The sequence below is a fragment of the Nelusetta ayraudi genome, unplaced genomic scaffold, assembly GCF_046127955.1.
Source record: "Nelusetta ayraudi isolate G7.1 ecotype Tasmania unplaced genomic scaffold, CSIRO-AGI_Nayr_v1 ptg000048l, whole genome shotgun sequence".
Classification (NCBI taxonomy): domain Eukaryota; kingdom Metazoa; phylum Chordata; class Actinopteri; order Tetraodontiformes; family Monacanthidae; genus Nelusetta; species Nelusetta ayraudi.
Window position 1 is genome coordinate 8,025,257 of NW_027466098.1, and position 51,052 is coordinate 8,076,308.

General features: G+C 43.4%; 1 protein-coding gene across 1 annotated transcript; it reads left to right on the forward strand.

Annotated features, from left to right (window-relative positions):
* Positions 1-2,139: 2,139 nt before the first annotated feature.
* Positions 2,140-47,480, forward strand: drd2a (dopamine receptor D2a). The gene is made up of 8 exons (XM_076036051.1): positions 2,140-2,668; positions 25,436-25,751; positions 33,143-33,252; positions 39,725-39,861; positions 41,744-41,952; positions 43,969-44,049; positions 44,326-44,692; positions 45,612-47,480. Exons 2-8 carry the CDS (start codon positions 25,473-25,475, stop codon positions 45,806-45,808), a joined length of 1,380 nt encoding a protein of 459 aa, XP_075892166.1. The 5' UTR covers positions 2,140-2,668; positions 25,436-25,472; the 3' UTR covers positions 45,809-47,480.
* The last annotated feature ends 3,572 nt before the right edge of the window (positions 47,481-51,052 follow it).

Sequence of the window (51,052 nt, forward strand, 5' to 3'; positions counted from 1 at the left end):
AAGTCAGAAGTCAGTCAGGCACCTAGAAAGCCTGGGGATGTCTCTGGGCCAGATGTGAGCAACTCCGATGATGCTTTGTTCACATCACCTTTTATACCTCCCCGCAACCAGGGAGGAAGATGCTAGAAGTGGGGGAGAATGTATACAGTCCATAGTTGCACCCCCAATGACCATCTGGTTTCAATTTGGTGGACGTTGGCAACAACAAGACCATATATGGACCCCGACGTCCTTAGGGAAGGAGTGCAGCAGCGGGTTCACTGCTGAGTTCACATCAGGCCATACACATAAGATCACATGATGTCATATACATAGATTCAGATACTACAAAACAAAGAAAAAAATTTGTGCCGGCTTTAACTGCACTGTGTAACTTTCACGCACGACCCGACACGGCTTCCTGTATCGTCATTACAGGACGAACCACTTTACTGACAACGTCACGCGTTTATTTATAGGCAGTCTTACACACTAGTATTACAAATTCATAAGATTGTAAAATGACGGAATGGAACCCAATAAGTAACCTCGATGAAAGACAAAGTAATAAAAGTGTTGAACGTCTGCTACGTTATTGCCAATGTCTGTTTTTCATATTGGTGTTTTTCCCGAACACATACGAGCGCTCCAGCTCGGCGACTATTTGTATTTTCCCACATCAATAAACTAGCGCTGCAGCGTGTGTTTACTTTGCCACTTCGCCATTTCCACCCAATCAATGCGACGTTGCGTCGTCTGAACAGTTGCTGTAGGCATTACAGCGACACGAGTTTATAACCTGTTGTGATATTATAACCATTATTCACCACATCATTTCCAAGCAATTTTCACGACGAGAATGATGAACCAACTGCAAAACACTGCCGTCTGTCAAAGCAATACACAATCCTTGTTTGTGTAATTGTAGTTGTCTGTCACGTTCAAAAGAACAATATAACAATATGTAAAACAAACAAACAAACATGTAACGCATGTCACTTTACCTTGTCGGTGGGCATATTTCCGAGCGATTCTTCACTATGCCGGCTGTGTCAACAAACCTACGTGAAGGACTCGTATTTTTCCTCTTTACGACACCGGCAAAGAGCATTTGCGGTTCTCAACCAGGAGGGAGTAGTAATGAGTCCAAGTTACCTAGAGCTGCTTTAAAATAGCCTTCAAAATGCCCCCCCCCCCCCGATTATTGTCTTGATGGGACACTTGGAACATCTGTGTGCTTTCTGACGATAGCCCAAGGTTATCCAGTGAAGCAATGTCAGATGATAAGGTCTTTCCCGTAAAAGCCCTTCGAACAGGGGAACCCTCCCCCTTTTGCCTTTTACCTTCATGTCTTTAGTTTACATCTTTATAGAAGAAGCGAGATCCTCCAGATGGGATCTGGTCACACATCCCAGACAACATTGACCAGCTTGCACAGATGAAAAACAAAAAAAAAAAAATTGGCTTCATTTCCCTTTTAACCGATTAAGACAGCTTGAAATGGAAAGGTGATGCATTCATTTTCATCTTTTATTTTCATTCCAAGCAGTACATTGGCACATCCACGCATGGTTAACTGCGAAAAACACAAGAAACTGTCACAGGATGGAATGTTTATCCCTACGTTCAGATCCTCCAGCCATGAGGAAGATGCATTTATAACATTTGTGCTGTTTGAAACAGGAGAAAAACAAGGACACAAGTTGATCTGAGACGGTGGAACAAACAGCTGGCTGAGGGTTCTGTCACCAACGTCAACAGCCCTCTCTGTGACGTCACAAGTGTTGATCTCCAGCATGTGTTGTGAGATTCAGAACACGCAGGGTTGTTTTTTTTTGTTGTTTTTTTTCATTTGTGGAGGTGTTTTAATATTGTTGGATTGTAGGAACAGCAACTGTTATTGTTGTCAGAAACCTGTAAATCAGTCAGACTCAACGATGGAAGGCTGCTTTTCCATTTCCTATACAGTCTATTATCATTTTCAAGTCATTGTATTCATTAACAAAGTGCGCTTCCGTTCTGCGTGAATCAGAACGCATAGAAAGGCCGAAAACGACCCCCGAAAAAGAAAAAAGGAAAAAAAAAAAGAAGCGTGTATCCTAACCCGCTAGGTGTCAGTGGCAAAGGGAAAAAGGCGCGTCTCTGCCTGCAAACCCCGCCTTGATCCTGGTGACTTCTTTGCAGTCGCCGCATCCCCTGCCTGCCTCTGTCAGTAACGAAGGTAACTCCGCGCGTAAAGCTCCGAGACACCGGAGCGACTCCGCGCGGTCTCAAACCTCCTCTCGCACTGCCTCGCGCTCACAGAACTGGACAGACGAGGGGGAGAAAAAGAAAAGAAAAGAAAAGAAAAGAAAAGAAAAAAAAAAAAACAAAACCAACACACCCCAATTTTCTGCGTTTTCGTCGAGATTTCCCTTTTCCTCAAAGAGTTTCTACAACCATTTCATTCGTTCGTCGGCTATTTATTATTTACTTTTAGTCCTTATTGGCTCTCGCCGGTGTCGCTTATTCGCCCATCCTTGACTGATGTCTCGCACCCCAGCCGCGTCACGGACTCGCTTTATTTATAAAGAGTGAAAAATGTCCAAGGAGCGGGACGGATACAGAGCAAACTGTGGATGTTCTTGGAATTAACAACCGGTGCCCGGATGCGAAAAAACGAGGATTCGGTCAAACTTATGGCGTGAAGGTAAGACATTGTTTGTGTTTTCTTTCGTTTTTCTTTTATTTATTTATTTATTTTTTTTATACAATGCGCGAAACTAAGGAACTGAAGAGCTCCAGGCACTCTCAGTCGGCGCCTTCCACCCCTCCAATAAACCCTAAGAACGTGTGTCTGGGATTAAAGGTGGGCTCTTATCGGCGACTCCAGGTGATTTGCTGGATGAGAGTCTGGAAATAATAACTTTGCGAGGTGAATTTGTCTCTTGCCCCCCCCCAACCTCTCCCAGACTATTTCACTGCGCCCTTCACACCGCCTTGGAACACTTGGACCGAGTCCCTGGGAGATAATTGCGCTACTATTTACGTGTGTAAGGGAGGGACATTATGTGGATTGTTTACATTATTGATCAGATGTGGCATCCAGTGCGGAGCGACTGCGGGCAAACAATCAGAGCTGTCTGCTAAATCCACTCCGGGGAGATGGGGAATAATGAGAGAGAGAGAGAGAAAAAAAAGAAGCAAAACACATAATAAACGCTACTTTGGCGATTTGTGGTTCGCCCTGGGCGCGCGCGCGCCCTGATCGGGATGTCAGGCGTCTGCACGGTGCGCTGCGCTGCGCCCCACGAGACTGCTCCTTCCTGTTGTGTTTGTGTTTGTGTTGCTTTTATTTTGCCAATACGAATTCGAGAGACCGGTTTTCCTCGACTCAGCACAGCGGGAGTGGGGCGGGGGCGCAGGTGACCGCTGCTCATCCTGTAACAGCTCTGCTGCTGCTGCTGCTGCTGCTGCGGCTGCTTCAGCAGCTTTACCAAGTTAACAACAGTTGACAGAATGAACGAGGCAACTGACACGAGGCGCTGGTGCGCAGCTCTCATAACCTTGCGCGTGCGTCTGACACAGAGGATTTCATAGCGACCTTGTCAGCACTTGGAATGCTCGCGTAGCCCAATGTGGTCGCTTCATTTTTCTTAAAGCCACTGATGCTTTATTTATTTATTTATTTGTCTATCTAGCTATGGGGATGGATGCACAAACAAACCTTTTTCCATCTGCCCTTCTAAATTTCACAGGAAATGTTTTTTTCCCCACTGATATAGATGTTATTGATCTGCGCACTGCCCTCTGGCCACTTAAATTTGAGTCTGCAAAAAAATAAATAAATAAATAAAAATAAAAAAACAGGATGGAAAGGAAATGTTTTTTTTGTTTGTTTTTTTTGACACTCACTTGGCAGCCTTTCCCAGTCAGCTCTTATCGATCTGCGGAGCTGATGCCACGGTCGCAGCAGCCGACAGATTTGTGGCGTCACATGAACCCAAACCGTGAGAAACAGCCAGATTTCAGCAGAAATAAGTCCAGTTATGTCACCTCCGCAGAATGAATTATTAGCCGTTCGAATGCCTGTGGCACCATTTTCTCCCCCGTGGAGGGAAATGAGTTGCCCATTTCCTGGTGCAGGCGCCATAAGTTAAACATGAAATGATTGGCTGGGGCCATCTATATATAGGCACCTCTACCTTCAGACACATATAGATTCCCTACCTTTGAGTCACTGAAGTGACCTAATTGTAAATATGACTGCCGGAGCTGCGTGCCGCAATTCCGCGGGCAGCTTCCCCCGAATGGGCTCTGCCTAATGTTTGCTCTGGCATTTTGTCTGGGTGCTTGGAAAAAAAAAAGGGGAAACAAGTCCCTCGAATTGATTCAGATTAAGTCTGCTCTGTATGCAGATCATTCGCAATTCATGAACGGCTTAAAATGAATGTATATATTACCGCAACACTCCAGAGGTTAATGCTTAAAATCACTTGAGGAAGCCTTCCAGCCAACACTGACATTCAAATTCAATTTACTGCTCCCAGGGGGGGAAGACGTGCATTCCAACAAAACAAGCCCTGTTTATTAAAACCAACAGCAAACCCAAACAAGCGCTGTTCGGTGGGGGTGGGTCTAACTTAAATATTTTGCCTGTGAAAGCATAAATCATTTTCGAGCTGCCGGTGGAAACTTGCATGTAACACTCTGAACCATGAGATTGAAATCCCAAACCTCTTAAATTTAAAAAGAAAACCTTTGGGAGTCATTAAAGCACATTTATAGAAGAAGCACTTCACCCTTGAGTAAATTTCCTGCCTTCATGTCACGGTTGTGTTAGTATAAAGAGTGGTAGAGATTTTCTAAAAATGAAGAAAAATCTCGGCAGATCTTCTGTGATTTTGGCAAGTTGTAAAAACATCTTCACTTTGAATGCAGCTGAAATTGTTTTTCAATGGAACTGAAGGGATCTAAAAGTGGAATTTTGATGCGCTCCCCATTCCACAAACACTGTAAACATGGATTCCTACAGTCAGGCCATAAATCAGCGATGCTCTATGGAGCACATCTGAAGGTCCGGCTACCGAAGGCCATTACGCCGTCTCTCGTACGTCTCCCAGCAGAAGTGCAATGGTCATGTGGCTCCGCAGCCCGATTGTGCTTTGACAAGTAAATCTTTTAATTGTATTGGCTCGCCGCGTATGTATTGGAGTGGCCTACATTCTCGCTCTCCTGAAGCCCCTTCTCCAACATTTCAAATACGTCAACACACCGGGGACCAGAATCATCTCTGTAAGGATGGAGGAGCCAATTAGGTCCCAAAGCCGATAGGAGATCCATCATGATCTGGTTATCTTCCAGGTTACAGTTATATGCTGTGGAAGATATGTCAGCAGCTGGTCGCTCTGCCTGTGTATTAACAGTGCGTCCACATTACATATCGATTCATACCTTTATACATATGTGTGTGTGTAACACATGCGCATGAATGGATCTATGTGCTAAACGACTGTGGGGAAAGTGTTTTCTTGCCATATTCATTTTGTTTGCATAAATAGACACGTGCGTCACATTTTCTTGAGTAAGCAACACCCAAACCCCATAAATTGCAATTTATGGGGTTTGGGTGTTTGTTCTGAGAGTATGGCATGCAAATTTTCGCTTTTTAATTACAAAATGATTAAGTTACTTATTATGCACAGGTGGCCAACTCATATTTAGAATCGCACCTGCAAAAATGCGTGAGAGTGTTGTCAAGAGACTTGCACAAGTTCTGGTGCGTAAAACCTACTGGAATATATAAATGTTACAAGGCAATGTTGAAATACACGGTGCATCAATAAATAGTTGCATGGCATAAATAAGCAATTCTCTTCCACGTCAAAAGCAGAGAAACAAACCAGTTTAATTGCATGGAGGCATATGCGAGGACCTTTGTGAGAAGCTTGAAGGTCTGAAGAATCTTCACAGCGAGTGGCCAAGGATGTATTTGCCTTGATGCGCAAATGTTTAATTGGATCTCTAATCTCTGAACTTCCTTAGCCTTAGCAAAAGCATTGTAAATTATAAGTATTTTTTGTTCGTGCGCTGATGTTTTTGTAATGCGGCTGTGTGGGACTCCAGTTCTCACGACGTTGCGAGAGAGAGAGAGAGAAGCTTAATAAACAACCATTCAACGAAAGTCAACCTGTGCCTGTGAGCTACGACGTGGACGCGCCCCCTTCTCCCAGTGGTTTTGCGCCATTCAAATGTCGTATTTGGGCTGTCTTTGAAAGGAGGGGGTGGGGGGTTGGGGGGGTTACCAGGTAATCAAATGGAAGTGTGAATTTTTCCATGAGCACAAGCGCTCATCAGCAGTGGACACAGGCACACGCACACCCACTCACACACTACATTTCTATCCGAGGTGTGAAATTGCTGTGGCCGGAGCGTCAGAGGATATCAGACACCTTCTTTTTACGGCCACGCCAACGCGTGCACGCAGACAGACGTGAGGGCTCGGCGCAATCTCGTATTCAACAGGCGAATAAAGCCCTAATTGGCTCTCGCCCTCTCTTCGATTAATCCCGGGAATTTCAGAGGTGCGCCGCGTTTAGATCTACCTCCGAGCTCCACCGGGGAATTCCTGCGAACGTTCCACTGAACAGTGGTAGATCAGCGCGATCGCATGTTGCGGGGATTGCAGGGATGAGTGTTAGAAGAGACGCGGGAGGAAGGAGGATGAATAACAAAAGCAAAAAGAAGGAACAGTTTTTTGTTTCGTTTTGTTCCCAGGAGCGCTCTTGGCAGAACACAAAGAAAACACAAAGACAAATCAGCCAGTTTGGAGGCGTCTCCCTGTTGGCGAAGGTCGTTACTCAGTGCGACTGGGGGCTCGGTTCGATCAGGGTGGCAACATTCTGGTCCCTGCTTGCTTTCACACTGCACTTTGTCAAATGGACCAGAAGTTTTAAATAACGTATTCCCCTCTTTGCCTTCAACAGCACTGTGTTGAGAATTAGTGAACAAGAGGACGAGGTAAACAATGAATAAAAAAACCTGCTCATCAGTTGGTTAATACGGGGCAACCCTACTTGGCGTAATTCGGGACACGTGCTTTGTAGTCTGCATTTTTAGGTGGGCCTCAAGTTTGTTGGCACGCTCACACCTCTCCGAACAAACCGAACCAAACTTTTCGAATAGAGTTCGAGGATTCAGTGCAGATGTTATACGATGCATCGTAAATTAGAGAAACGGTTTAAAAATCCTTCCGACCGCAGAAGATGAAGCAAAGAAGCGAGGACTGAAGACTCTCAGAAAAAACACAGTTTGAACCACCCACTTGATTTATTTATTTATTTATTTTAAAAAAAAGAAGAGAAAACAAATCTGAAAGGTCACAGTGGGATAAAGTAGGCTGATGAGTCCTGCTTGCTTTTTTTCCCCCCTCCTTCCTAACTCTCATGTCAAGTGCCAAATAAAAGCTGAGGGCGCAACCCAGAGCTTTCAGTGGTGGCTTCCTTGACATTTTCCTTGAGTCTGGGAGTCTTTTGTTTGGCGAACAAAGCAAGCACAAGTCCCTCTGCCTCAGTGACCTTTTGCTTTTTATCTCTCTTAAATTATTGCCTCCTCTCATGTTTTCTTCTCCCACTCTTATCTCTCAAAAAAAGCATGCCTCCAAATTGTTGGCCGCAGATCACTGGTAATTAGACGAGTGGCGATATCGCCAGTCTTGACACTGTTAAAAAGGCAGCGGACACAATCGGATTGATAAATGATGCGCTGCACACGCATGGACAACACCACGGCTACATTTTCCATGGGTGAGGGGAATGTAATTATACCTCCTGGAACACAGTTGAAATTCTAAATGAGAGAAATTATGGGGGGGTCATTTGATTAGCTTTCATTTGATAAGGTGATTAGCTAGTTGTAATTGATTATTTCAAGTTCCATATTCACATAATTAACATCATAACATATTCATCACAGACACATACACTCACATACTCTCACACACACGTGTGTGTGTGTGTGTGTGTGTGTGTGTGTGTGTGTGTGTGTGTGTGTGTGATAAAGCGCCTATACTATAATTCATTGCAAAATTACACTAACACAACCCATGACTAAAACCTGGAAGAAACAAAACAATGCAACTGTTACCCAGTTACCCCCAGAGATGTATCTGTACAGTATATTGTATAGATTTGGTCACAATGCACTACACAATGTGGTTCGACCACGTCAGCTTCTACACTATGTCTGTACCTGTACTTTTAATGAGGCTAAGAGCTTCCCTATTGAAAATTCTGGTCTTACCAAACAGAGGACTAGCTAAGCGGATGGGATATCGGCAGAGATGGGGCTGATATGATACTGGTATACGGTCCGATACTGATACCGTAATTTATGCATCAGATATCAGACAGACGCCACCGATCCACATTGCCAATCAATTATTTATTTTCTAGTTTGCACCGGGCTGTGGGTGTAAAACGTCACTTGAGACGGCATGACCGCATCGGTGAACTCACAGTAGAGCCGGTAGACTCGTAGTACGTTCAGCCTGCTCAACGCTTTCTTCCTCTTGAAACAATGAAATGCAAGACAGCAATGTGAAATGTGTGTGAGGTTGTAATGGTGCTGGTCAGCCAACTTGACAAAAGCAGATCGATAATGTTCATTATGTCTTTGTTTTTGTTAGATTCTTTTATTTGAATTCAGCAGCAGCCATTCGCTGAAGTACACCAAGGAATGCAGTTGAGATTAGGAATGTGTTGGACGTGTATCCCTCCATCTGCAAAACTTTTTCTCTGAACTATTTGATTTATTCCTTATCACATGTTAACACATTAGGTTAGCGGGGCGATGCAGTGGTTAGCGTTGTCGCCTCGCAGCAAGTAGGATTAGTTCCCTTCCGTGTACATGTTGAGTGTTGCGTGTTCTCTCTGACTGTGTGGGGTCTCTCCAAGTACTCTGGATTTCTCCCCACATGTGGGGAGGATGCACATCTGGCTGATTGGCTAAACTAAATTGGCTGCAGGTGAGTGTGGACGCTGGTTTGTCTCTCTGCGTGGTCCAGTGATAAACTGGCAACTTGTCTAACCCCACCCCACTCCAACCCCTAGACAGCTTGGATAGGCTGTGGTCGCAAGGAGGAGCGGTGATAGAAAAAGGATGGAATGATTATTGGATTAGGACATGATCAGAGAAAACACGTACAATTGGAGGACAGGAAAGTAGAGATTAATGATTTAAAGTGAGGGAATGGAGCAGAGAAGGCAGACCTACCAAGCTCAGTCCGGATTATAGGACTTTTCGATAGCAACCAGTTGCTAGAGCGGGTGTTGCATGTAATAGTGGACTGAGCAAGTAAAGAAGAGATGGAAATGGGAAGTCCTCCAATAAGGGCCTTATAGATAAACATATGGAAGTCACGTCTTTGAGTTAAGGAGGTCCACCCTACCAGGCTATACAGAGTACAGTGATGAGTGGAATAGGCAGCTCCAGTAATAAATCTAAGGGCAAAACAGTAGATGACATCTACAAATTTGAGAGGAGAGGCAGAGGCATGCATATAAATTATGTCACCATAGTCTAAGACAGCCATAAAAACAGTTCTGACTTTTCTGCAAGTAGAGGGAATTTAGGTTTGTTTTGATATGGAAAATCAGTTTTCTGACTGACTGAGTTGTTTTTTTGTTTTGTTTTGTTTTTTTCTTACAAGTTGATCGATATGGGAGCTGAATGTAAGTTTATCGTCGATCCAAATGCCAGCATATTTATATTCAGAGACGATTTGGGAACCATGTTGAGTGAGGATGAAAAAAATTGAGCATGTATTACCATAATTTGAGAGGAGCATCCATTTAGTTTTTTGTGTGTTCAGGGTGAATTTACGATGAATAAATGCTATCTGGCCCTGCGATGAACTGGCGACTTGTCCAGGGTGTCACCCTGCCTTCGCTCTAAGACAGCTGGGATAGGCTCCAGCAGACCCCCGTGACCCTGAATAGGAATAAGCGGGTATAGAAGATGAATGAATGAATAAATGCTATCTGAGGAGTATTGAAAGAGGCTTGCAGGTTTGTTATGGCTAATTCAGGAGAGCTTGCGATGCAGTATAAGATTGTATCATCTGCGTATAAATGTGCGTGACGATGAATAGACTGTGTTCCAGTGAGTCACACAGATGTGACAAATCTTGAACTTTAGTTTCAAAATATAACAAATTTGACACTGATACCTGTATGTGAAGCCAACACAGGTTTCGAAGAAATCTCTTTTCAATATGTTGAATTTGCACCTGTTTACGTTGCAAATTTGCTCTTTGAACAAGAAACACTGCACCGATATAGCTTTGTGTACAGCAGCAATAACCAGAGTCAGTTTTGAACATTGCCAGAGATCTAGATGCTATATCTATACCTACTTAAAAGAAAAAAGAAAAAATCAGTTCTCCGTGTTCAAATTGAGATGGAGCATCTCTTAATCACAGGTCTGTTGTGTGTTACAGGCGGTGGGTAAAACCCGTGTGCTGTCTGATCAGTTCAAAACTGAATGAAGCTGATTAATCCTGGTTACAGCATATCATTGTTCACACACTCGCCAGTGAAGAGCTTGCCGCATTAATTAGCTGCGGCTTCCATTCATTCTGATGAAAGGTGGATCCATTGGGTTGCCACATCCTGTGCGACCACTTGTAGTCCGACATCGACGGAGGGGAAATTTGGCGGGGACTTAATTAATCAAGATATCTGAAAACGTGAATAAATTTGAATTACCTGCAAACATCTGAATTCTCAATAAAGATCTTGGTTGAGCCCTGCGATGAACTGGCGACTTGTCCAGGGTGTCACCCTGCCTTTGCCCTAAAACAGCTGGGATAGGCTCCAGCAGACCCCCGGGTATAGAAGATGAATGAATGAATGAATGATGTTGGTTAATAGGTTTTCAAGAGAAATCAACAGGCAGCTGTTTTAGGCCAGATCAGATATTATTAAACGGATTGACGCCTGACAAACCCAAGCCTGCTAGTAGACATAAGTCCTACCAAATACTAAAACACTGCTATCTTTTCAAGAGGAAAGTTAAAATCAAGTGGCGGCAGTTTGATAAAAAAGCATGAAGTGTAGAACATCTACGTGGTTCTATTAGCTGCTGTATTCAGATCAGTTAAATGAGTGCTGATCAATCAGTCCAATGCAATCAATCAGTCTTTTACTTTTACAGAACGTTTATAACAAAAGAATTATAACCAATGCATTCGGCAGAATACAATACTTTAGAACAGATTAAATGCCTGCATGGTTGTGCATGTTTTACATTGCTTAGCAATTTGCTTCGTTGAAGGATTTCGTTTTGTCATGTGAAGAAATGATGAGTATTGATCTGGTGAGGTTCAACTGAAGCACGTACAGGTCTTGAATGTCAAATTACTGCATAATTACAGAATTACTCTCCTGGCCATAAATGGAAAGACACCATTTCAACCTGAGCTTGACTTGCTTGATTAAACTGGTCTTGGAGATGGTGGCGAGGCCCTGAAAGTTAAACTATTTGGGGGGGGGGGGGTAACTGTTAGTTGATTTGTTTTGGCAGTTTCGACTGTCCTCCTGCTGAAGAGGAAAAAAAAGCTGTTGGTCGAATCTGTCACATTAGTATGCAGCTCTGATCAATTTAATTTGTTACCGTTCGGCCTCATTGAAATACAGAACGGATCGATAAATCAGTCATCATCATCAAGAAACACAAAATCTCGCCCAGAGGCGTCCCAAGAGGCGCTTTGCACAATCAAACGAGAAAACCAACAGATCTTGAACCACACATTTGTTTATCTTTTCTTCCAAAGTATTTAAGGGCTTTTGAATTTCGCTAAAACGTCTGTACTTTGAAGGGACGGGGGAGTCTTTAAAGACGTTCAGTTTTCCATTCAACTGATGAGAGTGAGAGTTTCTAATTAGTCTCCAAATCTGTTTGGGTCATTGTCTGCTTCCTGTGAATGCCAGCCTGTCTGCCCACGTTTCGCTAAAGCTGATAGCGCCACTGCAGTTGGCCATTGTCTCATTAAAGGACAAAGACGGCAACTGAATTATGCAGAATTTTCATACAGTGACGGAGTGATTGAGGGAAGGATGCTTTTGGGAATGTGACAAGGTCGGGCTCAACGGCGGGTGACGATGTCGGCCGGGCGCAATTTTTGTGGCGCTAACAATGGGATGTGGGTGTTTTTTTTGGATGGAGCTAATCCTGCTGTGAATCCTGACTAGGGCGAGGGATCGGCCGGCCTTCCAGCTTCTCTGGTTTCTCGGGCCAGACTCAACAAATGCGATGGCGATGATGATGAGTTTGCAAAGGCAGTCGATAAGTAAAAAAGCAATTTCTGCGCATCTGTGTCCACGTCTGCATGTTTGTGATTAGCAGATGATGATGATGGAAAAGCAGCCTGTGCTGCGAGCACACGGCAGCACCTCGCGAGAGACTGCGCCGGTTGTTACGGACACCTTAATGAGGGCAACGGAGGCCTGTTGCCTCCCAACATATTTTCTTCCCCCCAAGCGTTTCTTTTTTCTCTACCTGTACAGCTGAGTTTCAGAGCAAAGAGCCTAAATATCCAGTTAAAAACTTTCAAATCTTCGTTTTCATCCCACAGTCCAGTGGAGAAGTTGATCTTGATCCATTTGATTTGAATGATTCATCAAAGACGGCGAGGTAGCCCTCGCTCATTACAGGTCTCAAAATACGTTCATTTTCAGATGAAGGTGCCGTGCAGCAGCCTTGCATGACTGACTTTCTAAAAGCCAATAAAACTCCAATGGAAAGAACATTTAGCCCACCGTTCGCAGCCTGTCCCAAAAACGCATTTACACAGATGGGTACAAACGCAAGGCATTTCAGAGGGTCGAACTAGCAGCTGGCTGGGGATCAGTGGTGTTTTGGAGACCTCTGTGATGTCAGTGGCAAAGTGTTTCTAGAAATGTCTGTGCATGTATGGAGCAACTAGAAAGAAGTGGCAAATTGATTCTTCTCGCTTCTGGGGAATTCACTAGGTAGGGGACAATGAGGGTGGAACGATTACAAATTCCCAATTTGGCTCGTGGAGTTTGTAAATACCTTGTATCACCTACATTTCAGAAATTCAACCCTTGCATAAAAATATCATGTCTTGTAGTCGTGTAAAAACTTAAAAAAAAAAATAAAAATTGGGCCGTCTGATACTTTCTTCAAGTTCAGCCCCCAATGGTGACTTGATCCTACGCCTGTCAAGTCTTAACATGTGATTCATTCACACCATGTCAACATGGATTTATCAGCAATTTTCGATGGACTACAACTAGGCGGAGAGGACTGTAATATGCGCCAAGCAGCGGAATCATGTCCTCAAGGGCATTAATAAAGTATTTATTATCATCATCATGTGAATGAAGAGAACATTCTCGTCAAGAAAAAGGCTCGCTGCCGTGTTGAGAAGCAGACGCATAAAAGAATATATCACATATAGCTGAATGTTTTCGGACTGGCAGTGCCTACACTGGCGTTTACGCCAGCGCGATACATCCCTAACAGACACACGCTGCAAGGAAACATCAAGTCAAGGTCAAGAGTACATAAAGTAGTAGGAGTGGTGAACACCGGGCCACAGTGTCAGAATGTTTGACAAGATGATGTTTTTGCAGTCTGTCACTTTGGTTCCCCTCCCTGACAGCTGTCCCTCTGTGAAGAGTAAGCGCAGGCTTTCAAATTTGTTCCCTAAATGCTATTTCCAGTGGCTCAGCTTATAGGGCGTGTCACTCAAGTCAATGACGGATGTGTCCCTGTTGTTCTGAAAGCACCAGTCGAGGCAAAACGGCTCAGTATCCTGAGTGTAGATGGTATCAAAAGCCTGCTGTCTTGAAAAAGGAAAAGAAAAACTTGCAGAAAAGAAAATATGTCAATGTTTTTGTAAATTTGCAAAGATCTTGAGGTAAAACATTGGGTCCACACCCAAAACAAAAGTAATTGGCAAACCCTTGAGCTTGAGAAATGTCAAGGGTTCAAAGCATTTGCCACACCATGTTATAACCTATGTTGTATGAAAAACTTGAAAGTGAGTTAGAAAGGGTTGCCAGGTCTTGTAAAATTCATCCTGGAAACCTTTAAGAAGTGAAAATCTTATCTCCTGGAGGGTAAGACGGTGCATAATGTCTCTGAGCCATCGAGTGTGCGTGGGCAAGGCTGTCCCCCATTCCATCTGAGCAAAATGGCCCGTCTGGCCAAAAGCGAGGGGAGAGAGAGACCGAATGACGCTCAGTGAATTTACCGTTTTCCTGTTCCATTTCCCAATCGCAGGTGACTTGCAGATTCTGTATAACTGCAGGAGAAATAGTCTGTGATGAAAAGGTCAGGGGTAAACGGTGGAGGGAGACGCGGGCGAGGACGACGATATGGTGATTGTCCGTCTGGACATTGCGGGATTATTATTCCGACCAGGAGAAAGTGGTGGCGGTGACAGAGCGGCTGCATAGTTTTGTGATGAGTCGCTGCTTCACCGTGCGTGTACGCGAGCGTGCACGCCCCGCGCGCGCACGCACATTTTCGTTAAGAGGGAATTCACAAGATAGTCATTGACTTTGCCGCCGTCAATGGTTTTGACCTGGCAACTAAGAGGACTGCAGCAGATAGAAAACTAATTAGGATGAAGACTATCAGAGGGGAGCATCAAACACTTTGACAGTATTGATGGGTGGTAGTGGTGGTGGTGGTGGTTGGGGGGGGGTCGCACTTTAGACAGGCTGGTTCTGGGAATTAAAGCGGGGGGGGGACAACAGCTGCAGAGCCCAGGAAAGCTGGCACAAGGGAACGTCCCTTGATTCCTTTCAGAGCTGCAACTAAATTATCGCAAACAAGCAGGGAAATAATAAGCGGAATCATTAAAGACGAGGCGATTATCTCAAACACCGCACACACGTCTGTAATTGCTTGTGTTCTTTTCCCATCATTTGTGTTGGAAGGTTGTTTTTTTTTTTTAAATCAATTCATATATAATGCTGGGAACCAGTATGGAGCTCCACCGCGCGGCTAATGCGACGCATCGGTGACAGCAAAGCGATAACGGAGGCGCCTTTGCCGCCAATGAACGCCCGCGTGTGCAAATCGCTGGGCGTGGATGCGATGTAATAATAACTTATTAAGTCAGGACGGCGGGACAGCAGTGGCTCAACACCAGCAAACTGTTGATTAGATGGGGCTTATTGTTAGATTAGCGGCACAGTGGCGAGGTTTAGCGCGGCGGCGACGAATCGCCCTGTCACGTGTTCGGACAGGATTAGCGCTCAACAGCGCCAAAGCCCTGGAAATCGTCTTTCTCCTCTTTGCCCCGTGCTAATTAAAAGTAACAAGCGAAATTTGACCTTGCTTTTCAAGTCTGACCGTCATTGTGCGATGTTGTTTGGACGGAAGCTTATGGTACCTCCCCACCTCCCCCTCCACCGACTGTGGACATGTATTAAAAGCATAGCTGTAAACGGTTTAGGATTCCATGCAACACCGTCGTAACCATGCACAAAGCACACCTGCTCCCGTGCTGTGTCCAGGAGCTGTCCAGCCCAGGAGAGGCCAAACACAATCTGAGATGATTTTGCATCTTTAAGGGGAAAAAAAAGGAATCTAGAACTAACAAGAAAAGACACTATGTAGCTATAAAAGGAATAAATCCAACATAATTGACAAATAAAGGGCTAATATGTTATTAATGCAGTCGTTTTAGAACTATTATCAATATATTTATGTTTGTATCACCAGGAGGCTAGTGTGTATTATAATATTTAATTTCTAGTGATTTATAAACAATGATACAAACAATAATATATAACAACTTATAGTAATGAATATATATTTTGTGATAAATAATAATATGCAATAAATTGCAATATAAATGACACGCTATCGAATATGGATATTGCTCTTCAGCCGACACCTTTTTGGTCCATCTTTTACTGACCAAATCAATATATTGTACCATAAGACAAGTATAATAAACTACTGTTACCACTACCCTCACCATGACTACCGCTAACTTGCGCACCTCAGTGCAATTTACAACCAACGATCAAAGGCAAGTCGTTAAGTTTGCTCTTCTAATGTCCTCAACAAAGTGAAACACATCAGCGGGGGAAAACAATAACAAGCGACACCCACGCACAAGCCATAATAGCCGTGGCAACACGCCACCGTCTCTGGGAGTGCGTTGACCTTTTGGAAGCCTTTAATCGGAGCGCGCGTGTCGCTCCCGCCAGCTCCCCGCAAACACCGGTTGTTCCCCCCTCTCGGAATGAAACCATTTACTTTTTTTCCCCCTCCCAGTAAAAGAGAGAATATCAGCAGGAGCCCCGGCGCGGCGGACGCGGGAGCCGCGGAACACCATCACTTGCGCTCCTTATCTCCGCCGCGACTCCAGGGAGCTCGCCGCTCTGTGGAGAAAAGCCTCGTCCCCCCCGTGGAAATGCAGGAGGGCCAGATAATGCCTCGCGCTTTTACAGATCACTCCTGGAAGAAGCTCGGAGGAGGGTGACGGGGGTGGGTTTGGGGGCTGGGCGGGGAGGGGGACACCTGGGAATAAGAGCGTGTGGTTGGATGCAAGGCTGAGGCATTGTGGGTAGAGAGTGGGGTCAGGCTATTTAAAGGATTACACCCAGGACAGGTCAGCTGCCTCCAATCCGTTCCGGTCACCTGCTTGGCTGCGACGATGTTCAGGCTGTTTAATAATGAGAGCAGTGTGCGTCGCTGCGGCTGCGTCCCACCCCCGCCCTCCCCCGCCCCCATCTGCTCTCCGGATCAGCACGGCCGGGGACTGGAAACGTAACGGTCTCTTGGCGGGGCCGAAAATGTCTTCTTTGATTCCGCTGGTGCTGCGTGTGACGGAAGGGAAGAAGAAAGGGAATTTAAAAAAGTAGCCGCCCTCTGAATGAGTAATGGCCACCAGCGCTCGCTATCCCTCCACCCCCCCCACTTCCGCCCACTTAAGGCCTTTAAAGGGAAGCACCTCCACCTTGATGTGCGCCCACTACTGTAAATGTCAAGCATGAAAGTTAGACGGCTGCGGCCCAAGATATTGAAGGCGAAGCGTGGAGGCAGGAAGCGGGGAGAGCATATTGGAAACATCACAGAACACCTGTACCTATTTGTACTGTGTGAAATGAGCGAAGATGTGACATTAGTCACAGCTAGCGAGTGATGAATTGCAATCTGAATGACAGGCGGAATCTGAATGGAAAATGCCACGTCACTCTGCAAAAGAATGTTATAATGTTATAATCCTTACTTTATATATATATATGATTTGCACTCTAGGTAGACATGACACTAACCACACTTAGCACACAAAGTTATTATGTGCTATTATGCAAGTAAGTTAAAGTAGTGCAGCTTTGGAACAGAATTTCAGAATGCATCCTAAATGCACTGCAACCTTTTCAGGTGAACTTAATTTGACCTTCATTAAATATTTGAATACACCTGATCAACTGTTCAGTATTTCAATAACATAACATGTTGTCGCTGCACAAATCCCAAACGCAGGTGTCAAACGGAAAGGTCACATGACAAGTGTCTGAGAAAATGATCTTTGATGTTGTGGCTTGTTTTGTTTGAACCTTTGGTTTTAATTAATAGCTTGAGTTGAGGGAATGATGATTGGCTGCTTCGACTTTACAGCCCTGTGGTCACTGTAGAATCTCTCTGTACAATTGAACATTTTTAATACATGAGTAGTAAGTGAGTAGTGTTTTCTGGAAGGTGTTTTTCTCCCCTGCTCACATTTCCTTGAATGATGGATGGCTGAGGTTACAATTTGGGGACGAGGACGACTCGGGAATCGTCTGGGTTACAATTCTGAGGTGAACTTTCAGCTGACTCCGCCTGGTTGCGGGTAAAAGGACTTGCAGCACAGGTCTGTTGCAGACACTCTGTTTGATTCATCACCGCGTCTTTAGTGTCTCCCCGGTGAAAAGGTTTGCTTCTCCGCTAGCTTTTACGTGAGTGCAGTCGATGCAGGAGACCTCAGGGATGTGACCAGTGTCTGTGTCTCTCCCCACTTCTGAAAGACGGAATCTAAACTCAAGGCCTTTCGACTCCCGTCCACCGCTGCGAGTGTCCAAGGCCGGGGCAGCCTGGCCCTGTACAGTCTGCTCGGACAACCCTCTATTAATTAAAGATTATTCACTTTTTTACCCCATACGAGCCATTTGATTCCTGACAGACGCGGGCATCCAGTTGCGCGGCAGCCCATGAACTGCTGAGACCTCTCTTTCACGTCAGTTCAGGTGTGCGTAACCGCCGCTAAAAGCATCGCCGACTTGTGGTTCAGCAGCTTCAAGCTACTGCGTTTGTGCACTCTCGCTTTTTTTGGCTGCCTTCTTTATGACCTCCAGATTTAAGTTTGTCATTTTTAATAATGTCAACAGAGCACTTTGAGTCGTAAACACTGTGCAGACAATAAAACCTGCTCCTCAGTCATGCCGCAGCCTTAATAAAATATGTGTTGAAGTGAATTTTTGAACTGAAAATGTTTATAGCTGCGAACCGCACAGCGCTGCACTGTTTATGAGACCACCCTCTTGCAGTATAATCACACACATTCCCAGTTTTTCTCCAGCCAGCAAACAAACCTCAAAGCAAAAGTAACATGGTCACATATGCATTTGTGCGGATGCAACTCCCTCAGCTGCTTGAGCTAATTAAGCCACAGTAGTCCAAAGAAGACATTTTTAGCATCGCATTCACACTTTGGGTTTTTCTGGCTTCCTGCACTGTCAAGAAGAACATAATGAGCACATACTGGGCTTTCTCCTCTAAACTCTAAATTTGGAGTTTAGGCTCTTAGCAACACCCCCGCCATTTGGCTGTTTTTGTCTGTCTGCTTGCTTTTTGTTTGTCCCAGCAAAGCCAGCATCTGAGGCTTGAGAGTAATGGACCCAACAAAAGACGTCTTGCACTCAGGTTGTCAAAAAAATAAATTAGTTGCTTGTAGTTGTTTTCGCAAAAGCGTTGACTAGCAGCTACTTACTGGCTCGCTTAAACAAAGGGTACAGACAAATGGACCCCGACCCCCCCACCACCCTCGCAATAGAAAGTACTCCTTTCTTAGCCACGTTTTACTTGAGGCGTTTGAAAATGAAGAGCACGGGGTGAAAAAGTGTGTATTTCAAAAGCAGGAAACCACAGCACTTAGGTGATTGAGGAAACAACGTAACATTGATTAGCAAAGCAGTTAAACCTTTGGAGAGACACAAAGCCCACTATATATGTGTCTCTCCAAGGGCCATTCTCCTGATGTTTTTTTGAACCTCTCATGTCAATGGTGTTGCAAAGATTTCCGTTCTTAGCTTTGCTCTTCGCTGCTCCTTCTGGGCTGACGTCCGGGAGGTACAATAGACTCTCTCAATGTCCGGCCTTGTCTACAGAAACTGTGTTATACAAATGGAATTAATACATTTCGAAGATATTGTTTCGTGCGTCACAGCTTTTCGAGTCTTTTCGGGAAGTATTCTCTCCACCTTCCCCCTTCCCTTCCCCTCCACTGCGAAACTGACCACACATTTTATAAACCTGGCGGGCACGCTGGACCATTTCCCAGTCATTAGGACGTACCTGAAGTATCCATGTGATTAATGGCCCATAGTTCCGAGTTCTGGAAAGGGGAGGCAAAACATAGAAGATGATTTAGAGACCCATCTCACATCCATCACGTTCAAATAAGTCGAACAGATGTTTTAATGTGCGACATTAGCCGCAGTGGCTAACCACGGTGCGCTGCAGTGTCCAAGCAAGGCTAGTCAGAAGTCAGAGGAACGCTGCCCAGCACAATGAAGCCCTCTATGTTGCTTTATGACATCCTAGTCATGTTAAAAGGCAATCCAGCTTTGACGAAACTGAAGCTACTAGCGGCGTCCACACTAATGCGTTCAGCAAGAAGCAGCCATTGTTTACAACGAGCAGCTCCGTCTTCGAAGATCACCAGGACACTTCGTTTCTTCAAGACCCTCTATTCATCTTAAATGGAAGCTGATTCGTTACGCAAATTGATTCGCTTTGCATTAACCTTTGGGTGCACTGCAATCCGCTTAATTACTTTCTTCCACATCCTGTTTTGTCGAATATGTGCTCTGAAGCTGGAAAACTGGCTGTTGGTTATTTTTATCCCCGCTAATGGTAGGAGTTTGCATTGTCTCACATGGTTCTGTAGAGCTTCATCCCATTGTATTTTTTTTTTTGTACCCAACCCATTTTATCCGGGTAGACATGTACAAGCATTCTGGACTGTAGCTTAACAAAAGCTGACAGTCTGTTTTGGTCTTGGCCCTGTTAAGACAGAAAAAAAGAAGAAGGAAAAAACAGAAAAGCTGGAGCTGACTGAGCGCACACACAAAACTGTCAGGAGATCTTCACCAAACTTGTGTGCTCAGACTTTATTAAAATAAGCTATTAAATGAGTGTTTGACTTCGTACATCAGGTGTTGCTTGTCTTTATTGGATTCTAGATTAAAAAGCAGCGGGTTCGTGAGGATTCATAAAAGATGGCGGTGGCCAATTGGTGTCAACGCTTTTCTTTTGGAACATTTTACTTCCCAGAGTTGAAGAAAGGGTAGCAGCATGTCTTACGTTTCTTTCAGACAGGCACGTTATGAGCCCTGCCTGTAGTTCGCCGCACGTCTTTCGAAAACATCTCTTAATGGAGAAACAGCTTGCTCTTTCGCTTATCACACAGAACGTTCCCTCCTTATAAAGTTAATGAACTGTCAGGCAGAATTGGAAGTGATCCTCCGTCGGCGTGGGAGTTTAATATCGAGGGAAGGAAGACAGAGTTTAACACACGTGGCCTTGTCAGAAACGCTGTCATTGCGTGATTACTGTGTCCGATCCAGAAGCAGACTATCAGACCAGCAAGTGTATTTTTCTTATAATACACTCGTCATTACCTTGGGTCTAGTTGGTTGACCCAGCCTGCTCTACCTGAGGCAGTGCGGCTCCCATCCTTCTCTCCTGCCCTTCCCCAAGGTCTTAATAGCAGAGGCTGCCGCTTGGAAACACTGGCCAGGACCAGTTGTTTTTACATGCGTGTTGAACCTCTTTTATGACAATTTCAGCTCATGCATGAGATTTACCACTCTTTATAGGGCACTCAGTGAAACAATTCCATATTTGAATAGAAGAAGATAATATTTCTAATGAGTAACTTATAAATTGTTTAGTCAAAATGATTAGAGTCAAAGAAGTTTCCATACATAGAGTGAAAAAACAACCTTCAAGAAGCAGCAGCAAGAAAACAGTCAATGTTACAGGTATCATTATGTGTATTAATATGCCTCTCGAAATGAACAGACATGGTTCTTCGTCCATTAAAAGTTAAAAATTCACCTACAAAGCAGGCTTACACTGATTCACCTTGACAGAGAGTTCAGAAAAACTTTGCCAGTTTAGTTGCCAAGTTTATCGTCTTGCATGTGGACATTTTTCTGACGCATGTGTTTGAATCCCCCACATCGAGAAAGTCTCTGTCAAAAGATGCTTTCTTTATTCCACACTGTCAAGGTTAACTACTGTGGACCGCAGACCTTGCCTTTTGCCTGGCTTGCAGCGTGACAAACTCACTGCCTGCCACTGAACCCAGGTTTAAGCCTTAAATCCAACAAGCACATTTAGCAAACGCAGGACACATCGGACGTGAATGACAAACATGTTAAACGTCAACAGGAAAGACGTTGGGTGAAAACAAACTCCTGATGCATTTGACTGAGGTCTTCCCTAAACCAGTGCAAACCTTTCACATTCGTACAAGGATTTTTTTTCCCCCCACCATAACAAAGCTGTTGAAGCTTGTTGGCATCCACCACAAGCTGAAACTCACAATAGACCTACCAGTCTCAGACTGAGGTGTATAATCTGACTGTGAATGTACGGCTGTTGAGGGGCAACCAAAATGTCATATTTAGGTTCCTCATAGATGTGAAACGCTTCTCCTTGTCCAAGTCTCTCAGTGGCCATTATCTGGTAACACAGTGGTGTAGTGGTAAACATTATTAACCCAGCAGAAGAAGGACTGTGAGTTTTAATGTGTCAAGTGTGTGTGCGCTTCCTCCCGCTGATTCCCCCAAGAGTCACTAAAAATATGTACCAAGTCGATATTCACTCAAGGACTATGGAGGCTGCTGGCCAAATGCAGCAGTATATATGTAGATATGCGTTATATGTCTGTACACGTGACACCCACTTCATGTCTACCTGTCCTAGATAGAAGAGTCCCAGCCGTGCAGCTCTCTCTGAAGTTTACTCTGCTCAGTTTTGTTTTTCTTATTTTCCAGGTTAAGGTTCGGGGGTGCAGCATCTGGAGCCCTTCAGGGCAACTGCATTCGCACACTTGGGCTACACAAAACAAAATTTGATTTCTTGACTTGGTTGAGTCCAGAGGACATATTTCCTTGTATATCACATAGGTGGAGCCATCTTTTACCCGAATTCAGTTGATTTTGCGGGAACGGAGACAGTGATAATAATGTTCCAACACCTCCGCATAGTCAGTGTCAGTAATAAGTGTCGTGTTTTTTTTCCTTTGAACAAAAAAAAAAAATGGAAAGACGGGTGACAGGAGCGTAAAGGTTCCTGTTTTACAAATTTCCAAGCACCCGCCGAACAAAATGGCTTGCGGTTTTGCGTGCGCTCACCCTGACCTTTCACTTACCGGTGGGGAGAGACACGGTTATTATCCTAATCAGGTAAATGTCACAGGGGTCATCACTTAAAGAACAGCAGATATCGCGGGCAGCAGAGGACGGGAAGAGCAAAAGGTTTAGTTTATATGCAGGCAGCGGCTATCAGGCCAGAGGTGACAACAGTTTCAAGTACTGTAAGTAAGGAAGTGGAGCGGGCGAATAAATCGGATTAGACAGCGTAGGGCATCTGCAGGGCGGCCGCACACTGGCGGGTGCCTCGCAGCGACGCTCGCACATCCTAACAGAAGCTCTTCCTCCTCACCGGCTCCTCCGCTCCTCTTACTCCGCGGCTGCTTCCTCCGGTCCCCTGCGACTCGGAGGCTTCCTTCTGTCGTCCTCGGCGAGCTGCTTTATTAATTTAGCTGTCTAGCAGACACAAAAGTGCGCCGTCAGACGAACCGTGCCGGCGTCTGCATTACCCCGACGCGCACAGATGTACTTAACGTCCACGGAAATACACACAAGCCGCGAGCAGTCTGTCGAGTATTCCTCTCTCCTTTAACATGGCATGTTTTGCATGAGCCGCGCGCACCTCGGGGCCATTTGCGCATCGTTCCGTTGGAATCTGAAACGCGAATCCAAAGGGAAGGGCATTCAGGTTTTTGTTTTAGTTGTTCTTGTCGGATTTAAAAACGAGTTAATAAAACTCGCCGAGCGGCCTGTGCATCGTCCATAATCTAATCGGTGCAGTGACATTCAGATGTGCCAAAAGGTTGAGATCACTCTCTTGAGAAATTCACAATTTGCTGATGGAGTGTATCCTTGACACCTTCCTTTGCACTTGAGTCCTTGAAAATTAACTAACAATGCCACGGTGTCACATCAAACATCATCCTGGAGGATGTGACAATCAGTGGGACTTAAACGTTAACGGACTCAATGATAAATGTTAGGGCGTAGAGACTTTTGAGCAGCAAATCTAATAAGAAAAAAAAAAAATGTCACGGTCAGGTCAACGGTTTCTTGAATTCATTGTTAAACGTTAATTAGATGAAGATCTCCAGGAGGTCGAAAGGCATTTCTTCCGATTGGTGACACAATGAAACAGAAGAACATCCTTGAACACATACACAAGGACAGTACTTTCCTGTCGTGACGCGTCCGCATACCGCAACAAGATATTATGCAACTCCGGGAGGAGAAAGTGATGTCAGCCGCGGACATCTGAGGCAGAAACTACACAGTTGGACAGTATTTTCACAACAGGAACACCAAGACGTCCTTGGGGTAAAGCGAGCCAGGGGTCAGGCAGAGGTTATCGGCCCGAGAACTGTTAAACAAGTCTTTGTAGGGGCAATAAATCAAAAGTTTAGAGAAGAAGAAAGACAGAGAGTTCAGAAAGCCTAAAGAGTGACATCACGGAAATGGTTGCAGGATTTGAAATTACAGAAATGGACACGAGGATGTAAATGTAGAAAAAAAAAAGGATTGAGGCAGAGTCGAGGGCTGTGAAGTCTTTGTCATTTGCACGTCGAAGTGACAACTGTACATGCAATAAATGGGGGCTGGGGGATAATTTATTGTTCATTTGTATTGATAACGTACATAAGCGGACCTGCTGGAATGCAGCTCGTTCTCGGACCTTACGAGGACAATAAGAAAAGACAGCGCACAAAGCAAATGCATAATTTCGGCTAGTCACAAAATACCCGTGGACTCGAGGCAATATGATGTGAAAAAATGTGTGGGTTTGTTACTCCTCCCTTCATCCTGCACTGCACACACTCTCCACTAACCACCAAGGCAGGTCTTAACCTCTTCATTTGATGGGACTTTGCAAACACAACACATTTATTGCATCGAACTCATTAGTATTCTCTTCAAAGCGCCCGCTGCTCTCAGTCACCTTACCATCAGTGTGATGTCCTTCTTCCTCTGCGTTGTCAGTCCACGGCAGTTTGCCTGTGAATATTAGCCGGCGGAACCTTTCGATAATCATATCGTTGTGGCTGACGATAGAGCATCATTTAAAAACAAAAAAGATAATGGACTAATTTCTGTGTGCTGGAGGGAATAAAAGAATGCTGAGGCTACGCTAACACTGCTAGCACAAGCTGATCAACTGATCTTCGTGCTTGTCTGATACACCAGGTGGTGTTGCATGGATCGTAGGTAATCGCACCTTGTAACAAATTCATTATAACTAAACTGGTCTGAATCGATTAAATGTCAAAAAAACTTTTGTTTTCGGCCCGATCCGAGTCCATGTCAACAACACATTGGTTCGCTTCCTGCAGTCGCAGCGTTGTGCATGACATAACGATCGTTACACATGGTGTGTAAAAGTAATCACTGCTCTACCGTCACTTCCGGGTCTTTTTTTTTATTTTCAGTACAACGTACCTTTGGTGTTGCAGTTTCTCGAGAAATACATAAAGAAGCATAACATAGTCTAGCATAGTGGAGTCTAGCTAGCTCCTCCTCCGACTTAGTGGCGTTACGGAAACCCACAAAAATCCGATCTCTTTTTTTCTGTGTTCATGTCAACGGGACAATCTGATTGCTCAGTTTAAAACAATTCAATCAGATTGACAAAATAAAGCAACCATGTCAACACAACTAATGACCTGTTTTTCGACGGCAACACAAACTCGTGATCAGAAACAATTATCTTTACCAACTCTGGTTTATATGGGTCACTCGGCAAAGATGATTGGGTCACAAGCAACATTCCTAATTAATTTCTCTCTCTCTCTCTCTCTCTCTCTCTCTCTCTTTCTTTCCCTCTCGCTCTCTGTCTCATTTTGCAGGGGGCCCTGTCTTGGCCTTTTTTGTCACTCACAGCTAATGGATGTCTTTACACAGTATGCCTACAATGACACGGTGTTTGATAATGGAACGGGGAGCTACAATGAGACGGAGCAAGACCGCAGCCACCCTTACAACTACTACGCCATGCTGCTCACCCTCCTCATCTTCGTCATCGTCTTCGGCAACGTGCTGGTGTGCATTGCCGTATCCAGGGAGAAGGCGCTGCAGACCACCACCAACTACCTGATAGTCAGCCTGGCCGTCGCCGACCTGCTGGTGGCCACGCTGGTCATGCCCTGGGTCGTCTACCTGGAGGTGAGGCAGCACTGGCATCACCCAGAAAAACACACAAGCACACACGCACACACACACACACACACACACACACACACACACGAGGAGAAGCACAGTTTTTGACATCCCCGGTGGGATGTGCACTTTGAGTTCTCTGCCTTTTTGGTTTCTGTTTGTTTCACCTCAGTGGAACAGGTTGGAAAAAGACAACACAAGTTCCACATGTACATTCTGGGACAAAAACAAAACAAATCTAAAAGGAAATTGAAAACTGCATTCCGGGAAGTTGCTGCCAATTTACGCAAAAAACAAAAAAACATCCATATACAAATTATCAGTGCAAAGAGCACGGCGCTTGAGAGGAAGGCAAAGAAAAATGTGCTGTGAATATAAAACAGGGTGAACACTGAGTGACGTTCACCTTGTTGATATTGTGACAGTTCTCTGTGTCTTTGAAGACGATATGGGAGCTCTGCGCACATGTGCAGTGCTTTGCTCCGGGGCCACAAAGCCAAACATTAGAAGACCACACAGGGACCCGTGTCATTAACTCTATGCAATTGTGCCTTGAGCTCTTTTTCTGGCTCCCATGTATAGTGTGACACTTACAGAAAAATGGGACACCAGTAAAGTATATGATATACTTGGCCATCATATTTAGCATTTTGGTACTTTTAGACGGTGAAGTTAGAAAGAGATGTTCATACCTTCATACCTTCATACCTCACAGCGTGTTGGGTTGGGTCTTTATTGTCTGGGCACTTTGTGGGTGGTCATGGTCATACCATGGCTCACGCTTCCAGACTGGCCATGCCCCTCTGTCGCCGCCGCTCGGCCGATGGATACAATCCCAGGTATGCGAGATGGTGTACGCCCCCTCGTCCCAGTTGATTGTGTCGCCGCCCCATGAGCAACGGTTTGACAGGGTCCTTAAAGACTTGAAAAGAGACTGGAGTTTACTGTTGAAACCAAGGGTGAATTCCATTTCCTCCCTTAACCCTCAATCTCAACCCTCAATCTCAAAAATGCGCGCTCCCGCGAAGTGCAAGTGCTGTCCCAATTCTCAGAACGTCAAGTTGAGGGACGAGTTTAAGGGCTCTATCGCCCTCAATATTGAGATTCTCCGGCACCACCAACTGGACCGGCGGTCCCGGCTTCACGTTACTTGTATACCTCGTTGTGTAGCGAAGGAGGACTTCTTCCTTTTTCGTCGTCTTCTTCTTTTTCTCCTTCTTCTTCGTCGTCGTCGTCGTCTTCTTGACAGACTGGACGTAGCTTTGGCGTAAGGCCGCCCCCCACAGTCTGAAGACGTAACTGCACTTAAGGGGTGTCCCATTTCTAAGCCCTTACACTTATTTTTGAGGGCCAAGATTGAGGGCTAAGATTGAGGGTTAAGGTCGAGGGTTGAGATTGAGGAGTTAATTGAGGAATTGGAATTGGCCCCAAATCTATCTGTCCTTAGTATAACTTCACAGAAGCGACCGCTTGTTATCTCTTACGTGGGTCATCGCTGCTCAAAGACCTCCAAAGAACCGAGTTGACTTCATTAAGAGGGACTCTGTGTGAGGTAATCACAAGGTGAAAAGGTATTAAATGTAACAATACACTTTAGATCCATGTCCGACCCGCCCCTTCCTCATATTAGAGGGCAATATTTTTCTTTCAGTTGCTTTCCATCACCTCCAGCACCACTGAAAAGCAATGACATTTTTTTCAGACTCCATCAAAACGTTAGCAGTGTTGTATATCTGGCAATTTACTGAAGTAGAAGATGTAGAAATTGAGCCCATCTGCTAGAAAAGAAGCTGAAAACTAGATTTGGACATTGGTCATTGGTCATTGATTTTTTTTTTTTTTTTTTTTTTTTCAATTTGCAGCCTGTGTAGAAAATGACGATAGATCGTTATTTGCTTGTATGGCACTTTTAGTATATAAGGCATCACTGCCTGCTAAAAAAACACTGTGGCAGAAGAATAAACATTCCAGTACAAAACCTCTTTCAATCCCCTAACCCTAATCAGTAATGTTCAATAGGCAAGCTTTCAGAGACGCGTCACCTTAATGTTGCTCATTTCTCCTCTTAATGCTGTCTGTGCTGTGTTTATTTCTGACCGTGGGGCTGGAGGTCTCACTGTTTGATGGAGAGAAAGACTATCCAAGATGACAGGCTCACTGATCCTCCTGTGTCTCTCAGAGAGTGATGATTATCACTCCGCTCAGATTACAGTGTAAAAAATCCATAGCTTGTGATGGCCTCGACCTGTCACCGTGAATGTGCATTAGGTTCTCACAGCAACCTGCACTGGCCAGAGCGATGTTCTTAACCGCACGCCTCCATTAGAATGCTTGATGCAGTACACGTCAGCGTAGCACACTTAACTGTGCAGTGTCCTTGTCACGGCCTGTGTTGTCCTCCGCTGCACGCTGCCATTTTGCACTTCAGGGACAATTAATTACTTGTTGTAAGGCAAGAGTAGGTTTATCACACAGAAAGTCACTTAGCGCAATGCTAACGCCAAGGGTTTCCCCTGTTCGTCCGTCACAGGATTGGGACAGCTGGCTTGTAACTCATGTAGTCCAGAAAAGGTGCAGTTCGCCTTATAGGGCTAGCAATAAGATTACCACAAATATTTGCATTATCATTCACTGCTTCCATTGACATTATCCAGATTATTTTTGATTCTCACGGAAATCTGGGATAATTTCAGCTCAATACAGGACACGTAACGTTGTTTCTAATTTCGGGACGATTACGTTTCTTCACAGAACATTTGGCAACCCTACTAACACCTATTTTATAATGTGAGGTCAAAGCTACATGCACGTTAGCTACTGAGTGGATCTTGATTTGTTAGCAGACAGAGGCTTTCAAGGCACCAAAATGGCATTTGTAGAGGGTGAGAGGAATCTGTCCCTGGAAACTCAGTTTGGACAATTCTGAGTGATACCGTAAATAATTTAAAACATTTTCATGTTTCACACACACTTCACTCACTTATGTGTTCAATATTATTTTGTACAAAGGCATGTGATTTCAATTGATTTGAACGTGGAAGAATTGATGTTATAACAAATCTGTGAGTGTAAAATACCTCTGATGAAAGTAAGGTAATATTTAATTTCACAGATTCTGCTAGCAAAAAAATTAGATAAAAAACAAAATCATCAGTGACTCAATCAATCATACCAAATGCCACCTGCTTAGTTTGTTTTCCCATTAAAATTATTTATTCTGTTGGGCAGCTGGATACACACCAATTCTTTGATAGAAGCATTAGCAGAAAAGTGGGAGCTCAGGGCTACAGATAATCAAATAAATGTAAGTGACTGAGATATTAACTTTGATATAACAATGAACCCCTACTGAATACGAATGGAGTGTTTTGTTATCAACTAGAGTGAAGCTTTATTTAGAATGTTTAAGCATATTTCAGGACACACGCTCCACATTTGCCTTTTCTGTATTCATTCTCAGTCTCCTGTGTTTCTTTTAGTGTTTATTTTGGGGGTTCAGATTATTGGCAAGCAATCCAATTGCAGTTTACCAATTTCAGTAATGCATAAGTCGACGCTGAACTCTTGCTTAGCCAATGCATCTGCAACTTGTCAAAAAAATGACAGATTCCTCAGACGTTTGAAGGACTTTACGATGGAATGATGGGTCCTGAAAGTGAATGTGTGACTAAGTGGGTGTGTATGGGGATGGAGGGCAGTTTATTTTTTAAATTGCTTACATCTAAATAATAATAAACTGTCTGCGGTGTTACCATGAGCCAAGTCGACAAAATCATTTTCCCCCATAAAAAAAAATTGTTTGAAAGTGAACTAACCCATTAATAGTTGTGGTTTGTCATGCAGCAATAGCTGATGAAGGAATCTCTGTTGAATCAGACTTGATTGCACAGGAATAAGCTGTGGCTGACCCAAGACTTCTGTCTCGGGTCAGCCAGGCACCGGTTCACCTGTGGAAGGTTCAAGTCAATATGAACAGCTCTGAATTCAAAGCTTCAACGTCTCACAAATAGAGGCCAGATGTTCACACTTGTGCCTTCTCAAGGATCAAATGTCAAAAATCCATACACCCCTTGACCTTTAGGGTCATCCTTCTGACCAACCTTGGGCTCGGAGTGTCCCAATCAACACACATCTCATGTTTAACTCATGGTAGCCATCTCTTCACATGATGACACCGTATGACAGAGAATCGAGACATATGACTGATCAGACACTGGCCTTGTGATGATCATCTTCACTGCAAGCAACAACGAGGGGCCACAGGAAGTCAAGCATTCTTTTAGGTTTAAACCATGTTGTTGAATGCTCGCAGTAAGAACAGTTAAATTGAAGTCTCACTGTGAATGTCTTCATTGGAGCCCTGTAGGCCAAAGGTAACATTTGGTTCATTCACACCACATTTTTCCTGCCCATGTGTGTATTCTGCAAAAAACACAATTTGTTTCTGTGTTTACCGGCGCGCATCAGCAGTGTCATTGGAAATATGCAGTCCCATGCATACACACGGAATTCATTATCATGCGTAAACATCCCGGTATTAGACGCAGCGGCGGCTGATAAATTATCAGTGCGGCGTGCGATGCAAGCAGAGTCGCGGCGCAGGCACGACATTCAGCCTGGCCTTTATGATTAAATGCTGAATTAGCACGAATCACAACAGGTTTTTGCTTTCGCTGAAGTGTGACTGATTGAGAGAGCTACATGGAGATTATAATTATACATGCTTAAGGTCCACAGATTGTTGCGAGGCAAGATAAAACAAAGCCCGCTGCAGGCGGCGTTTCGGTGTTGTCTTCCGCCGTACATGCACAGGGAGATTGCAAAAGTGAATCACGTCTTTTTTATTTCAGTTGACGGGCGAGGCGTTTTATTTGTTTGGAGATCTCGAACTGGCTTTTATTAATAATTCAAGCAGCTCTTAAAATAGGTCTGGGGAACACTGCGGTCAAAATCCTTTTTGGAACGTTGACGTTGGAGGTCAGCTGAATAACCTAAAGGTAAAGGAAAACAGTATTCTTAATGATTAATGTGTAATACGTATTATTTATTGTTATTCTAACTGCTTTAATCTCTGTACATTTCAATGCAGTACTAGTAGTTGTTTTTTTCCCCAAAGTTTTGTGGTATCGTTAGCATCATGCTAACCACGCACGCACGCCCACTGGGTGTACAGCTTTGAGTTCATAATACATTTAAATCCCCTCTTCCTTCTTGTCAGCAAACTCACTCTCTTGACATTTGGGGCTTTTCCGTAAAAAAAAAAAAAAGATTTCCGCATTAGAAAACTTCAAACTGCAAAATGTGAGAAAAGGCCTTAGTTCAGGGGTCACCAACCTTTCTGAACCTGAGAACAACTTCATGAGTACTGAGTCATATGAAGGACAACCAGTTTTCTACACTCTCCTGAAATAACACATTTTCTCAGTTAACCTAGAATTCTGTATGATCATTAATGATCCTGATCTATGTGAAGACAAAGACAACGTTACTGAGTTTTCAATAATTATCAACAATGACTTTAACAGGTTGGTTAGACACAGCTCAACAACATGTACTATCTTCTAGAACAGGCCTGCGGGCAACATTTTGTTGACCCCTGCCTTAGTTTAGCTTGCAGGGAAGTTTCACTAGAGGTGTTTTCTTTTTTCAGATTAGAGCCAATGGGCAAATGGTTTTATGAAAATAGTTTTGCTGGCTTATCTAATGGAGACATTGGGGCTCATGTGATTGAGGAGTTGACACTAGGAGCATGATGCTTTACGGCCATTGTTGGCCGACCTACCTGAATAAGCACATTTTCTGCCCAATTCAGAGATTCCTAAAATAATCTCTCCAAGAAGATCAAGAAAAACATACAATAACAACAATAACATTGCTGTTTTCACCGGATTTTATTTTGTTTTTCTTTCATCTGATATGCTTTTATAGATTGCTTTTTTTATTGCTTTTTTTTTCCAGGTGTCTTGTATATTGTTTTTTTTTTTTTTTTTGTCAAGCAGTTTTGCTGTTGTACACGCATATATTGTGCTCTTTAAATCAATATTTTTCATAAGTCTGAACACAGTTGCGTTTAGACACAAGACAAGGGCATGCAGTTCCAATAATAAAAAAAAAAAAGTTAAGTTTCAAATTGTATTTCAGTTCGATCCTGTAGCTGCCAACACGGGATCTTTCTATTTGCAAATCCAACTTAAAAAGATGGCAAACTGAACGAGTACGAAGGGGGCCTGGGTAGCGTTGGCAAAGGCATAAAAAATGCAAAGCAGCAAGGGATGAAATGAGAAAAGTGTGTATACGCCACTTAGCATATCGATTCTTATCGTCTGAGACGCGGCGCTTCAAACAGCAATTTAACGTCTTCTCCCGCCGGAAGAGTGGACTCGCTCGGCGAGTCGGAAGCCTCCGCGATGCTTTTAAAGAGTTTGCGTGGGGCCTGCTAAATTTGCAACGGCCCTAAGTCGACGACGATGACGACGGAGGCGAAGCGAAGCCATCCGGCTGGCTGAAGGGAGTGCAGAGAAGATGCAGAGGAGACAAACATCGGGGGGCCAAGAGGTTGGAAAAACACACTCGGTGAGACGAGAGGGGGTGAGAAAGAGGGAGGTTCCTGCCGGACAAAAAGAGCTCTCATTCTGCTGTCAGGTGGGTCGTGTGATATTCTCCCTGGGGGGAGCCCGTGAGGTTTTTATTTTCCGAGACAAGGGTGAATCCTACCAAACAGTGGAGCCACTCTCGGTGCAGCAGCTCCACTTTTCGAACAGTGCGTCAAAACACTGGAAAAGGTGGGCGGCGCCCGGACTTGTCAGTGCCGGGCGGGCTTTCTTTCGTGATGGGATAATGAAACAGACGCGCGAGACACGCCCACTTTGGTGACATCCGTGGGCGGAGGGGGGCGGGGAGAGTTCAAAGAAAGGCGCCGTCGTCGCGCCCGCAACCCGCCTCGACGCTAATTCTGGGACGGAGCGCCGAGCATCATAAAGTCAGCAGGCAATTAAAGGAGACGTTCTCTATTATATAGCGCTGGCGGCAGGGCGACATGCCTTTTGCACGAGCCGCCTGATCAATATGGCGTGTTGCTATTTCCGGCCCTCAGTCGATGTCTTCAGATGTCAGTCACTCGCTAGCGAGCATGACAATTAACTAGCGCCGACCCTTTGTTTCATCCCTCTCATTGTTTATTTAGCAGCACTGCACTTCCTCTCCCCTGTGTCCTAGTCGAAGACGTGGGGACTTAGATTTTCTTTTTTGTTTTTTTTATTAAGGACCAGACATCACTGTCAGGATTGAGTGGGTTTCACACGGGGGTGGAGGGGGATAGTGTGGGTAGTAGGGCGGCTTTGTTCTGTTCGCTGTCGCTCTGAGCTGTCCTCTGTTTGTTGCTGTTTATTCTCTTCTAGGTGGTGGGAGAGTGGCGCTTCAGCAAGATCCACTGTGACATCTTTGTCACTCTGGATGTGATGATGTGCACGGCGAGCATCCTCAATCTCTGTGCCATCAGCATCGATCGGTGAGTTCACAGTTTGTTTTTGCCCCGCCTGCCACGCTTCCCACATTGGATCTTTAATGGAAATCTTTATCTTTTGAATAACGGCAGGGGGAAGTGCCATTCTTCCGCCGCGTCTGCGCGCGTTCTCTTGATTCACTTTGCCCCGCACATTTTTTTTGCCGTCTACTTTTGAAGTATTGAAAGAGTTACGCAGACAAGGATTGACGAGCTGTGTCAGAGAATTAAGCGTCAGGCGCAAGCAGGCTGTAGATTCGAAACAACTACAGACCAGTGTTGAGAAACTACACAATCATATGGTGTGATTTGTCAAAATCAAGATATTGAGAATATCTGTTACCTTCATATGCACTTGTTGGAATAAACGTAAGATTATTATTTTTTTATCTTCTCAAGATAACGACAAAAACATCCTGATTTGTTAATTCATGGTTTAGTGGAGAGAATCAATGACTAAGAAAGATGCCTGAAAGTATCGGTGTGCTATTAAGGCTCCGTCTCCATATAAGTAATGAATAAAAATAGTCTTGCAGATAATGAAGAACTGAGGTCCCAAAGACGTTACAAGCTATCATCAGGTAGTGCATACGAAGACCCAGGAACGATCAAGTAATCAATAATAAAGTGATACGGTATTCTTAAAGGAAGCGCAGACGCTTTAAATGGCCTGTCCAGTCAGCCCTTAGACTGCACTCGGCCAGTATATAGACAAGACTTGCCGATGTTTTGAGGCATCAGTGTGCTCCGTAAACTCTGCAGGCTTCGGATCATCGCAAAAAACCCGAAGGCGTTCCTCCCGTGATGAATGATCTCGTTAGTGCAAGACATCTGCCTTGTGTGGTTGAGAGGAAAACATTGTCGAAAGACTCATCACATGCACACTGATGACGACGCTTTGGTGCTCCGTCCTCCACCCCACTGATTGGCTCTGATTGCACATTCCTCCGACTCCTACGGTGAGGGATATATGGATGAGTTGGAAGCTTCCCTCTCTCCTGTCAAACTGATTTGCCTCTCTCGGTCAGCGGTCTTGCTCCGAGTCTTTGCCAGGTTTCGAGGCGGTCTTATCATCCTCGCTGCCACCCGCTACCTGCTTGGGGGAGAGTTTGGATAGAAATGACACTGGGTAAAAGCCCAACAGCCCTCAGGTTTTCTTTGCCCTGTTTGCCTGTGAAGCGGCGAAGCAATACCACGGCTTACCGAGGCTATCGGATGGCCTTGGTGTTTTCTGTGTGTCTTGCCTGGCCTTGGAACCTTGGTCACACAGACAACTCACAACTTTCATATTAAAAGTCAGGCCAGCTGACACCTCATTAAATATAATCTGCATGGTTGAGGGCCAGGGTTACTGCAACATTTTGGTGAAAGGGCTCGGAGCGCCAGACTACACCGCCAGATTGGAAACTTTTTGGCAGTCAACTGTGTTTTGCGACATTATCCATACTCTTCTGGAGAACTCACCCGGCCCCTTGGAGAACTGGTTAAATACGGAGGGCCAGTCAATGGGACTTTAACCTTTGAACCTTCATTCTGGGAAATAAAAATATGACCCTATTCTGCTGTATTTTAAAGTATGTAGCTAGGGTTTCTGAGATTTACATTTTTTGGGGTTGTACTGAAGTAAGTTGTTAGGGTTACTTTAAGATCATTGGGTTCCAAGGTCCATGTTAACAGGTTAACAATCACTCTTCCAGAAAAATCGACAGCGTGTCCGCAATTTTATATGTCCATTTTGTTATTAATTATAGTCATAAGCACACAAATATGTCGGGGAAATAAATGAGCTTAAGTTAGTTTTATTGCAAGGAGGCATTTCTAAAGTAGCAAGACCATGACCTTGTCTATCCTTGAACGTTCCAGGTCGTGCAACACAGAGCAGCCGATTTAGATAGAGGCAAGGCCATTTATAGTGCCATCTTTATCATACATCACGGAGTTATCGCTCTGGTATGGCTGTGACAATTCGCGGTGTTGCTGGCCTAAGTCTCCTACTAAGCCTATTATAGAGTGAAGACAAGATGTCAGCTTTCTGCAAGGATGACGTAAAGAAGGAAGAAAGAGGCATTTTATTCTTGCTGGGAAAATCGTTGTTCCTCGGAATCACATTTTCCTTGCCCCTCCACAGCTCAGTGTAATTTGCTTAATCTGATCTAAATTAGAGAACATTCAGGATTGCGTGCTAGTACGCCCTCAGCGAGGCACCTGCTGTGGATGAAGTGGGTCGTAGAAATGTCTCATCTCATCTCATCTGATTTTGTATTACCCACAGATATTTGAAGAACAAGTCAGAATCCTCAGTTCTAAAAATAAGTCCTACACACCCAAATTTCTCTATTATGTCTACACTGTCATATCAGCAGTCAGAGACTGTTTTACTTTCACAACATGTTTTAGGATTACATACCATGATTAAAATGCAATATGGCATACTGGAATTAAACATCATACCCACATCCATCATCTCAACACAGAGCTTCCACATTCCGATGGTAGAGAGTCATATGACACTGGAATACTGATTGCCAGAAAGCTGCGTGTTTTATAAATGAGTCAATCACAGACAGTTAGGGAGGTTTTATCCCTGCCTGTTATGTGCCTTCCCTATATTTCCATTTCATAGAATTTTGTTGGGTGCCATCTTCATCTCTGTGGGAAAATGTGCCAACACTGCTAACACAATCACCCACACCACAGACATAGCACACGTGTGTGTGTGTGTGTGTGTGTGTGTGTGTGTGTGTGTGTGTGTGTGTGTGTGTGTGTGTGTGTGCGTGTGTGTGGGCCTAGAATTAAATCTAAAAGCAGAGAAATTGCTATGTCTGCCTGCTGTATACTTGTAAATATGAATGTAAGGGATGGCTTCCATAACTTGGGTTTTTATAAAAGTCAAAAGCATATGTTCTCTAACCGTGGACAGTACTTTGGCTCATACATCAAAAAGGATTGCAATTTTTTTTTATTCATCTTTGAAAGCTAGAATGTGAAATCCATGCCCCGCGAAACCTCTGATTATGATGAAATTTGTGATGAAAATGAATTGAAATTCATAGTGATGGCCCCAAATATAATAATGGTTCTCAAATCAACAAACGAAATGTCTTGTATAAAAGTGTGTCGGGTATATAACAACACACACAAAATGCAAGCGTTATGTCATCACAGTCAGCACATTCAATAGCAGAGACAATAGCTGGGAAGAAACGTCCTTATTACACCAGAGAAGGTGATAATTAAGTCTTGTCAGAATTGCTTTTGTGCTTCGACTGTACAGAGGGAGGTTGTGATCGAGGGACATTTCGCCAGAGTAGCAGTCAGATTAAACACCCTCCCCTGCAGCAGAGTTGATGGTGAGTGATGCTTCTGCTGAGGCTAATGAAGCTAATGGAGAAACGAGGCTGGTCAGTCCGCAATGACTATTAATGAGGAGGCGAAGCAGTGGCATAACAACAGGGATATACAGTGGGGAAGTGAACACATCGAGGGCAAGGCAGCATGTTTAGAGGCTGCTGGATAGATGAGACTGGACAATGACAAGAGGAGACAGAGATATGAATGAATTATTCATATGGTGGCATGCAAAAGAAGACTAATCCTGACTGAAAAATTGTCAGGAGTGAAAGATGTAAAGCTATCAAAGTCCTGTGTGTGACAAAACCTTGGTAAGAAGTCAGTGGGATGAAAGTTATTTCCGGGAGGCAATTTTTCGCATCCAGAAGTGAATAAAAATAGTGGAGAGACACAAACCTCACTAGAATAAACATACTAAAATAACACAAGTCGCCAGAAGCCTGTATCTCTCGGGGACAAATGAGTTCTTAAGTCTGTTGGTTCTACGCCTTGGCAGTGTATATCTGCAGCCAGTTGGCAGGAGTTTCAACTCTCAGTGGCCAAAATGAGTTCCAGCAACTTTGGTGTTTGAGCGTGCCAGCAGATGAAAGAAAATGTTAAAAGCATACCATACAACAAAATATCAAACATTATCCGAAATTGTGTCACATATTCTGTCAACATTGCCATTATTACAAGTAGTGAGTGAGTAAATGAACTGTCGCTCGCTAAGCCAGCTTGTTCCATGATTTTCCGATGTGTGAAAAAGAAAACGTATCATGTACTTATCACAGGCGGATGATTAATAAACAGATAAACATAAGGAACTATTCCTAAACTTTAGAAACTTGGGTCAGAGTTTCCTAGCCTTTTCAGAGAAGAAGCCGTCCTTCGTTGTTTTTTGCAGGACGTAAACAATGAGCGACACCGCCACCCTCAACGCTCAGTACTGCACTGCAGGTACAAATGAGTATGTAGCGGCTGGAGTGTGATTTTATCATTCAGCAATTTACAATAACAATAACATGGCGCGTTGATGCTTCAATTTTCACGTTGATGAATTTATGTTGTCGACCTAATCGATTACGAGCGACTAGGCGTTGTAGCCCCAGCAACAATAGCATCAGGTCAGCGGATCGCTAAGTTAGATGAAAACCACAGAATCATCTGCAAACATTGGCAAATTTTTCTACCCTTGTTGTGATACTAATGTGATACTAACTCGTTAAATGTGAATCCTCCATCGGGACACAGGGCATTTTACACAGAGTAACTCAATCTCTCACTCTATAAAACAAAACAAATCACGGAAATGGATGATTGTGCAGATGTTTGCTCTCAATTGTTCTCCTTTTTTCATTTTTGTGCTACCAAGAATCCAAATAATTCCACATAAAACTTGCTTTCTAATTCACAACATGTCACAGACTTTGTCACTCACACCTTGCAGCATTTATCGGTTACATGGCGTGGCATTGACTGATTTTGGCTGATGGTAACTGCAGTTCCCACTTCCTGCTAATCTTTTTTTCTGTAGCCAAAGAAAAATAAAGAAAGAGAAGAAACAGACAGATAGGTTGAATTGCCATCAACTGTTAGATTCTGGAGTCTGGAGTAGAATTTCCATCCATCCAACCATTTTGTATACCTGCTTCTCCTGTGCTCGGGGGGTGTGGGGGTTTTGCCAGAGCCTATTCCACCTGTCAAGGAGAATTTGGAATCATAAAATTATTTCCTGTGCCAAGCATTTCATTACCTGAAACAGTACGTGGTCCAACACGAGGCCCTCGCGAGCAAGGTCAGTTGCACCGACTGTATAGGTCATTGAGTGTTTTGGCCAAAGTGCGTCTTGCAAAAACAAAGACTCCAACTCACAGTTTGCTGAGGGCAGAGGGTAGCCAGTTCTACTCCGACTCCAATTCTTCCAAACTCCCTGAAGCCAAGGTGACGTGTGAGCTTTGTGCTGATGTATTGTAGCCGTTTTCAGCACATTCATGCCTTGAATTCTGCTTGAAAACCTCTATTTTGAATGGTTGTTTGGATTACCTTTTTTGCATTGTATATTGTGTGGTATTAGCATAAACTGTATCTCTTTCAGTCTGTCTTATTCTGTCTATACATGCATATATTTACTTTAACATTTTTCTGAGCTAGCACTTAAAGTAAGGGTGACCGGACTGTCTGAATATGTTATCATCTGCAGGCACTCCTCAGGGGTGTGTCCTGTCACTACTATGTTTTAAATGTGTGTGTGTGTGTGTGTGTGTGTGTGTGTGTGTATATGTATGTATATATATATATGTATATATATATATATATATATATATATATATATATATATATATATATATATATATATATATATATATATATATATATATATGTGTGTATATATATATATATATATATATATATATGTATATGTATATATATATATATATATATATATATATATATATATATATATATGTATATATATATATATATACACACACACATATATATATATATATATATATATATATATATATACATACATATACATACATATATATATATATATATACATACATATGTAACAATTGTCATTGGCATGGAGGGCAATGACCATGGACCACTGACTTGTGCTGCCGCGTGATGGGCTTTTGTGGTAACAACATAATAAAGGACACTGTGATTTTAGCTGTGAACCCTGTGTTTCCCAGTGCATTACTGTCACAAGGGAGAAGGCAAGGGAGGTGATTTTTCAAAATGATGTTAGTTTTTACATACCAACACAATGGATAGATACATTTAAGACATTTTTATGTTCCTGCAACAGCTGTTTGGACCTGGAATGAAAATTTTAACAGTTGTTTAAAGTTTCATGAGTCAGAATATAATGGGTTTCTTTTGCAAATTAAACTTATACAGACCAACATTTTTTATTTACCTCTTGGCACAACAATCCCAGCAGCAAGGTCAGACTTGCTCTCTCCGAGTAGCAAAGATCACACCTGTATACGACACAGTTATGTGTAATTATTTATTTCCCATCCTTGGGGGTGTATGCAAATGTGGTTGTCGTCTGTTTTCTTTCCATGCTGCAATGCAACACAATGCAATACAAATTCCCAGCTGAAGTTGAAATTTCCTGTGTGTCTCACAGATACACGGCAGTTGCAATGCCAATGCTGTACAACACGCGCTACAGCTCCAGGAGACGGGTCACAGTAATGATCTCAGTGGTGTGGGTTCTGTCTTTTGCTATATCGTGTCCCCTGTTGTTTGGCCTGAATAACACAGGTAAGAAAAAAGCTGCAGTCTCTCACTTATTTTTCTTTGTGTGACTTGAATGCGTTTTGAATTTGCAGCCCCTGTGTCTTCGAAATTGCTTGCTCACATTTGCATTAATATTGCGTCGAACAACGTCCTTCCATCCTTAGTGCGTCGGAGTCATTAAGCAGCTGCCCCAATCTGTGGGGGTTTACATTGAAATTGTGCATTCTCCTGTAACTGCTATTGCTGTACAGCAGCTTATACAGTCATCTTTTTTTTTTTTCCCTCACCAAAAAGATTTGTAGCTGATCAGCTTCTTCCACTCAATCAATTACAGTTTGGAGTAGATCCTTGATTCCATGGCTGTTCTGTCGGAATAAAGATCTGTGAATCCTCTGAAACATCTGCTGTTTTTAAATGAGCCGTGTCTCAACATTGAGCTGCTGTAAGCTGCAGCACACATGAAAGTGGTGTCGACCAGCAGGAGCCACTTGAACTGGAGCAATCAATATGTGTTGAACATTTCAAACAGAGATTTTCACAACATTCCTCCAGTTAATGGGTTGTCGCCCTTCCATTCATACGGTTCGGCTTAAACTCTGACATCCTCGCCGGGTTTGCACTGCGCGCTGTGTCGGAGTGCGTTCTTATGCTTGTGGCACAGAAAAAAAACCCAAAAAGAAAACATTTAACCTAAGGGCAGGAAGTTGAAATACAAGGATCAGTCATTAATGTATGAGTACAAATCGACTGGCTTCTAAGAAACCATTGTTCAATCAGGAAAAATGTGCAAGCAAGACAAGATGAGGTTGAATCATGCTGAAGTAAGCTGGTCATCACAATTTGAAGAAGAAAAGCATTGTACAAAGGTAGTAAATGGGGAAAAGATCAGCCCAACATGTATTAAGTAACAAATATTACTTTGACAAAGCAGACATTCAAATGTAAGAAAAGTCAAAAAGGACCTTTGGCGAAATTATGTAAACAGAAGGAAAGAAGACAATGGCAAAATGCTGAGACAAGGGAAAACGGAATGAAAGACATAATAGAAGGTTAACACAACAAGAATGGCGATGTCGACAAGAAGGAGGGTAGCAACAAGGGGCTTAATAGGAGGCAGGTGTGAAAAGCAGGAAAAATCTTCATAATGAAACAAATGAACAAAATGTAGCGCAAAATAAGGACAAGGTTGACCTCTTTAAATTTTAAAATCGTTTCATGTAGTTAGTGACATTGAAATGCTTCATGTAGGTACGAACGTCACATTTTTTTTTCTCGCTTTGAGGCGCACGCCTCATTGTTTGCGTGCACGTGTTCGGGCGGCGCAGAGTTTAAAATCCAATACGGCCGTTTGGGGGAAGATTAACTGCCACTAAATTTAACCCGAGCCTGACCTGTGACCCCGGGCTGGAGGAGGAAGTGGAAGTTTGGCACCAGTGGCCCAGTGGAGACTGTAGTGTTCGCCCGGATCAATGGGGAGGGGAGGGGCTAAATGATCGGTGACTGTCTAGTGCGGGAGGTGAAAGAATGTTTACTCGTCCAAATGCATTTTAAATCAGACATCAGTGGCGAGGCCTCAGGCAGTGGTCTTCACATATTTAACCGTCAAGATGTAAAGACCACTGGCTTAGGCAAGTCACTGATGTATATATATGTATATGTATGTGTGTGTGTTTGTGTGTAAATATATATATATAAATAGATATCCACTGTATATCTATCTATCTATCTATCTATCTATCTATCTATCGGTATGTATATATATATATATATGTATGTACATATATATATATATATATATATATATATATACATTTATTTATTTATTTATATATATATAGATAGATAGATTCCCATATGTCTGAACGGACATATCAGTCATATTTATTGCCTCTCCTTCTTCCTACAGCCACCCGGGATGAGTCACTCTGCGTGATCGCCAATCCAGCCTTCGTCGTGTACTCCTCCATTGTGTCCTTCTACGTTCCCTTCATCATCACTCTCCTAGTCTACGTGCAAATCTACGTGGTTCTGAGGAAGCGCAGGAAGCGGGTCAACACGAAGCCAAAGCAGCGCGTCAGTCAGGCTGCTGACCCCAACGCGGCCACTTCACTGAAGGTGAGTCGCGGTCTGCTTTATGACCCGACGCTTGCGGTAAATGAAACAGATGGTGATTTACGCCTTTATGGCCTATCGTCAGTCAGCGATCTTTTAAGCATTCAAATCAAGTCCAGTTTTTATTTTTTATCGCCCCTCGTCCACGCAACGCAATTTGCCTCAAAGAGCTTTACGTTCTGCACAGATGTCACACCCTTATGCCTTTGAATGGGGTGAGGGAGAAACTGAGAAAACCTATACATTGGAAAAGAAAACATCTCAGAGGAGGGATCTTTGTATTCACAACATAAAGTATTCACATTCTGTACTTAAGTGAATGTATGGAAACTTGTGTAAAAATACTGGTTCAACTCATTTACTCAAGTAAAATTAATTAAGTACAGGTTCTGTGATGTACTTAAGTAAAAAATAAAAATGAATTATTTTTGCAATGAATAAAACAATCATAATACCATTGGTTGATAAGCTGAGGTAAATATAATCCAGTTTTATGTCACTACACAACAGCACAGCTCAAATAGCACCAATTCAAGCAACAACTATAACAATAAGTAAATTACTATTAACAGAATTTGTAAGGAGTAGAAAGTACAGATATTTGTGTACAAATGTCGGGGGTAAAGTGAAAAGTCGTCAGAAAAAGAAATACTCAAGTAAAATACAGATACCTGAAAAATCTACAGAAGTACATTAACAAAGTATTTGTACTTTGTTACTTCCCACCCCTGCTAGACACGCAGTGGGTGTCACATATACAGATAATAACAACATGGCAATCAGCAGCAGCAGGTAGAATGGGGGCTGCTGCTAATGGAAGATAAAACTGCAAGAGCCGCCGGAGTCCAGGTTGTTAGTCCAGAGGAGCTTGTCAGCTGTGAGTCGAGGAGCAGCATCATAAAGAGCCAGTGTTTTCAATTTATCCAGGGGCAGATGGGGGAGCCAGATGATAACGACATGGCTCCATCTCGGCTGGATGGCAGGTGACACTCCATTACAAACGTGGCACCAGGCGATGAAATTGTAGAGGGTCGTCCGCGCACACCGGAGCCCAGCTTTTCTGTGCGCGAAAATCCGTCTCGGAAAACGCGTGGCAAAAAAGTGGGTGCAAAGTGTTGGGGGGGGGGGGGGGGGGGGTGTCGGCTTCTCTGTATGAAACTAGAAATCAATAATTTTCTCAAGCCAGTCTGATGGATTTATGCAGAGGCATTGTATTACATAACACCATACCATAAAAGGGAAAACCCAGACAGGGAAGGAATTGATTTTCTTCACAAAAAATAAATAAAAATAAATAAATAAATAACGGACTACATTCAATGAAGCGATTAAAGGGCAAAGCTCAGTCACACCCACAGCGTTATTTGTGTTTATTTCCTGCTGCCCTGAACTTAAGTGGCTCTTTAAATGGATCCAATTCCAGGAGACCATTTTTAATCTTAACGTCACATTTGCAGACACGTCAGCGGGTCAGAAGTCATCGCGCAGCTTTGAATATGACGGCCCTCAAAATGACCTTTTGTTGTTTTGTTTTTTTCTCTCTCTCTCTCTCTTTTCTGCGTATTGATTTTACTGACACCGCGGGCTCCACACAGGAAGCTAAGTAATGCTTCCCGTCCACTTCCCTGAATGGGTCGTGTTTGCCTGTGTGAAAAACACTGTCAGTCCGCATGGCTGGAGATGTGAGTTTAAAGGGAATGTAAACAATTCGGTTACCGACTGAGCCGCGCGGCTATTCCATATGGATTACGCGTCCGCATTCAAGGCCGCGGCGCGGCTAAAATGTGACTTCACTTGACATCCCGGTGAGATGCGCTTTGATCTCGGCGCTGCCCTGTCGTCTTTAACAGACTGCTGACGGAAGCCGCGGCTCATATATTCCGTTAAATGGCTTTTCGTGCCTGATGTGGCCTCGTTTGACCCCATAAGATGTCGGGGACCTGGACGGTCCCTTTAGCCTGTAGCGCTTTGACATTTCAACCTGTCCATGGCCTGACACAGCTGTTTCTCTCCACTAAGTGCACTCACCCAGAGGACGTGAGGCTGTGCACCATGATTGTGAAATCTAATGGGAGCTTTCCCAACAACAAGAAAAAAGTGGTGAGTGTGCCTTTTTCTTTTTTTCTTTTTTTTTTTGGAATTTACACATTGTGTGCATTTTTTTTCTCAACAATAATAATATTGCTGAAATGTTGCCTCAGCGGTTCCCTTGCTATCAGGGCGAAAAGGCGTTTTTGTTATGCATTGAAACAAATCAAAGATTAGTATTGGGAACATTCGCCGGCTGGTGTTTCAAATGCCTCCCGCTGAGAAATGACACAAATGAAAATTGACCGTCTGAATCAATGTTCTCCCGCCCACCGCGGCCTGTATCAGATATTCATTAAAGACGGAGTCAATGAAGGAGAAGATCTGGAGCTGGATGAGCTCAACAACAGCGGCTGCAGCCAGAGGCAGCGGCAGCAGCCCCAGTGCGCCCTGGGAGAAACCCCAGCCACCAGCAACCAGATGCTGATGCCCAACAGGGCTAACGTGAGCCCCACCTCCACGCCCCCGACTCCTCCCGAGGACGGCCAGAAATCCGAGAAGAACGGGGAGCCCACTCACGAGGGCCTGTCGGAACCGGCTCCGGTCGTGGCCTTAAGGAACGGCAAGACTCAGACTTCTCTGAAGACCATGAGCAAGAGGAAGATCTCACAACAGAAGGAGAAGAAGGCCACCCAGATGTTAGCCATCGTCCTCGGTAAGCAGGTTCTGTTATTTGTTGATTAATTTTTCACTGGTTGCGTTGCATTACAAACGAGCTCTCTGCAAAAGCGGTCGTGCTTGAGTCGTCCCTCTTTATCCTTTTTTTTTATTGGCCTCCAGTGAAGAGAGAGAAATCCCCTCACACCTCAGCAGGATTTGCAGATAATCTCGCCCGCATCGTATCAATTCTGACGCCGTCAGAAACTCTGACGTGTGTCGACCATCTCGCAATGTGACATCAACAGAAATGCAGCAAGAAATGATGCAATGATCAGCCTGTTGTCAAAATCATCATTATTCAGATTCATTAAATGAGCAAAATGTCTCACTTCTTAAATCGCTTATATAACCCTGCGGTATCAGACATACCATTACATTTCAATTTAACCAGCTGCTTTTTAAAAAATGCAAACACACACACACACACACACACTACCGTTCAAAAGTTTGAGGTCACTGACTCATTCCTGCGTTGAACTCCATTATAAGCAGCTTCATGAAATAATCTACTGAGATGCTCTTAGAACATTACCAGTGCACCAAAATCAGTCAGGATGTGCTGAATACAATATGGGATGGCTTTCACAGTCGTTGCCTTGAGTGTCTAATTGAATGTGACCTCAGAGAGAATGAATATCAAGTGTGCAATATCATGACAGAAGTCGAAAGGCTTTAAAATTGCAGAAAAAAAGAAAAAGAAACACGCACTAATCTACTATTTCTGAATTGATATGTCATAAAAAACAAACCCTATGGGCAAAAGAGTCAGTGTCCAATGTGAACATAAGGCTCTGTGTCCTACTCCTTCCCAGCAGTGGGTCATCCATATCTCACGATGTGAAGCCTGCTCCTCCGCCCTCGCTCTCCATCTCCTGCCTCCTCCAATAATTCAATATCTTCTCCCGTCTCCACAGGTGTGTTCATCATATGCTGGCTGCCGTTCTTCATCACCCATATCTTGAACACCCACTGCACAAGTTGCAAGGTCCCCGCCGAGATGTATAATGCTTTCACTTGGCTGGGCTACGTGAACAGTGCGGTGAACCCCATCATTTACACCACCTTCAACGTGGAGTTCCGGAAGGCTTTCATTAAGATTTTGCACTGCTAAAATGCAACATGATGTGTGAACCAGACTGGGGGAGTCTCTGCGGAATAAAGCGTCTCCTTCAGCATATACCTCATCCTGTCAAGGAAAAAGAACCACAGGGCCAAACAACGATCTGGATTTTCTTTACTTTTTTTTTTTTTTTTCCAGTGGTCGAGCTAAGAGACTGAAAAATGGACAGTGTCTTTAATCGAAAGGCGTGCCGGCTCTCGGTGTGAAACTTTTAGTTTTTGGTTTGTTTGTTTTTTTTTTGTGGGGTTCCTGTTTCCAACTTGCTGAATGTACAACAAGAAAATGTCTGTAAAAAAAAAAAAAAAAAAAAAGACCCGTTCAGTGGAGAAAGTGTAACATTGTCCTCGAAAAATCGTTGTGCTTGTCACGTTCAGAGCCATCTGTGTATACCACACACATGCAAAATGTCTATTTATTGTGTGCGTTCTTTAGGTTTTCTGACGGTGGAAATATCCGTCAGATCTTAGATATCAAGTCAGTGTTCATTACAGTGTTACAAGCCAAGCTCTTTATCTTAAAAATTCTCTAAAGTTGCTGATTTGAATGTGTGTTAAAGATGATATATATTTACTTCCTGTACAGCGTGGCAATGCCACTATCAGCATATTTTACATTTTATACATCAACAAAATCATATTATATTATTATTGTTATTATTTGCTGTATATATTTTTTTCTTATTGCATTACTTGTAACTATATGCCTGCGATGGAAATGTGGTGCATGCTACACTGCTCCTCTACTTGACTTCTCATGAAATGTATGTTTAATGAAAAAAGACAATAAAAGATGTTATGACATACTGAAAAGTGGAGTGTGTGTGTGTGCAAGTGTGTGTGTGTGTGTGTGTGTGTGTGTGTTTGTGTACACATACACATATAGTGATTTGTGGTTTTCAGCCTCCTCCTCCTTATTCCCACAACCGACTTGCTGCAGGAATAATGTTGTTTACTGGAACCGACTATCAGTGATGGTGCAGCCAAGTTGTTCTGTGGCACCTAATGATCTGCGTGTGTGTGTGTGTGTGTGTGTGTGTGTGTGGGCGTGGAGGTGTGGAGATGCGCAACCTCCGAGAAAGCTCACCTTGGAAGCTTTCCCTGCGTCGCAAATGAAATTATTGCCGTTACTACAGAAATGTTTTCAAGTCTTTCTGCTCATTTTCTCATGCCACACACAAAGATATCCTCTCTTACGCCATCAATTACAGTTCAGTGAACAGAAAAGCAGAATCGACGCGTCGGGAAACTAATGAAATGTTGTCAGTCGCACACAGTTTGGAGTGCAACCCCAAACCGAGTGCCGCTGTGAATTGCTTTTGAAAACAAAGTTATGATTTACATGAAATCAGAACACATGCTTGACAGATAAATTACAAGTCAGGAGAAATTAAAATGAACTTTGTCTGAGTTTGGAAGGCATAAAGTTGTGTGCTCAAGCAAGCATCCTGATATCTTTGCTAGATATAGATACAGTGTGTAAGGATGTGGACAAATGCATTCATATTATGTGTGTTATTTACAGTCAAAAATTCTCACCCCTGTTTATTATATTGTTATATTAATTTTGACAGATCTTCTGAGAGTCTGAATTTGAGAGTCATGCTGAAATGGAAGATTGTTTTTGTAGAGGTGAACTGAAGTTTTTGAAGACCAGTTCTAATAAAGTGTGAGTCGTTCTGATGGCAGTAAATGGACATTTTCTGGAATTCTTGATTATTTTGTGAAACCTTTTTCAGTTTAGTTTTCTCAAGATGGTTTTGACATATCAGCCAGCGGCGGCTTTTCACGTGTGCGAAACTCATTTACATTTACATACATTTACATTTCTTTTACTGTATTGAGGCCGTGTTATAAGTATTTTCGCTCTGACGGCAGCTGGGAGGGACCTTTACACAAGGACCGGGCAACTAGTGGAAGGGCCTCCATTGAAAAGAAAAAAATAGCAATACATGCCTTCATCACAAAGTCTCCAAAAGTCGCCAAATGACGCCAAATACAATCAAATAACACCCACAAAAACATCACTACAATTGTTGCTTGTCGCCTTTTTGAAAAAAAACAGTTGCTGGAGGGTCGGTGTAGTGATAAAGTTGTCAGCGCTGGTATCGGCAATGGTCGAGTTCAACTTGCGGTGCCGAGTTCGCAGAATGAAAAGCTTTTCAAGGCAATCCATCAACCTGCGGCGCGTGCAGTCCTGTTGCAATAAAGAACAGCGAACGAAAAAAGAAAGAAAAAATGTTCACGTTGAGGGGCAGCATGACAGCGAGCAAATGTAAAAGAACACTTGAGCAAAGACAGTTTGTCTTTGTGTGCGTGTAGGCAGGTTGAACGGAACGTGTGTGGGACTGCAAAAGGTTTTACTCGGTCTGAAATGGATGGATCTGAAAATTCAGCTGGCAAATAGCAGATATTACCTTTTGGTTTGACAAATGGCAGCTATCCTGATGACCAACTAACCGAATCAGCTCAAAATTGAGTCGTTTAGCATGGCCCTGTTTTTCAGGACAAAAATAAACATGTTATGGACACAATTGTTGCATCAGCGGTTCAGTTTCTTTCTTTCTTTCTTTGTTTTTTTGCAACTGATACGATCACATTTTTTTTTACCCGGGAATTGCTGTCAAAAAGAGAAAATAGTTGTCCAAAATTTTCTGATATATATATTTTTTTTTTTACAAGCAGCAGGTAACAAATTAGCAGCTATTTCATACAAACGCTCATAATCCCAAATGCAGTTTTCAAAATTTAAATTTCATTCAATGTCTTTTATTCATCTGTCTAGAGCAGAATCAGCATGAAAATGTGTTTTTGTCGCGGTGACCAAAGCCCCTTCAGGCAGCAGCTGACTGATGTGATGGATTCTGCAACACCGCTTATTGGACTTTCACCGTCTCCCAGGACATTGGGCTCCATTTGCCCTGTGGCGAACACTGTCAAAAGAAAGTTGTTATGTAGAGAGAAAAAAAAAAACGGAAAACACGAGTACAGAGGCTTTTGACCAAAAGAAAATAAAGGGATCTTTTCAATAACGGCTCCATTTGAATCCCTCAGCATCCTAGAAGACGTAGGTATGGAACCAAAATATTTAAGTGCGAGCAGCATTCTCTGTCGCACCATTGTACTCAATGCAGTGAGTCAAACCTGGTTTTGTGTGTGTGGTTAACTGGCAGAGATTCATTCACGACCCATGTGTTCTCTGTGCTATATATGGATCTGCCATTGTCCTGTGCTTGAATTTCCATAATAAATCCCCAGGGGAACTTCCCACACCACTCCGCCATGCTCTGTGTTTCATGCTCTCCTTATTCTTGTAATAGCTAGTGAATCATTTTAATTAGCATCTCCTGCGTCTGCCCGCTAAGGCGCTACAGGTACTATAATGTCTCTGTATAAATCAATCAGGGCTGAAGCACATCTTTAAACAAACTGCATAGCTTCAGCTCTGCACCTCGAGCGGCGTCGCTTTCTCTTTTAATTATCATCGCATTTATAAATAAACATACAGCTTCTTCTGAGATTTAACACCCACACCTGTCCAGGCCCCATGGGCTCTGGGTGTAATGGCACAGACACGTAACCGTTGGCCCTACCGGAGAAATGTGTTTAAAAACGAGCGAACCGAGCAGCCAGCAAAATTGTTTCGATGCGTTACAGGCGAGCTGTGCGTTGTCTTTTATGAGATTATATAAAATGAGGGTTTGACGCTTTTATGAGGGTGTTTTCCTTTCTCACCAACAACACATTCGTCGACCAAAGCTGTTAAAAATGGCTTCGGGAGTTTGGCTGGACAATTTGACGACGGTCAAGGGGGGATATAACGAGATAGAGAGTTTTTTTTGGGGGGGGGGCTAGCTAGCTTACATTGACACAAGCCATTGGCTTCATCAGGAATTTAAGACACTATTTTTTTCCTGTTGAAATATTCTAAAATGATGGGTTGTGTTGTATTTTTTTTTTAATTCTATACACACACTCACTAATAGCTGATTTCACTGGGGGGGAAAAAAACAGATCCAGAACAACTGAAGTGATGAAATGATGTGCTGATAAAGATGGAAGAGTTTCGTACACGAGATCCGTTGGGACAAAGTGGTTGAAAAGCTTGGCAAGTTAGCAAACAACAAGACGAAACAACCAAGATGAAGTTATGATACCGATTTCAAGATAATGGCGACTCACCGTGCAGAGCCATCGGACAAACTGGCAAGCATCGCGAAATGTGCTGTTACGGAATGTCACATATGCAAATGAACACCAAAGAACAGCATTCCGCGGTTCCCAAGAGAGGCAGCTTTCAAGAGACGGACAGGAGGGTGTGTAAGTGTGACCGAAAAACGTGGTGAAGGCTTCCCCCATCACCAGAGCCGTGGTCCAAATGAAGGCATCGGAAATAGCAGAGGAGCTGAATACTCCATCCACCAAATTGGTGGTGATGCAGCATAATGGCCTGGTCTTATGATGCAGGACAAGGCTTTCTCTGTGCTGCCGTCTGACTTCAGAGCGAAGCTTCTGTCTTTTTTGGGGGACATGTGCTTGATTAAGAGAGAAAAAAAAAACACTCACACCTCCTGGATAAAATGCTAATCAGACCCCTGTTAATTTTGACAAGCTTGAACAATATATTGATGTCAAGTTTAATGCAGTTGTTGAACTTTTGATAAGCCTGTGTGGTTATAGCTCTTTCAGTGAGACAAGCAACCTCATTGTTACTGGTCTGTTTAACTTTCCCTCATGTACAGTACCATATTGTTTAATGATGTCATTAATGTCTTACAGACATGGAAGAAATCAACAAGATGTTATGAACAACTGAATTGTGTCCATTGCAATGTTCAAATAAAAATATTTTCTTCATATTGAACAAAATTTTGTTGCAAAATATTTTTTCCGGAAAAAAAAGGCTTGAAAAGGAGGTCATCAAACAATCAGGGCTTATGTATGGTTACTGTACTGGATGTAAAGGAAGATTTAAAGAAGTTGATATCCAGATTTTCTTGGCTGTTGAAGGTTAGTCATTTTATAGTGTTTTCACCCTCACACTTTGATATAATGTTCTGTTAAACCTGCTTCATGTTTGGCTTACTTCGAACAAGGTAACCAAAATATTATAAAGCTTAAGTATGTGATATTTTGAAATTTTGAGAAGAAAACAGCGACATCAAGTGATTACATTTTAGATTGCTTTTACTCTCTCCTTCTCTCCCAAGCTCGCCAGTGAACTGCAGTGGCCTCCGTA

What these genes read in the sequence shown, in the direction of transcription:
- drd2a (XM_076036051.1), top strand. Translation starts at nt 25,473, where the DNA reads ATGGATGTCTTTACACAGTATGCCTACAATGACACGGTGTTTGATAAT. An exon ending in ACGCGGCCACTTCACTGAAG is followed by an intron (nt 41,953 to 43,968) that starts GTGAGTCGCGGT and finishes CTCTCCACTAAG; the next exon opens with TGCACTCACCCAGAGGACGT. An exon ending in GATGTTAGCCATCGTCCTCG is followed by an intron (nt 44,693 to 45,611) that starts GTAAGCAGGTTC and finishes CCGTCTCCACAG; the next exon opens with GTGTGTTCATCATATGCTGG.